We start from the raw sequence: 72089 nt of genomic DNA on the forward strand, positions 1-72089 counted from the left end.
CAATTTCTGTTTATCGATCTTCTTTTACACGTGTACAATCAAAATGTCAAAGTTGCACTTTAATGCGGTATAACTATAATAATTAAATATTTACTTATTGTACTAGCTTGATTTAAAAAAATCACGCAGCCTCAATTATCATCGTTTTCCCTCCAAAATTTTTCCTTACTTTTTCTCCCCCACTTAAATTAGTCATATACCCTTCTTCCGGACTAATTTTCGTAATTAATAAAATATTAATTTAATATTTTAATAATATTTTGTTCATAAATAATATTTTACTCCAATATATATTATTTTCACCCATTTCCACCCTATGGCGCTTAAATTTATGTTAAATGCCCCTTCGTCCCATCTATATGGTCTTATAGGCTTCTAAACGAGGGTACGGGGTGTTACAGCTTTCATTAGCATCGTCTTCTTCTACATCTTCACCTTTTCCATCAACTCCTTCATCTTCATTTGCAAGACCGATTTTTCCAAATTGAAGCAATTTTTTGATCTCTTAAAAGCAACATAAGCATGCAAGACTATTAACTAACACAAACCATCAATTATACAAATTATGAAGCAAAATCCAAGCAAAAATACTTAAGGCAGCTATGAGTGTGTGAAATTTAGCGATCTGGGGTGGAATCAATGCTAGAGAGGGTGGGTTCAGCGGTAAAGGGGCTAGGTCAACAATGAGTCACGTTTGAGCAATGAGTAATCGACGACGATAGGGCTTAAGAATGTGGGTCGAGTCGCTTAAGGCAGAGGGAGAGAAGGAAGAAAAAGGAAAAAAAGGGAAATGGGAGGGGAGGAGCCTTAGCGGGTTCGTTAATTGAAATACCGACGAAAATCTCGTCGATGACAAAAGTCAAGCATTGTTGATAGAAATTTCGTCGATAATATTAAGGAAAACTAAATGAATTTTTAAATACATATCATTGACAAATTTCTGTCGGCACATTATTCTATATTCTGACCATATATTCGATGAACAATCTTGTAGGCAAATTTCGTCTATATTTAAAATACCGACGAAAATGATTGATCATTATTTTTTCACCATTCACTTTTAATGCGTGCCAAAGAATTACTAACCGTTTTTTGATAGATCTAATTTCGTTGGTAATCTTCATCGATATTTCATTGGCAAAAAGTCAATCTCATATCTGTTGGTATTTGTTGGTGATCTATCAAAAAATAAAAACAGAATGCTTTTGACAAAATCCATTTTGTTGGTAAAAGTCTATTGTCTAGTAAATGTTTCTTTTGGCAAAATTTAGGTATGACCTTGAAAAGTGTAGTGTGTGGACCTTTGATGTATTGGAAGCAGCAGGTGTTGGCATTATTGATACGGTCAGGTTGGATTTCTCTTCCAACCATGGAAGCCCCTCGCATACCTTGATTTACCGCTTTAGGGTGCATGGTCATGAGCCTAATGCTGTTTCAGTGGTGAAAATGCAGTCTTGAAGCATATCATACTTTGCCATCGTATTCCTTATGTAATTGCTGTGTTTTTTTGGTCTCTATATACAAATACGTAGGTCATTGGACTTTTTATTGTGTTAATATTTTCTTTTCTGTGTAGCATATGAATGTGATCTACTTGTATGTTTTAGTTAGGCTCTACTTGAATTAAGAACATTGATATGTATGAAGTTTGAACTAGAAATAGATGAGCTTTAGTCTCTTTCTGGCCAGAAAAGTTTGATTGACCACGACATTTGGTTTTGGCAATGCACGACTAGAATCTTTCTTTCTTAAATGAGTATATTCGTTTCCTAGCTGTTATGGTTTACATCAATTTGTAAGGTATTGTCTGTTTTGATTCATTAAGTCAGATCTCATAGTTTTATTCTACAAAAGATATCTCATAGGGTGAGGATAGTGTGAACATTTAAATATTTAGTCTTACTTTGATATCTAATCGATGTGGGATTCACAACTCTTCTCTGAGACCGTGACTAAGGATGTAAACGGGGTAAGGTACCGAACTCCAAATCAATTTAATTAAGAAAGCATATGAATCTTATTAAAATTCGAATAAAATCATGAAACATTAATTAAAACCGAATCCTAATAATATAACACTATCTATTAATACTTGAACAACAACTTAAATAACTAAAAAGCATATAAAAAATAAATATTATATTTATTAATTTACAAAAAAGAGGTTGGTTAAACTAACAAAGGTTGTGGTGAAAGTAAAAAGGATAAAATTTGAATTTCACAAATTATAAATTTTTGAAACATTATATATAATATTAATATATATGCATAATTGGGTTTGGATTTATAGTATCCAAAAGTGATATTTGAAACTTATCTAAACCCAAGTTCAGCATTAAAAACCTTGTCCAAATTTATCTCATAACCGAATATAAAGTATCTGAATATGATATAATTGAATCGAATATCTGTAAATGCTTGTATTATAACAACTCATTTACACCCCTAACCGGGACACTAAGCACGAGTCTCTAATAGAAAGAAGGAAAGAGACAGAAATTTTCTTATTGCATTTATTTATAAGGATGAAGAGCACGATTGCTCAACAAAGTGTTTCTGATCTGTAATGTACCATGAAAAAGGGTGTTGAAAATGCCTAGCCCTGCTGGATGATTCCTTGCTTCGTTGGATAAGCGGACAAAGGTTTGTCCCACATTCCAGAGTCATGCAAGCCACGAAATACTACAATACTACATAAGAAATTGAATTGTTAGTATGGGTTATGATGATCAAATCTATGGTTAGAGCGGGGACCGTGATCATGAAGCCTAGCTAGTCTAAGCCTTTAAAGGCCAGGGAATACCTTTGACCGGCTTGAGCGGCTAAAAGACTCTATATCCTATGATCTGAGTACGAGAGAAAGTTTCATACTGTTTTTAACTAATATTTATGTTCTTCCCTTTGTTGTTGCTTGGTTGACAGCAAGAAATGGCATAAGACTAACAATTATTGCAGATTTCAAAGTCAATGGAGCTGGTCAAATATAGGGTTATGGAGCTGCTTGAGTACGTCCATAGGGGCTCGAAATTTTATATTAAAGATTAATTGTTATATAAAATTTTATGGTATTTATGTAATTGGCTCAATGATAGATAATATATATATTTTTTAATAAAAGTTGAGTTAAATTTATTATATTTTAAATTAAAAAGAAAGAAGAAAACCCATGCAAATGCATTCCTTATGAGAGACAACCTTGAATTCAATGAATATTAAATGATGAAACAGCTAAGTTTATACTAAAATAACAAATGGATGGATTGAATGGAAAAAGCCAAATACCATCCATTAGAATTCAGGGAAGGAACTCAGAAATTCTGCAACCATGCCTCCTCTACTTTGGGGATCTGTATGCTTCCATTAAAGGTGTAGCGACCGACATTGGGCATGGCTTGGCATGGCATGGCCTGTGTTGTTTGTCTTCTTTTGAAGACCGATATCCAATTGTGCAATCCTTATGCCTTTTGGACCAATAGATTTAATGCCTTGTTTTCTTATAGAAAAATTTATGTTGAATCAGTGATTTAACTCAAAGAAAGGTTTTTAAATTTTTGATCCAATGATTTGTATGACTAATAATTTGAAATCAACGTGTGTAAGTACATGATTTTTGTTTAATATTAGCATTTAAGTACTGCAATTGTTACTTACATGTATAACGGTTATTACGTTAATTTAAAGTAAAACTCGATAAAAATTTTAAAAAATAAAAATAATTTCGACATGACTTTATTTTATTAATCTTTAAATTTTTTTTGTACTCATTGTTACTGTTTCTATCTTTGGCTGAGTGTTTATGAGCATAATTAAAAGAATTCATTCCCTTTCTTTAACCTCTTCCCATAAATGTTGGAGTACCTCCATTCCATTATCCATGAACTTAACCTTTCTGTACATATTGTCATTGTTTTCTACACCTGCAATAATAGAGTCATACACTTTTAAACTACATCAGTTGGCCAACCTCATTGCACTTCTCATTGACCACATTCATTGCACCTAAAACACCTGTATAGAGACATCTAACACAACTCCAAACTTCTTTCACTGTTTTCATTTCTAGACCTTTCTTCATTACTGGTATTGCTTTTGGATGCCAAATAAAATTCTTGGCTTTACCTTTACCTACTACTTCCCAAGGCATAAAAGAATTTTCTTCAGTTTCCTTCAAGGCTCACAAACCCAAAAGCAATCGGAACAACAAAGAAAGAAAGAAAGAACAAACAACAAACTAAAACAAAAGCATCCAACTCTTTACACAAAAATGAAGACAGTTTTATTGAGGGGACATTTGAGATTCGATACTCACTTTTGACAGTTTCTTTTCCATTTGATTCTCTCGAGAAAATCTTTCTATCTTAACCCGACCAATCAAAAACCAAAAACAACCCATGTCTATATTTATAACATTAAACAAAAACAATTGGGTTCTTAACCTTGTCCTACAGTCCTGGCACATAAATCTAAGGCAACAGCTTTTTTGGTTAACTCCAATACCTTGACTTGTGACTTTTTACCAACTTCTCCTTTGCAGCCCATTGGCTTCTACCAGTTCTAGAACATTGGAAAAACATCATCCAACATTCTAACAGTTTTTCAGGTTACTTACCTTCCATTTCTGTCTTTCTTTGTATTCTTTGACCCATATGTCTCCTTTAATCTGTTCTTTTGACCAACTTCTCATGGAAAATGAGATAGAATAATTCTTTACTTCTGTATATAAAGCCATCAATTCAGTTGCCTTCCTTCTGAATAACCCATAATCATATTCTTCCTTCCTCCGTAGACTTCAAGTTGAAGCTATACCCTTTGTTTTTCCTCTCCTGGTTACTAGTTTTATGATCGACTTAAAAAAAAAAGAAAGTTTGGTCTTTTTTTTTTTGTTGGATTTTCAATGCACTCTATATGAAAGATTCTCAAATTTTACCAGTATTATTTCCTATTATATACATGTATTCAATCAAAATTTTCCTTCTCTTTAAAAGTTTAGGAGCCTTTAGATTTGCAGGTTCTAAGTTTTCCCGAGGTTTCTGATGATTGGAGTTGGACTTTCTGGCCTGAATCTAATGAATCAAGACAGGACAAACCAGCAGACTTCAGTAAATGCCTTATTCTTTTGCTTTAATTTAATATTAACTCTTATTCTCCCCAACCTTTGTGGCACTTCTGTTAGTATTTTCTATGTTCAATATTTTCAATGATATTTGTTAATCTTTCCTATTTCCTTTTTAATTTGTCAGTCTTTGATTGGTAAAATATTTAGTGTGAAGGGGAGAAATCAAAGTAAAGAGACTGAAGTTTCAATTGGTTCTTCTGGTGAGTGCTTATGGTATCAAATATTACCATTTACCAATTATCATCATTTTCTTCCCTAAGAAGATAGATTGGCACAGGGAATGTTCTTGCTGTCTCTTCTTTCATATTATAATTATAATTATAATTATTTTGTCAAAGATACTATTCTTTTTCCTTCCCCTTTTTCTTGGAAAGCAATCAGCAGAAGCTTATCTATGGCTCCATTTAGTTTTATTTTTGTTGCTTGCTTTTGTTTTTGTTTTTTTTTTGGTTTGTGGAATTAAAGGGTTTATTTGGTTTTGAATCAATTGGAATTCTGGGTTTTTACCATTTACTTTTAATAGGAGAAAACTTTTAAGAAGTAAATAGTAAGAACAAGTAGGAAATGAAAAAACTAAATGAAAAGTCTAGTTGTATAGAAGGATCTTGTTCTATCTTTGCTTTATCTGATTAGATGATAGTTCAAAGTTTAGTCCAAACTGCAATGATGATGATGATGAAAGCATGTATACGTATATGAGGTGAAAGAGTGGTGCCCATGTGGGGAATTTTGTGGTCCTTGTACAACAAAGAGATAATGGATATAATGTCTTGAACAGATATAATATAAGTAACAGACAAATGACTATGTAAGGGGGATAAATGGCAATTTGTTTGAGAATATATTCTTGTTTTAACTTTTTTCTAGGACTAAGAGTTAGAAAGGAAGCAAAGGAGAGGATATTTTTCTCTGGTTCTCTCTATCACTTCTGTCCAATAATAGTAATGTATTTGTTTTCTCTCCCTTTCCCTCTTATAAATTCTTCTTCCTAGTTCAAAGCAACTACTGGTAGAGAGTTAAGTGTTACAGTTCAAGCCACAATGTTTAGTCGTAAAAGAAAGTCTTTTTTTTTATCTGTCATGAATGCAGTTAATTCCCTTTCTTGTTGAACTTTCACTCTAATCTTTGTATCTGACTTGATTTCTTGCCTGTTGTTTTGTTTTCTGCAGAAGGACAATATAATTTGCCACTTGAACCTCTGCTTTCTAGAGGTGTAAGCACAAAAGTGCCTAGTGAGAATCTATCCTTCCGGTAGTCATTAGATTGGATTTTCTTCCTTTTTATCTCCATCCTTTTAAACACAGGCATGCTTATTGGATTAACTGAACTGTTCTGGCTCATTTGTTTGCTTTGTTAGTGTTTTCGTTGCGACATGGAATGTGGGAGGCAAATCTCCTGATACAAAACTCAATTTGGATGATATTCTTCAGGTCCGTGAAGAATCGGACATATATGTTTTAGGGTAATTCTCTTTCTGTCTCTCTCAGGTTTTGCCTTGAAATTCTCGGATTCATATTTAGTTTTGAGTTTCTGTTTGGAACTTAGAATTTCTTCTTCATGACAACAACATATGGATAGACTTAAAGAAAAGTTAAGATACCTTTCTTTCTCATAGTCTAGTGTGAAAAGCTTTTAACTGTATAGCTTATTCTCTGTCAGGGTGTTAAGATATATCTTTGGTAGGATGCTTTTGTAATTATAGTTTATTAATGGTCATATTTCATTGTTCCTTATGAACAATTTGATGCTGTATGTTATAACACACACTGTGGGAAGGTTGCTAGCGCCTGACATTGGGGTATAGGCATATAGCAGGACAAGCCTGTCAGTGTTGACAAGAAAAAAGTCATTTAAATGCTTTTGTTAAAAGATTTGACTACCATAATTTTGAGTAAAGATGCTTTTATCATGCAAATGACGTTTTTTTTTTCTTAATTTAAATTGTTCTTTTGGATCTTTAGTTTTCAGGAAGTTGTTCCATTGAATGCTGGAAATGTGCTAGTTATAGAAGATAATGAGCCTGCAGCAAAATGGCTTGCCTTAATTAATCAGTCACTGAACAAAGCACATAATGTGCCATTAAGAGGACCAAGATCCATTGCATCTTCTGGGGGCTCACTGGTTTTCCAGAAAACTTCACTTAGAAAGGTCAGTAAGGCTTTCAGGACCGAGAGTAAGAGGAGGCTGAAGAGTTGCAACTGCCCTACTGACTTGGGAAGGAAGAATAGCAAGGAATTCTGTTTCCGGTGCCCACAATCACAAACAAATGAAAATGAATTTTCTTCAGAAGAGGATGAAGATGGATCTAGCAATTTTGATACAAACCAGATTAAGTATGGCCTTGTGGCATGTAAGCAAATGGTTGGAATTTTCCTCACTGTGTGGACGAGGAAAGAGCTTGTGCAACATGTAAGCCACCTTAGAATCTCTTGCGTAGGTCGTGGAATCCTTGGTTGCCTTGGAAACAAAGTAAGTTGAGAACTGAACCAGCTAGAGATGCATTGTTTGCATATGGATATCTATATGAACATTTATGCCTTACAAATACGTTATGGTACAATATTCATTCTGTGATGCAGGGGTGTATTTCTGTAAGCATGATTTTCCACAAGACAAGCTTCTGTTTCTTGTGCAGTCATTTGGCATCAGGAGAGAAAGAAGGAGATGAACTTAGGAGAAATGTTGATGTGGTTGAGATACTTAGAAACACACAGTTTCCAAGGATCTGCAGAACATCTGGTTATAGGGTGCCTGAGAAAGTTCTAGATCATGAGTAAGTATCTATGAAGCCAAGATTTTTTTGAAGTCTTTCAAAGATCCTTGTTCTAATCTAATAGCAGTTTTCAACATATAAGAATCTCTGATAGTTGACTTCTTCCCTGGAAAATTTCCCCAGTCGGGTCATATGGCTAGGAGATTTGAATTACAGGATAGCTTTGAGTTACTCTGATACTGGAAAGCTGCTGAAAGAGGAAGCCTGGGATGCACTATATGATAAAGATCAGGTAGCTTCTTATACACCATAGATAAAAACTTGAAACTTTGTGAAGGTTTGGGCTCTGTGTCAAAGATTAAAATCATTTTGCTTCTCATAGCGTTCAAAAGAACAATATATCTTTTAGACTTGATCCATACTAAACTGGGACACCAAAGATGTTGATAAATTCTGACTGGTGACTTATATTTTTTAGTTTGGACAAATGACTGCTAATGTATGCTGCTGGAAATACATTAGCCAATCCCATCTTATGCTTTTCAGTAAATAAAGCACAAACTGTAACATTCATCATGGAATTTGACCAATAACGACAATCTTGGAATACAAAAATTATACTGAAACCATATTAGTTTTCTTTGCTACCTGGCATGGTGAATGCCTCAACCTGCTCAGTTTTTGCCTTGTGTTTCTAACTGAATTTATGATTAGTAGAGTTGCTTGTAAGCATCTCAATCATTGCAGGATTTTTCCAGTTACATCATACTAATATAGAACTAGTCACTCATTGGATACACAGCTCAAGATTGAAAGGGAAGCCGGGCGAGTGTTTAAGGGATGGAAAGAAGGCAAAATCTACTTTGCACCAACATACAAATACTCTGATGGCTCAAACAGGTATGCTGGAGAGACAGTAGAAACAAAAAGCAAAAGGAGAACTCCAGCTTGGTATGTACAGATAATTTATCAGTATTAACCAAACTAGAATGTTCAAAACTATAAGTTCTAAACAAGTTGGTAGTTTTCCAGGTGTGACAGAATCCTGTGGCATGGAAGCAAAATATATCAGCTCTCATATGGACGAAAGGAGTCCCGGTTCTCTGATCACAGGCCAGTATGTGCAACATTTTGGGTGAGTGTTGAGGCAACAGAGGATGGATCAAGGAAAAGATGACCTTTGCTTCATAACAACAAATAATTGCAGTAAAATAACAAGCTTCTTGAGCATACATTGGCAATGATTTTTTTGTTACATCCAATGCTGACTCTTTGGGGAACTTCATACCTTGAGTAGGAATAGCAAATGTAACCCCTTATTTGGATAAAGGAAAAAGAGAAATCAAAATCAAAATAAACTAATATCTTGAGCTTGTTTATGTAACCCTTTCTGTTCTTTTTATGGTTTAATGAGGAAGAAAAGCTTGAAGGATGAGATTCTCCTCATACATATGTTCCATGGAGCATCCATTTTACACATAGATAATGTTGTTTTTGGTCTGAGATATGGCTTGAAGCAGTCTTTTTGTCTTTACTTCTGTGGAATTGAAACAACTTCTCCATCAAGTCTCATTACAGAATCAAGCTTGATATGGATTGCCATGTAACATCAATCCAGTTGAAAGTACATTCTACCTATACTTCCTCTACAAGGCAGAAATGTCTATTGGTGATGTAACTGAAACCTATATATTTTTTTTGGGATAATTATGAAAATTCCCTCCACTTTATTGAAACTTGAAGTTCGAACTTTTTAACTTTTATTGTATTCAATTAAGACTACATATGGTCCTAGCTAAGTGCAATTGGCATTTAAAAGTATATATGGAATATAGAATATTTTGTTAATTTGTGCTACATTTTTACCTGGATAATGCTTGCTTTTATGCAATCTCAAGTTGTTGGAATTTCTTGCCTTAAAAGGTAAATATATATACATATATATATATATATATATATATATATATATATATATATATTCTTACTTATCTGTAGCATTAGATTATTCTAAATGTCATTTTTAATTATTGAACCATTAGAAACAATAATTCAATTATTTTATTAGAAAAAGCAGAATAACTAATTAATATTTCCATTTTCCCAAATTGTATTTCACTTTTTCTTATTAGAATATATTAACATTATGCTCCTTTTTTAAAAAAAAAAACACTTTAAACTCTTACTTTCCCTATGTTACAAATTGAGTTTTATATGGCTATTTAAATATAACCATTAAAATTTATATTATTACATATTGTTCCAAAATTAGATTTTTTGTCTTATGATATATTATGTTTTATTTATTACTATTTTGAATTATAATATAATTTTTTCATGGTTTAATTTTAATACCCAAACCTTTAAATTATTACTGTAAATAATACAAGTATAAAGTTTTTAATATAATTATATGCAAATGAATAATATATTTTGTTATATATAGAATAAAGTCTGAAATAATAATAGCTTAGAGATTATATCTAACAGTTTATATAATATAATGTAAATATTTAATAATATATTACATAACAATACTTAACAATCATAATCATGCATGGTACAATGTTACAATGTTAATATTATATGGTATTACATTTTACTTATAGATAATAGTGTTTCTTATATTTATATAATAATAATAATAAAGTTTTCTATGCTTTTATTATTTTACGTTAATTTTAAATGTTTATAATATTAATTAATACTTAAAACATTAATATGTTTATATCTCTCTTTTTTTGTCAAGTTTAAATTATCTAATAGTTATTTAAGAATTTCATAAAAGGAAAGCATATTAGAATCCCTATTTATTTTATTATTATTAAATAAGAATTTTATAAATAGATATATTAAGGTATTATGGCTTGACTATATTGAAAGTAGCAATTTGTGTAGTTTAAGTAGTCAAATGGAGTTAAGTACAACCATTTCTTTGCTACTTCCAAGACACCTTCTGCAAAGCTAAGTTGGATTCTTCACTTTGACTTTGACTAGAGCTCATGGACAACAAAATTATTTTATTTTATGTACCAACATGAAAACAATTTGTACAAGTCCAACCAAAATAGAAATTGGCAAATTGACCACTGGATAATAGGGCACCTATTCTACTTTATCATATTAAGTAGGATTAGAGTATTTATGATTGAGTTCAAATTAATGTATTTGCATAGAATTTATGTAGTGATTTTAGAGTATCTATTACTTGAATCTAGTTATAAATAATAATTTCTAATATTAAATTTTAGTTATATATAATTTTTTATTTATAATTTATGTAATATTTACTATTATGCATTAATGATTCTAAATATAATTTATTTTTGGCATAATGTTCAAATAAGCCCTAAACTATTCAAGAAAATTCAAATAAGCATGACTTTAATTTTTTTATTGTATTTAATTAAGCTTTTATATTTCTATTTTAGATCAAATAAGCTTTTATGATTAATGATTAACTAATTATCATTAGTCAAAATGTTACTTGTCATTTTATATTCATATGATACTGACATGACGTTAATGTGGAAGGTAACAAATACCACATAATCATATTATCATATCAATTTAATATGTCACATCATCATCAATTATAATATGTTAATATATCACATTAATATCAATTATATTATATTAGCATATCAAATCAGCACCACATGATATAAAATTACAAATAACATTTTGATTAAGTTAATTATTATTAATAAGGGTTTATTTGATTCAAAATAAAAGTATAAGAGTTTATTTGACTCAAAATAAAAAAAAAAACTTAATTAAACATAATAAAAGTATAAGAACTTAATTGAATTTTCTTAGATATCTCTTTCTCTCTCTTTGCTTTAACATCTTTTCTATTTCACTCTCTCTGCCCTCCACGCTTAACTCTAGAAGTCTCAGGTTTCTTTTTAAGTATGTTATAAAAGTCACAAATTTTCACATGACAATTTATGAAATCAAAAATATAGTTAAATATAGAATCAGTTTTGGATTTTCAAATTATATAAGTTATAGATAAAAATAAAGAAATTTATTTTTTTTGAAAAGAAAAGTAAAAAAACTTATAAACAACTAAAGAAATCTCTAAAAAGAAAAAGAAAATTTACATAAAAGCTACAAGATCAAATACAGTTCTGAATGGAAGAAGAGAAGTACATCCAAATTAGACATGTTGCACACTCAAACAATTAATTGTAATACCGAAGCCTATAAAAGCCAAACGTCAGCTTCCTATGGAGGCACTGCATAAAGTGTTGAAATTTTCAAAGTTAGAAAAGTAAAAAACTAACACTTTTTTATATTTTTATAACTTTCCATATGTCAGCCTAAAAGAATAAAAATGTGGCTCAATGTAGAGCCAGATTTGGGTCTTCAAATTATATATGTTATAGATGCTATACAAGAAAGTGCTCTAAGTTTAAATTATATACAAATTGTGTTACCTGACCTCGAGATAAAAGTATTGAAATTAACTCTACAAAAATAATAAATTTTAACGACAGAATATATTCTGTTAATAAATACTAATGAAATGTTGACCAAAAATCGATAAATTAATTCATAATATATTAACGATAAAGTATTGACATAACGTCTCATCATATAAATCTTGTGTTTTAATTTATACATTAGAATTCCTAAATTCTAGTGTTGAAGTACATTGTTATCATTGTTTATATTCATTATCTTTCACCTCCTTTATATATATATATATATAATTGAGAGAGAGAAATTCGAATCTTAGTCTTCAAGTAGGGATTAAGTACCAACCAATGAGTTAAATGTTCGGGTTTATCTTTCACTCTTTTTTGGTTATTAGAGAGAAAGAAATATACTCATGCATTTGAATGGTACTATAAGAATTACTACTATGAATATTTTATGGGGGCATAAAGTTAGGTCAAACTCTAATAGATTTCAATGCTGCTTTTACTATGTATAAAGCATATAGCATATATAGGAGGAGCAATAGTTTAGTAGGTTTCAATTGTTTGTATAGTTACTAAGTATGGCTTATACCCAATTAACGTGTAGATTACGTTCTCTTGTATAAATCTAAACAAATTTTTTTTTCTTTTCTATTTTATTTTATAATTTTGAGCGAAAATAACGAAGAAAAAACCTAAATTTCCGGCAGCATCTAATTTGCCACTTGACCGAACACACGAACATGAAAAGAGAGAGAAGTCATGTGGGTTTGCATGTTGCACGTGAGCTTAGCTTCCATTGAATTAGTGTCGCCTATGAGCTCATGGGCAAACCGCATTCTTTATGTATCAAACTAAAATTATTTTATTTTATTTTGTTGTTTGATTAAATACAAAAAGTCAAAATAAATGTATTAAGTAAACAATAATACTCTCATCTACCCAATAAAAAAATAGTATATATATCATGGAATTATGAGTTATTTTCATTTACATTTTTTTGTTATTATGTAAGGACGTCAATGGGTCCTTTATAATCAAATATCTTACGTTAAACAACCCAATTAAATAAGATTAAGATATTTTATAAGTGAGTTTGGATAGTAAAACTACTACCTATTACGGGTTTGTATACTAGTCTTTGTGTAGTTACTATTCGAACCCTGATTACAAATAATAATTTTAAATTTATATAGATTAATTGTTGTTCATAAATTTTTTATAATTAATATAATACTTATTAAAAGTTATTAATGGTTTTAAAATGATTTAAAACTTTAATTTATTAATTTAATTTTTACTAATAACATGCATAAAAAATTAATATAAAATTATTTTAATAAGATATTTAACGGATATGAGTATTTAACGGGGAATGTCTAAGATGTTAAGATAAAGGTTCAGGTAGTAATTTAAAATTTTAATAGGGTATTTATAAGTTTGGGTATCTTATAAAATAATAAGGTTTATGTTAAGATATCTTAAAAATAATGGGTACCTATCGGTTGACATCCCTTATCTTAACTTCTAGTTTGGTTCTCATATTACTTATTTTATTATCTATTATTTATTCAAACATATTATTATTCATATAAATCACAATTTATAATTATATCTCATGCATGTGAATTGCAATGATAGATGCACTAAAAAGTGATAAAAGAAATCCCAATCCCTTAACACCAAAATGTTATTTTTAACACTTATTGAGACAATTTCTCTAACCCTATCGAAGGGTTTTGTTTGATTGTATTCCTACTTTTCAAAGAGAATCAATAAATTGATCCGGTTAACTCATCAAGGACGAAACTGTGATCTAATGTGTGTGTATATATATACAAGTGATAAATTACACTTTGTCATACTAATTGACCTAACCCATAATTTGGTGTAGGCTCTACGAGAAACTTCACATGGCAACAAATCAACAGATCCTTCTAGGGGACAACAGATGCTTATTGAAGCATAAGGCAAAGGAGTTCTCGTTAGAGATATAGTCATACTTGGTCCATACGATGGCGACAACTTCACAACCATTGGGGAAGCCATTGCTTCTGCACCCAACAATATGAATCCCAAAGAAAGGTATTTCATAATCTATGCTAGACAAGGATATTACAAAAAGTACATCATCGTCTCCAAAGAGAAGAAGCACATTATGCTAATTGGAGATGGAATCAATAAGACCATAATCATCGGCAACCATGAGCACCCGAGCATTTGACTCATTGGTTGGTGCATTATCCCCTTGCCTAAAAAGTAAGGTTCGAATTCCCTCTCCCCCAATTATAATAAAAAAAACCATAATAGGATCGATGGCTGGACAACTTACAATTCTTCAACCTTTGGTATGAATATCAAATTTTTCCCTTACTTTTTCAGGGTATGGGTTTTTTTGGTGTAATCTTAACTCTGATTTGACTTTTTATAATTTGTGAACTTTGTAGTTGTTGATGGAGAGAGATTCAAAGCCGTAGAAGTTGCATTTCAGAACACAGCTGGTCTAGAGAAACACCAAGCCGTGGCAATGAAGAACAGTGCTGACTACTGCACATTCTATCGGTGTAGCTTTGAAAGGTATTAGGATACACTTTATGTACATTCCTTGAGACAGTTTTACAGGGAATGTGATATCTATGGAACAGTGGATTTCATGTTTAGGAATGCAGCTACTATATTCCAAAGCTGCAACATTTATGTTCGAAAACCATTGCCTGAACAAAAGAACACCATCACAACCCAAGGTAGGACTAATCCGAATCAAAACACAAGCATTTCGATTCAGAATTGTGCGATTGAAGCTACACCGAACCTGGCAATCAATTTGAGCTCCAACTTGAACTTTTTGGGTCGACCTTAGAAGCAGTATTCCAGGACAGTGTTCATGCAATCGTACATTGATGAATTGATTAGTCCTCCTGGATGGTTGGAATGGAATGAAACGTTTAGACTTGACACTCTGTATTATGAGGAGTTTGGAAACTATGGACAAGGTGCTAATACAAGTATGATAGTGAAGTGGCCTAGTTATAGTTCATTGAATGCTACGCAAGCTATGGCTTTTACAGTCTACAATTTCACCATGGGAGATACTTGGTTGCATGAAACTGATATACCCTTTTCAGAAGGATTATACCATTGATGATATATAGATATATATATATATATATTTCCCTCAAAATTTCCCTCAAAAGTCTCTTATATTTCCCATATCAATTTCCAATAATATTTTCATAAGGAATTTTTCCTTCCTCCGGTGATAGTTCCTGCGGAGTGTTGGTATCAGAGCTATATCGGAACAAAAGGTATTTTCTTTTAAAAGACTTACATTTTGTTTTCAATTTTATTTTCTGAGTTCTGGTTTTAATTGTTTTGCTGGCACAATATTGTTTGCTGTTGAGTCCTTGGAAAACTAGTCTGTTTAGCCAAAGGATAGGCGAGTTCTAGACATATTTTCCCCCTATTGGCAGAAAATATATAGTTTCACCGTAACAATAAAAACCTCCCTATGTAAGAAAATAAATTGAAAACAACATGCTTCCTTTCTTAAGAACTACCTCCTGTTCCAATTCAAACTCTAACCAAGCCCAAAGTGTCAACGAAGAAAATATTATACAAGAAATAGATAATTGGGAAATTTCAAGAGTACCTCAAAACCAAATTTACAAATCTTCAACATTTTATGCTTTGCATTCAAATTTACAAATTTGAGCTCCAACTTGAACTTTTTGGGTTGACCTTGGAAGCAGTATTCCAGGACAGTGTTCATGCAGTCGTACATTGATGAACTGATTAGTCCCCCTTGGTGGTTGGAATGGAATGAAACGTTTGGACTTGACACTCTATATTATGGGGAGTTTGAAAACTATGGACCAGGTGCTAATACAAGCATGAGAGTGAAGTGGCCTGGTTATAGTTTATGGAATGCTACGCAAGCTATGGGTTTTACAGTCTATAATTTCACCATGGGAGATACTTGGTTGCATGAAACTGATGTACCCTTCTCAGGAGGATTATGCCATTGATGATACACACACACACACACACACACACACACACACACACACACACACATAATCTTTAATACTCATGGCTTACTTTATTCTTTCTTCTTCTTTTTCCTCTGTTTTTAACGATTCTTGTAACATTTGACAGTAACAGATTAATTAATAGAATTTTGTCGGCATTAAATTAGAGAAAGCATCCAACTAAACCACTTAATTTAAACCATATATACCATGTGTTCCCGATCTTTGATTAAGTCATTTGGTCTGACATTTGATCGACAAGGTTATTAAGGGATGATAGTATAAAGAAAATGATAAAAGAGTTCAAATGGTCCAATTAAAACATATAAAATGTTTGCTTTTAAAGTTTACGTTATTTACATATGTTATCATTATTTTTATTAAAGGTGGTAAAATTTGATTGAACTTAAAAACTTACACGAATCAAACCTAAACTTGAACACTATCCGTTTTGAACTATTAAAAAAAAAGTTAAACATTCAAATCTAGAAACAATCAATTAGGAAAAAATCTAAATCAAATACAATTATTAAACCTGATCAGACGATGTGATTCAAAAGCACACCAAACTTGAAACAATTCAAGCCCGAAGTGATTGATCGATCTAATTCAAAACTCGTAAAAAATTTAAATTAATAATCCAAATTCCTTGACCTATAATAAATGATTTTTTTCAAAATAAGTAAAATCCACGAATGATAAACTTTTTTAATGAAAATTTTAAATATTTAAAAATTATTTATAATTATTATACAACTAAATTTGACTCTCATACTCATTCAATAAAACTATAAATATACATGATCAAGTTATCATGCACATACACTTCATGTGAACTCTTTTTTTCTTATAGTAGTTACTTTTCTCTTTACCATTTGGTTTGCTAACAAAATTCCCTTTCTCATGTCTACGAGAGACTAGGGAGCAAATGGTCTGTTCAACAAGTTTGGTGAGTCATGGCTGAAATCAAACTAACCAAAATTATTTGGAAACCGATCGAGCTCTTAAGGCAATTGTACTAATTGAAAATCTATGTAGTTCGATCAAATTTTGTCCTACATCATTTTATAGAACTTTTTCAAAATTTTTGTAATTTTCAAAATTGAAATATAATATATATATATATATATGCTGCATTAAAAGACTTTGTTAGCTTTGAAATTGACCAAAGTTTTGAAATGACAAAATTCAATGTTCTAAATATGCATTGGAACTAAATGTAAATAATTTTGAAGTGAAAGAATTTTTCCCTAAGTGTTTTAAAGTTGTTTGTAAAAGGAAAGATTTAATGAATGCTTTAAAACCAAAGTTCCAACAAATAAAAATTGACTTTTGAAAGTGAAGCATCAATTCTTGCAAAATAAAAAGCAATATATCTTCTTTGTAACAGGAAGGAATCGACTTGCCAGTAGAGGAACCATCGATTATGAAGAAACAAAAAGTTATTGGATTGTGAGAATTGACCTCTAAAGGAGACACAAATCGATTCTTGACAAGGTAGAAGCAAAATGAAAAGCTATTAGACAAAGAGAATCAGCTTCTCAAGTTATCAATGATTGATTCCTTGAGCAACAATGAAGAAAATTAGGAAATAGTTGAAGAAGAAAAGGAAGAGAAAAAGAGAAAATTTGAGTAGGAAAATCAAAATTTGAAATTTTAACTTGCCTCCCATAGAAGAAGAAGAATAGATCATTGGAGAGAGCACAAATTGATTCCTATGAAATAAAGTACTCTAGACTTGAAGGAAGAAGAAAAGAATTGACTACTCAAGAGCTCAATGATCGTTTCCTAGCAAACAAAAGCATCAGGCTCAAAATCGAGCAAGAGGAATCGACACTTGAAAAGTAGAAATATCGATTCTCTAAAAGCAGAATATTGCGGGCTGCAAAAAAATTGACTTCTCAAAAGATCACTAATCGACTCCTGAAGGATGGTTGACACGATTCAAATGCACTCAACTTTTGAAATTTGTATATTTTTTTTCTCTAACGAACAAAATTCAAGAGTGACTATAAATACCTTCTAAGAGCTTCATTTAAAAAGAGAGAAGAACACCAAGAAAGAAAAGAGAGAAAATCTTCATTTCAAGAGGAAAAAAAGCTTTCATTCTCAAGTTTACATCATTTTCACTCTACAACACTTTCAAAACCAAAGCATTCATTCTTGAGCTTACATTTTTTAATTCAGCTCCATTTCTTGTACTTATACTTTGTTGATTAGCTTATCTAAAGGCAACAAATCTTGTAATCCATTGGTGAAAGGTTATACCTCCTTGAAAAGGTAAAAAGGTTATACTTAAGCTTGTGAAAAAGTAGTTTGGTTATACCTCAATTAAGAAGGTAAAGAGGTTATGCTTAAACCTTGAAAATAAAATGCATTTGTGATAGGTTGTGCTTGATTCTTAAAAGGCAATTGGTTGTGAAAGGTATGCCTAAACCTAGTTGAAAAAGCAATTGATAGTGGATTCAAACTCCTCGTGATTTCAAATAAGATGATGTAGGCATTGCGAGACCGAACCTCTATAAAGATCGTAGTTGTGCTTTTTTTTATTTTTCCTTTCACTTTGCTTGGTGCATACCTTATTTATCCATGTTTATATTGTTTGATCTTCAATGTTTGTGCTTAAAGTTTTAATCTTTAGCTAGTTTTTCAAGGAAGGTGAAATTTTTATTTAAAAACCAATTCATTCTCTATTGGTTGTTTATGCCCTAAGCTTATTCAACAAACAATTGGTATTAAAGTAGGTTTTGAAGTTTTATAGGTTTAACGACCTTTAAAAGATCCCAAAGAAGAAGCTTAAAGTAGCAAAATTGGCTCCAACAAACTTTGTGGGTGAAGGCTAATCGATAATGAAACCTCCACTCTTCATTAGTGAAAACTATCCATTTTGAAGGATAAGGTTTGAAAATTTCATTAAGTTTATGAATTTGGATCTTTGGAATACCATTTGGAGGGACCTCACATTCCCACTAAACTTGTATATCCTGTTAGACACATCAAGACTAAGGCTAAATGGGATGACAAAGATAGGAAATTGGTTCAACTGAACCGTAAAACAGTAACTGCCTTGCTATGTGCAATTAGTGAGAGTGAATTTAATAGGGTAGTAATGTGCACATCTACCAAAGAGATCTAGGACACATTAGATAATTGCTATGAGGGCATTAGGTAGGTAAAAGAGTCAAAGATTGGGCTATTGACTCTAGCTTGTGAACTATTTAAGATAAAAAAGGAAGAATCGATCAAGAAAATATATGAGAGGTTCACCAAGATTATAAGGGAACTAAAAGCATTACGAAAAGAATTTCCAAATGCTCAATTAGTAAAGAAAATCCTCTATTGTCTTCTTAAATCATAGAGATCGAAGGTAACAATTATTGAAGAAACAAAATATTCAATCAACCTGAAGCCAGATGAATTGGTTGGATCTCTACTTACCTACGAGATGCAACTAAAACATGAGAAATAAAGGAAGCAATCAAGGGAAACACTAAAGAAACAAGCGTAGCTTTTAAGATTGTCAAAGGAAATCTTACAAGGAACCTATAAAAAAATGAAAAAGGGGAGGAAAATGATGAGGAAATAACCTTGTCGATTAAAAAATTCAACAGATTTTTGAAGAACAAATAAGGTGGAAGAAGTAGGAAAAATCTTGGAAAGAGTGTACCACGAAAATACCTAAGGAGAAAACTAACAAGTGAAAAGTCAAGTAAAAATCATAATTTTTTACTACGATTGTGAAAAACCAGGATATACCAAATTGGACAAGAAAATGGATGATTGGGATTCAAGTGGCCTTGATAAGATACAACTAATTAAATGCCAAAGCCATGCATCTTCTTCTTTCTGTACTTGAAGATAAAGATTATTGTGAGGTCTTTTAATGTGACAATGCTAAAAACATATTAGACAAGCTAGAAGAAATGTATGGAGAAGAAAATGAGTTGGAAGAAGAAGATAATTTTGCAAATAAAAGTTCAACAAGTGATGAAGAATCAAACAAATTTTGACTCTCAAGGCAAGGTTATGTGTTAAGTCCTCTATCTCATGAATCATGTTCATTTTCAAATGATACTTTGGAAGAAGCTTTTGATGAACTAACCTGTGAATATGAGAAAATAAAGTTGAAACATGAAGAGAGGATTTCAAATATTAATGTTGGAAATGATTTCTTGAAAAATAAAAAACTAAATTTAGAAGATGAAAGTAGAAGATTAAAAATTGATCTTGATTTTTTTTGGAAAAACTTGATGCCTTGGGAAAAAAAATGAAAAGTTGAAAAATGTTTTTGGAAATGTTAAGAAGAAAGCTAACTGAGTAGATATCGAGAGTAAGAAGTGTGAATCCCATAAAGAAAATTTTGTCTTAGACTAAAAAGAAAGATCCAAAGAGATTTGGATACTAAAAATAAATGAAATTAACTCTTGTGGATGAATTAAAGCAAGGAGAAATGAGATCTTGAAGATTGATTGGATTCTAAGCGTATGGTGGAAAATGAAAAAGAGAAAGATAGGAATCTCTCTTACTTTATCAATCTTCATCAAGACTTGAAAAGGGAAATCTTCTCTTCCTTATCTTATTCTTCTTGATCCTTGAAACAAATGTGGTATGTATACTCTTTGATGCATCTATTTGGATAATATGATGAAATATCTACAAAATTGTTGCATTTGCATAATATTTCATGTATAGGCATCACCCAAGCCAAAAAGATCTCTTAAGAATTGATCTTTAAATTTGTAGGATTTTCTTAAAGTTTTTTTTCAAAGACTAAGAATCAATTTGTTTTTTCTTAAAAGTCGATTCTTGAAGAATGGCAAGAATCCTAAAAGAAGCTAGGGTATAGGAATCAGCCTTAAGAGCTTTTCAGGTTCAATTCTAAAGAGTTTGAGAACTTAGAGACATTTGGTTTTTGTATCGAAAAACATGATTCCTCTTTCAAAAAAAACCACTTAAAAAAATCACAATTCTTCGAAGAGTGCTTCTCTTAAGCCTCATCTCATTAAAAACATCACAAAGATCGAAAAGTTTGAGTCTTTTTGAAATTGCATCAATAAATTGAGTTTACAATTCTAACCCTCAATCTCAAAAACCTATTCCTTTTGAGAAAAGTCAATAAAGGCATCAAATTTTAAAGTCTTCTTCACAATCAAATTCTCATTTAGTTTTGTTAGATTTAACATTTTGATTTAATTCTAAGTTTTGAAATGACAAACAAATGATCAAATTTGTTTTTCAAATGTTTAAACAAGTCTAAAAATTCTTTGAAATGGTTTAAATGAAAGAGATAAGCATTTTAGATTGAAAACAAGCAAAATAACTCTTTATCTAAGGATTTTGCCTTTTATCTATTGATGAATGTTCTTCATTTATCGATAAATAGGTTCATCTATCGATAAATGAAGAATATTTATCAATAGTTGCTCATCTTGGCATCTGGGTTTCAAAGACTGAGAACATCTATTGATTGATGCCTTGCATCAATCAATAGATAACAACTTGAGAGCTTATGGAGATTCCCCTGACTTTTATCTATCAATTGATAATGATATCTATCGATAGATGAGTGTGAATTTCAAATTTTTCAAAGGCCACCTATCGATAGATTTTAAAATCTATCGATAGATGGTGACCGTTGGAGCTTGGAGTAGAGTGCTAAACGGTTAATTTTGCATTAAATGCACCTTCAATGATCTCAAAAGCTTCAGCAACTATAAATACAAGCTTCCACCACATTTATGAAGGTTGGAAGATTTCTAAACACAATTCTAAGAAAAGATTGTTGCTCTCAACATTCATCAGTCATATTTACTTCTCACATTTAGACAAGTCTTCAATTGTAACATTGCTGTGCTTTAATTTCGTATCTTCCTTCTCACCAAACATTGTACACATCTAGATACTCAGCCTTTAAGAGGCATTTCATCTCTTCTCTCTTCATTTATTGTAACATTTTAAGTGATTATATCTTAACCAAGTTAAAAGGTAGTTTGAGTGGTTATACCTTAACCAAAATAAAAGGTAGAGTGGTTTCGCTTGAATCATAAAAGGCATTGTATTGTAAAGTTGTACTTGATCCATAAAAAGGATTGTATTGAATTTCATTTTAATAGTGGATTTTAAATTCCTTAGTGAATTTAAGGGAGAAAACATAGGTAAGGAGGCCAAACCTCTATAAAAATTCTTGTTTTGTTTTCTTTCTTATTCTTCTCAAATTTATTCGTGCTTTTAACTTCTTTTCACTCCACAAATTTTATTATTTTGCTCAATTTTGAAAATAGACTTGGTTTAAGAAAATTTTTAATTTCTCTTAAATTTGGAAAGAAATTTCAAAATATTCCACCCTTTTTTGAAAATCTTCACATTAAGCTTATTGCACTAAGAAGTTTTCAAAGCCTACCTTGTGACACTCATAAGCTTCAGCCATGGCTCCAAAGATATCAAGAGAGGAAAACGGGAAAGCATCAGTAATTGCTTCAAAAGTTTACAAAACCTAAAAATCAAACCCCTTCAATGTAAACTTCCAAACCAAAATAGATAAGTAAAAATTTGAAAATTGGTATGCCAAGAGAAAAATGGTTCATGGAAGAGTCATCGATTTGGAATGGTTCAAGAAAGAATTTAGATTTTCGTATCTTGAAAATCTACAAAAATTAGGGTGATATAACTTTTTAAGTTTGAAAAGAGCCGTTTATAAAATTTGGTAAGAGTTTTCTAGTTTAATGTGACTACGATGTATAGAGGGGATAATGATGAAGACATGGTGGATTTCGATGAGTTCTTCTTTACTTCTGTTGCTAGAAATGAGGTAATCATTACTCTTACATTACTCCTACATTACTGTTGTCTTGCCTCAAAATTGAGACATGATACAGCCATATTACCTCAAGACTAAGCCTCAAAGTAATACGAAGCCTTGCTATCTTTTATTATTCAAAAAGTCCTCAAATGAAGTCATATTGATAATTTCATACTTACATTCTCATCTATGTACCATTACAATCCCAATAAAGTCTCCAACATAATAAATTAAATAACTAAAACTTAATTACTAATTACACATAATAGAAGTTTCAACAAAGTTAACAATGTCTTGACAGTAAGGTAGACTTCCCAAATTGTTCTCTTAGCTCCCATAACTCTAAAGCTCTCAATTTCTAGTCATTTGTAAAACTGTAAGTGAAGGAATGAGCAAACCACGACTCAGCAAGTATAACCATACACATCTTACCTGGCATCATTTTCAATATATCATATAGTTCATTTAAAAGCATTTTACTAAATCATGCTTTCAAATAGTTAAACAAATCATTATATTTAAAATGAGGAATTTTGTAAGTTCATAAATCATTGATCAGTAAATATCATTCTTAAATTATCATTCAAGCAAATCATAGTTTCAATCTTTAAAACTCGTAAACTTGCATCATCTTAGCTACAGTCATTATTATATCCCATGACAAGGGTTGTATCGACCAATCATTCTCATAAACATTACTAACTATTATATCCCGTTAGCAAGACCGTGTGCTAACTATTATATCCCATTAGCAGGGTCGTAAAACTAGTTCTGATGTCGATTATCCCATTTCTTAGGGATTATTTCATAGATCTTAAAACATTCTTTAAAGATGTTCAAAGATTTTATTTCGTTCATAAATTGACATTCATCGTATAAATCAACCAAAATATTCATAAAACAATGTTCGTCATATGTGTAACTCGAATAATTCGTGAATCCATTTTCCATCACATGAGTAAACCAAATCATTCATAAATTGTTGTTCATCATATTATTAAGCCCAAAACAAAAAACACTCACATGCTTGACCTTATTTCATATATTGAAAATAATGAAATAAAACATTTAATTTTTTCAAGAAATATACATATACGATAGTTTCAAAATAAGCAAGGAATGAAAGATATACTTACCTTGCTTTGTTCTAACAAACTCACTTTCTCCCAAAATAATCAAAAACCTAATAACAATATGTCGTAACGTGCGGGTTCGGGAACCCGACCCCTAGACGTGGTGTGATTTGGGAGTCGCCACTAATCCTTTTTCCTAGGTGTGATTGACCATCCTATTTTGTCCTACTCAACAAAATCCTAAATTAATTTTAGGTCTATCGAAAGAATGGTAAACCAGTCTACATATCCTTTAGATTTGGGTTCGGGAGTACGGTTATGCATAAGGGAGGATTAGTACCCCCGTGACGCCCGTTCCACAAACGGTACCATAAAATCATATATTATCCTAACCCATTAATTTTATTCATATGTTTCTTTAATTGTTATTTATTTATTTCATCTTTTATTAGAATATTTTATTTCATTTTTTACGGGTTTAACATACACATGATGCAATTGTGAAATGCGTGGCATAAAATCGGGATAATACTAAACGAAAATCCTTTATTGAGTGTACTTTCTGAATCCGCCCATCGTACTGATGGGATCCGGAAGTATTCTCTCACCTAGGGAAATACCTTAACAACTCGCCTTCGCAAGTTTACTTGGTAGATCCCATCATCGAGATAGTCGTTTGTGAGTAAAAAACAATGTTTTCATAAATGCAAATCCTAATATGGGTAAAAGCCTTTTATTAAAGATATTTCTCCGGACCTTCCCATCGTACTGGTGGAGTTCGGAGGTATCTTTTCACCTAGGGAGTTTATCGATGAAACTCGTATTCGCAAGCTTCCTCGAAAAGTCCCATCATTGGGGTTTAGACCCGTATACAAAATTTATCTATATGCCATGACATTTAACAATGCAACCATGATACGTGATGCACTCGTAGGTTCTATGTTCGTTTCTTATTTTCCACGAAATTTACTACTTCTTCTTTGTGTGTGTTTATTATAAACAAATAATTAACGTTTATTGATTATTTTTGTATAACGATTTCTATGTCGATATATATTTTACATATAGGTACTTATTTATTATACGAAACTCCAAAATCAAATTTTTAGACCAAGTATTTTTTATTATCCGTAATTTGTTATTTTTTGGACAAATTAAATATAGCATTTATTTTTGTATTTTTTATTTATTATTATTTTTAACTAATCTTATGTAGTTAAATTTATATTTATTTAAAATAAAAATCTCAAAATCTTAAAATCGAGGCTCTCCCATCGTACTGGTGGAGCCTTAATTCAGATTCCGAACCTAAGAAAAATTAGCCCAGGATTACGACTCCTCGCATCCCGACCAAACATCCCATCATCGATATTAAACTTAAACGATTACTTTATCTATATTAAATAATTAATTATTTTATCCTATTTTCATTATCTCGACATTTTACATAAAACTATCTCTTTCAATTAGCTTGTCATTTACCAATTTTATTTCTCTACATTTTATTTATATATATGTTTTATATGTTTAGTTTTAGCAAATAAGTGTATTTTTTTATTTCTCTCTCTCTATATATATATATATATTTTGACCTACTTTTATAACTAAAAAACTACTTTTACCTAGTTTTATTATTACTTATCGTATATTTAAATATATATATTCCTATATTTTTTTTTACCTTTTTCCATTCTTTTTGTATATAAAGTTGTAATTTTATTTTACTAAAAATAACTAAAATAAATAAATAAATAAAATAAAATTCATAAAAATTCAAAATAGACATCAAAGATTCAAACCCAAATAGCTTAAGAGCCAAGAACATACCAAGGTTCGGGCTTAGACTAGCCAAAAACTGGACCTCGTGGAGGCCCACAACAGCTCCAAAAGCCCACTGCTTCCCCAATCAAGGTGCACTGTTCAGACTGTAACTTTTCCTCCAAAAACGACACCATTTCAATGACCACTCCTCCTGCCCCAAAATGACGCCGTTTTAGTCTACCTATCCTAGTATATAACCTTTTCTTTGTTTTTTTTGTCATTTTCCCTTTTCACTTTCTCTCTCTTCTCTCTCTAAAAATCCAACTTTTTTCTCCCCAAATCTTTCAACTCCTCTCACCAACCTTCCTCTCCTTGCTATCCCTTCAACAACGTCGGGCCTCTCCCTCTCTTCGTCGATCGACTGCTCAACCCCCTCAAGGCCGTCGATCAGGTCTCCCTCTCCCAATGGTGGCTCAAAATCTGAATCTTATCCCCCTAAACCAACAACAGGAAAAAACCCCCAAAAATCAAAATCTACCCTTAAAAAAAACAAACTAAAAATCCCTCAAAAACACAGCTACTCTCCTTCTCTCATTGTGTATTTTTTTTGTATTTTTTTTATTGTGGATTTGTATTGCGGTTAGGGTAGAATGGTTGCTAGAAAGCTAGGATTTTTGTAATTTGCAAGTTACTACCAAAGGATTTTTAGGTTTCTCTGATTTTTGGTTCTTGGTTGTGACTGGGTTTTTTTATTTTTTGATGCTACTAGGGATTTTAAGGTTTTTTTATTGCTCTGTTTTCTTCTTGGTTTTTTTTTTTTTTTTTTTTGCTTTCCCCCCTTCTTTTTTTACAAGTCGTGAATCTTTAAAAGCTGGGTTGTCCAAAAATTAGGATAACCCAGTAATGGGGTTCTAGCACCAAGAAGTTGGTAGCCAGAACCCCCATCACTCATGGTGGTTGGGGGAAGGGATAGTTGGGTGTACGCCCGGCCATTCCTTTTTTTTTTCTTATTATTTTATTTTATTATTATTTATTTTATTTTATTTAAATGAGTGTTTACACAATCATATAAACATATTAGAAACAATCTAATTCTCTTAAATCTATTTATCACCTGAAACTATACAAAATAACCCAAACTCCCTTAAATCAAAAATTCGGATGGCTTGCACATCATTCACTAAAATGACCATATCTTAAGCTATGAAACTTGCGATCAAGATTCCTTTAATGCATTGGAAACTATGCTTAATAAGCTTTCTATCCATAAAAATTTCAACACTTAGTTCACTATAGGAAAAGTGTAGAAAATTTTTGTAATTGCCCTTAACGTTGTTGCCAAGTAGTTTGCACTATATATATATATATAAAATCATATCTTTACATAGGAAACTCAGAATCCACTTCCTTTTTGTTTATTAGTAAATAGGCTCATTTAGTTTTCCAAGCATATATAACTCAACTAGTGAAACTCCATAAATCATTTCATAATCAAACTCAAAGTGACGGATCGTACATGATACTTGATTTTACAGGTAGATGTTCCTTTTCAATTTCAATGAAATTCTTTAAAATCAATCAAATATTTTTCTTCGATTTAAAATAAGGCTTTACTCACCTTGTAATGATGAATCCAACAATGACCTATACTTTTTATTCCCTAAACTTGCTTTTGAAAGTCCCCAAATCTTACCACAAAAAGAGATTGTTGTGAAATTCACTTTAAAGCATTTGTTTTCTCGACCAAATGAAAAGTGGTTGCCAAACTTAAGTGACCTATTTATGTTAACCCTAGTTTATAATCTAATAAACCCTAGCATAAGACTATGGTTTGGGCTCAATTATTTTTAATTAACTTGAAAGGCCTATTTGTCACTCTTTGATACATTGTAGATACATTAGCCCAAATGTCATTTGGGTCGAGATATTACAATTGCAGAAAATGTTTAAAGCCCGCAAGAAAAAATGCACTATTCCATATGTATGAATAAAATGAAATCTTTGAAGAGGAATTGACTGCTGAATTCTTAGTTGGCCCTATCATATGTCTAAAATGTCTGAATAATCTTACTAGGCTAAGAGTGGATGATAAAGTTTAGCACTTGATCGTCACCGAAAATCTCAAACCTTTTGGGTGTAGACACACTCCAGTAACCATTAAGGATATGTGGTTTATGCATCACATTAAGAGATGCATTCCAATTAATCTAGCCCAATTCATTTATAGAGACATGGATGTACTACCCAAAAGAAGAAGAAAAAATCTTGCCTATAGGATGGCCATATCTGAAATGTTGGACAAATGGAAGATAAATACATCAATAGATATGCTTGTAATGCAATACAAGGTCAAACATCTTAACAAAGCATCCCTTGGTAGAATGCAAATTGAGTATGATGCTATCAGCAACAAATGGATAAAAAAGATTGAGCAACAGAGAGTTTTAAGAAAAAAGGAAGAAATAACAGAGCAAACGCCAAATATTACAACTCAAACGACCATTCCAAGACTCTTAGCACTACCAAGCATAACTTAGATGAGAAACATTGCATATCAACATCTATGTGATAGACTAGACAAACAACAGAAGTTTGCTTTGACAAAGCTCGTTGAAATCTATCAAGAACTTAAGGAAGCAATGGCCATATGTGCATATGACCTTGAGAATATGTTGAATCACTATAAAAACTCTATCAACAACATGAATGATGAAATAACTAAGCTTTGAAAAGGAATGGAAGAACTATCAGAACGATAATTAAAACTTTCCAAACATCAAGCAAAGTTAAATGCACAACTCAAAAAGGGACCACCTTTGTCACCAAAGATTTAGTCACTACCACCATCACCAAAATCACAACCATCATTTCCAAACCTTGAACACAACACTTGCATTCATACATTTTGTACATCAATGTTTGCATTGTTGTGTTATTTTGTCTATTCTTTGTACTTTAATTCGTATTTAATGAGATATTACTTATCTTTGTCTAATTGTTGGCATCATTATTTGTTGTGCTACTAATGATTTTACGTCTTTTGAGCTTTAAAATTGTGTACTCTATTTTTTTTATCTATTTTTAATATAACAAAAAGGGGAGAATATTTGGAGCAAATTTGCCATGCTTTCTGGTTTTCCAAGCTAGATTATGCTTTTTATGTTTTCATGGTTTTGAAAAATGTTTTGAAAAGTAAGCATAAATTCAGAGAGAGTTTCTTCCCAAGCAACTTTAACTTTTAATTTTTTCATATAAAAAAAGGAGAGATTGTTAGGTTTGAAATTGACCCAAGTTTTGAAACGAAAAAATTCAGTGTTCTAAATATGCATTGGAAGTTGGGTTTACTTGGAGATGTTTTTGTTTCTAATGCTTTGATAGCTTTTTATGGGAAATGTGGTATTGTTTAGGAGGCGTTTAAAGTGTTTGAACTTATGTCCAGAAAGAACTTGTTTTCTTGGAATTTGATGATTGATGTGTTTTTTGAGAATGGTTTTTCTTTAGAGAGTTTTGGTTTGTTTAGGAAGATGATGGAATGTGAAGAACATTTGGTTCCCAACGTGGCTAGTTTGGTGACTATATTGCCAGTGTGTGCAAGGAAAGGAGATGAACTGGAATGGTTTTTCATGGTTTAGTTATGAAACTGGGATTGGATTAGGAACTAATGGTGAACAATGCCTTGATTGATATGTATTCGAAATGTGAGTGGATATCTCAAGCCAAAAGCTTGTTTAATAAGGATGATAATAAAAATGTGGTTTCTTGAGACATAACGATGGGTTGATTTCAATAGACAATAATACTAGTGGAACACTTTATCTTTTACCAAAAATGCAAATGGAAAAGAGGGAAAAGGTGAATGAAGTTACTATATTGAATGTGCTGCATGTTTGTTTGGAAAAATTTGAATTGCTTTGCTTGAAGGAACTTCATGGATATTCAATTAGGCATGGCTTTTCAAGATGATGAATTGGTAGTTAATGCTTTTGTTGCAGCCTATGCAAAGTGTGGCTTGTTATGTTCTGCTAAACTTGTGTTTAATGTTATTGAGACAAAAATTGTAAGCTCTTTGAATGCACTGATTAGTGGTTATGCACAAAATGATGCTCCTATGAAAGCTTTAGAGTTTTTCCTTCAAATGACAAATTCTGGCTTAGGACCAAACTATTTTAACATAAGAATTCTACTTTTGGCTTGTAGTCATTTGAAATCCTTACACTTCGGTAAAAAGATTCATGGATATTTACTACGAAATGGATTAGAAGTTGATCCATTTATTGTTATCTCACTATTATCACTTTATATTCATTGTGGCAAATCAGCTACTATAAGACTATTGTTTAAAGATATGACAGACAAAAGTTTAGTATCTTGGAATGCTCTAATTGTTGGCTATTCACAAAATGGATTTCTATATCAAGCTCTAGTTCTCTTTTGTCAAATGCTTTCAAATGGAATTGAACCTAATGAAATTTCCATTAATAACGTGTTTGGGGCTTGTTCACAGCTATCAACTTTGCAACTTAGAAAAGAAGCACATTGCTATGCTTTTAAAGCCTTGCTAGCATAAGACCTATATGTTGATTGTTCAATAATATATATATGTATGCAAAAAGTGGCTACATAGAACAATCTCAAAGCACATTTGACAAGTTGAGGAATAAATATGTGGCATCATGGATTGATATAATTGTAGGATATGGGCTTCATGGTTATGAAAAAGAGGCATTGGAGCTATTTGAAAAGATGCAAGCATTAGGTCATAAGCTTAATGCTTTCACTTTTGTTGGTATATTAATAGCATGCTACCATTCTAAGCTATTAGAAGAGGGTTTAAAGTATTTCAACCAAATATAAAATTTTCATGACTTAGACTCCAAAATTGGAACATTAAGCATGTGTTATGGATATGGTAGGTCGTGTTGGATGACTAGATGAATCTTTGAGACTCATAAATGAAATGCCTGAGGAACCAAATGCTAGAATATAGAGTTCATTACTCAGTTCCCTGTAAAAATTATGGTGCATTGGATACCGGAAGGAAAGTTGTTGAGAAGTTGTTTGAATTTGACCATAACAAAGCAAATACTTATGTTTTACTCTCTAATTTATTTGCTTGATCAAGAAAGTGGGATGATGTAAGAAGAATGTGACAAATGATGAAGGAGATTAACCTTTAAAATGATAATGGTCGTAGTTGGACCGAACTGGGAGGGAAAGTTCATAGCTTTGTAGCTGAAAATAGTTCATTTACTAGCTTTGAAGATATCCACAATATGTGGAGAAGAACAAAGGAAAAAATCTGTAAAATTGGATATAAACTTAATACAGACTCTGTGCTTCATGAATTGGGGGAAGATGAAAACATTGAGGTATTGCAGGGCCATAACGAAAAGCTTGCAATTTCTTTTGGGTTGTTAAGGACAAGTAAAGGTGAAACAGTAGGAGTCAGCAAGAATCTATGCATTTATGTGTATTGTCCCAATGTTGCCAAGCTTATATCAAAGGCTATTGAAAAAGAGATTGTTGTTTGAGACAACAAATGTTTTCATCATTTTAGAAATGGGGTTTGTTCTTTTGGAGATTATTGGTAGTGAGCAGTGACAAGGAAAGAAGTTTTGGCAGTTCGTTTCACAATTAGTAGAATGGAAGAGAAGTAAGAGAAATTCTTGGAGTATGAAGAAGTAACTACAGTTGTACAAGCACCCGAGCATTTGGCTCATTGGTTGGTGCATAATCCCCCTGCCTAAAGAGTAGGGTTCAAATCCCCTCTCCTCCAATTATATAAAAAAAAAACTGCAGGTGTACAAGTAATTGCTTTTGCTTGGTCTTTCATTGTTATATCCTTGCAAAGATTCAAATAATAAAGAATATGATTTGTTCTTTATATTCTTACTAAAAAGGATGAAGATGGTAGTATATTAGCTCCAAGAAGAAAAAGTGGAGAAACTAGAGTTCAAAAGAGTAATGTTTTTGATTCCTTTGGTATGAATGATGGCTTCTTTTTTGCTGTACTAAGTAATTTGCTACAGTTTCTGTGAAGGCTAGGCTTGACTGCTAATGACTTCTCAATTTATGGAACCTAAGGATCCTATTAATGAGGGAATTTGGTAAGCTCTTTCAACCTAGTATGTACTTCTTCCTTAGTAGTAGAGGTTTGGCCATTGGCGTCCACATTTTGATCTATAAGTTGTCTCCCCAATTTCTCTCTATTAGTGCCCATTCTTTCGATCAAGTTCTTCTTAATTATCAGAAGAGTGTACAAATAGCAAAGGTATTGTGGCTATTATATGAGGGCAATGGAAACAAAAGTTTGTTTGAAAATAAACATCAAACTACTTCCTAGAGTTGTTGGTCATGCTTTTGTGTTATTGAGGAATTTGTCAGTGGAGATTAGGTGATGTTGACACCAATATTTTACCTCTTGCACAATGATAGAAAATTGCAAATAATGTTGTTGAGATTAATAATGTTGATGGTGTTGTGTGTTGTTGTTGTTCATTTTGACTCACAAAAGAGATCTCCCAAGTTGAAGATAGTGTGAACAGTTAAATACTGAGTCATACTACACAGCACAGTGTGTACACCAATTTGCAAGGTATTGTCCACTTTGATTTATTGGATTTCACGGTTTTGTCTCACAAAAAATACTTTACAAGAAAAAGATGATGTGAATACTTTATTATTTACTCATATTTTAGTATATAATTGATGTGGGATTTATAACTCCCCTTTAAGATAATGACACTAGTTGTCATTACGAATTTGGATCTTTTCGATTTCAAGCCTTTCACTTTTTAATCAATTTGGATTTGATCGTGTTTAAATTTAAATCTTTCAAGCTTATTTTGAATTCGAAATCATTTTGTTACCTCTAACAATCTTGACCATTTAAATTTATTTAACACTAAGGTGTATCGCATATTAAATATTATAATAATATACATTACGTACATAAAGTTGACTTATGAAACAATGTGAATATATTGAAATACGTAATTTTGATATCGAAGCCATATAAATTTTTTTAATAAAAACATGTAATTTTAAGTGAAGAGATATTTTAATAATTAATATTATTAAAAAATTACCTAATATTCATAAAGTATATATAAAATGAATTTGGTACCATATAAGTTTCTTTTCTTTTAAAAAAATGTAGCTTTAATACGAAATATAGAAAAAGAAAAAGTTGTGGGCGTTCACAAAGAAGAAAGTGAATATAATTTTGAAATGTCTCAAAAAAGAAAAATGATTATTTTAATTTGGAATAAAGGTGGGTGATATTAATTTCCAAGTTTATTAATGTTAATAATTTAAAAAATCTAATTTTATAAAAATAACTTGTAAAAAAGTATTATTTTCTTTTTATTTTTGAAAATAAAAACATATTATTTTCATGAAAGAAGGCAAGGTAAAACAATATGATTTTCACATAGGCAAATGAGTAAAAGAGATGAAAATAAATAAAATAAAATAAAATAACCAAAAAAATGATTTTAGAAATTAGTGATGAAATTTTATTCCAATTTCTAGGGTTGGGAAAAAGAAAAAAGAAAGAAAAAAAAGAAAAGAGAAGAAGTTTGGTTCCACCAAGGACAGATTTCATCATCGATAAGGAAAGCTGCGTCACAGAGAAAAGAACTTGGAAGAACAGAGCAGACCCACCCATTCTCTCGTTTCTTCTAGAATGCCATTTTTCAGACCATTTCTATCACTGTAAGTTTCTTGCCTGGAATAAGAATTTGGTACATAACCCAATTTTTTAATATTTCCCTTGTCTCCAAATTTCTTCATATCTTTGGGTTCTTTGTTTTCTTTCATTTTGTCTCTGCCCTTTTGCTTTTGCAGCTCATTTCTTAGTTATTTTGTCATTTTGGGACATTTGGCATTCACTTCACCAATGCTACCCTCAATTCTTTTGTAGAATTTAAGTACTGTTTCTTTCTTTTCTATCTTTTTATGTAGACTCATGCTAATTTGGGTTTTTCAATTGAAATTCAATAGTTTTAGCCATTACTAGATAAGTCATTGCTTTGAGTGATGTTATAATTGATCACTATTCAATTAAACAGATAGATTGAAGGAATGCAGGGCGGTTTAACCTGGGTTTAGTTGAAGCAAAAACATGCTGAATTGCCTGTTATATGCACGGAAAAAATGGATGTGGGAGGGGGAAAAGGGGATAATGTAACGGGAGTAAATGTTGTATCTAATAAGGGTGGTGATAATAATTGGGATGTAACTGAACAATCGCCAGAGATAGAGGTTGTTGTTAATCAGGATGATGATGGAGCTGGAGGGGGTAAGCCATGCGTGGGGATGGAATTTGAGTCAGAGGATGCAGGCAAGTCGTTCTATGATGGGTATGCAAGGCAGTTGGGGTTTAGTACGCATGTTGGTCAGTTTAAACGTGCGAAGCCTGATGGGCCCATTGTAACGTGGGATTTTGCATGCTCAAGGGAGGTTTTTAAGAGGAAAAATATTGAAAGCTGTAACGCGATGTTTAGGATAGAGCAAAAGGATGGAGGGAAGTGGGTTGCGACAAAGTTTGTGGAGGATCATAATCATTCTATGGTTACTCCTAGTAAGGTTCATTACCTTAGACCTCGTAGGCATTTTGCTGGAGCCACCAAAAATGTTCCTGAAACATTGGATGCCACAACTGATGTTTTTGTTTCAGTGGATGGAAATCACGTTTCTTATGAAGCAAATAGGGTTAGGAGTGCCTCCTCTGTTGAACCTAATCGCCTCGTAAGGAATATGATGCCTGTAGGCTATGTTAGACCTTCTAACCAAAGGAGAATGCTGGGGAGAGATGCTCAAAATCTCCTGAACTATTTCAAGAAGATGCAGGCTGAAAATCCTGGCTTTTATTATGCAATACAGCTTGATGATGATAACCGAATGACTAATGTTTTCTGGGCTGATGCAAGATCAAGGACAGCTTATAACTACTTTGGAGATGCAGTTATTTTTGACACAATGTATCGACCAAATCAGTATCAGATTCCATTCGCTCCTTTCACAGGCATAAATCATCATGGCCAGACAGTGTTGTTTGGTTGTGCATTACTTCTAGACGAGTCTGAGTCTTCTTTTGCTTGGCTATTCAAGACATGGTTATCTGCAATGAATGATCGACCTCCTCTTTCCATCACCACTGACCAAGATAGAGCAATACAAGCAGCAGTTTCACAGGTCTTTCCAGAAACTCGCCACTGCATTTGCAGGTGGCACATCTTGAGGGAAGGACAAGAAAGGTTGGCACATATCTACCTTGTTCATCCTTCCTTCTATGGTGAGCTCTATGGCTGCATAAACTTTTCTGAGGCAATTGAAGATTTTGAATCATCATGGAGTGCTCTCCTTGATAAGTATGATCTCCATAAAAATGAGTGGCTTCAGGCAGTATATAATGCTCGTAAACAGTGGGCTCCAGTTTATTTTCGTGGTACTTTCTTTGCTACTCTTTCTTCAAACCAAGGGGTTAGCTCCTTTTTTGATGGTTATGTACATCAGCAGACAACCATACCACTTTTCTTTAAGCAGTATGAAAGGGCTCTAGAACATTCTCTGGAGAAGGAAATAGAAGCAGATTGTGATACAATCTGCACCACACCTGTGCTGAAGACACCATCGCCTATGGAACAGCAGGCAGCAAACCTTTACACAAAGAAAGTTTTTTCAAAGTTTCAGGAGGAACTAGTTGAAACTTTTGTGTATACTGCAAACAAGATTGAAGGTGATGGCATAGCTAGTAAATACAGGGTTGCAAAATATGAACATGATCATAAGGCATACTTTGTTACACTGAATGTTTCTGAGATGAAAGCAAGTTGTAGCTGTCAGATGTTTGAATATTCAGGCATTCTATGTAGACATATATTGACAGTCTTCACAGTTACAAATGTTCTTACCCTCCCATCACATTACATATTAAAGCGATGGACCAGGAATGCCAAATCTTGGGTTGGATTGGATGATCAACCTCCTGATCCTCAAGGTATTGAGACTCTAACCACCCGCTTCAATAGCCTATGTCAGGAAGCCTTTAAATTGGCTGAAGAAGGGGCAGTTGCCCCAGAGACATATAATACAGCGATCAGTGCTCTTAGAGAGGCTGGGAAAAGGATTGCTTTTGTAAAGAAGAATGTAGTTAAAGTCACACTGCCTAGCTCTCATAATAGTGGAAATAGTCATGAAGAGGGTAGCAAAAAGATCACTTCTCCTGTTTCTGATATTGTCCCATCTTTGTGGCCATGGCAAGATGCAGTGTCACCTCGCTTTAATCTTAATGATGTTGGGGCTCCACTGGCTGATTTGAATCAACCTAGCATGGTCCCTGTGTCTATTCATCGTGACAGTGGTCACCCTGATAGTACGGTATGCAGGAAGTGGTTTGTGTCTATTTTATTCATATAAACATTATATGTATGTTACCAAGTTAGACATGCTTATGTGTTTTGGCTTATTGTTGTATAAAGCATTAACAGACCTTTTGGTTAGTGAAACTATGTGAGAGTTCTATATGTGTTGGATGCAGGTGGTTCTCACTTGTTTTAAGTCCATGACTTGGGTTATAGAAAATAAAAATGCAATGGAAGCTGGTAAAGTAGCTGTCATAAACTTGAAGGTATGTTTGCGTATACTCTCATTTTCCTAATGATTTTTATAAAATTAACTATCTTCTTTGCATTTTTTTCTTTTTGCTTTTCTCTATTGGGTTTCTCTTTATACATTCAAGATACAGTTATCTATTACATATTAGATACTATGAAAACTGGTATTAAGTAACAATAAATAGCTTACTTGTATTTAGTCTAGTGCACAAAAATCGTTCTATATTGTTCATGGTGCTGCCAATGACTATTTAGTTTGTTGAATAAGCATGCATCATTGTAGCATGACTTCAGTTGATTGCTTTTGATTGTTAATTTTCTGTCACTTCTGTTGCAGCTGCATGACTATGGCAAGAATCCTTCAGGAGAGACGGAAGTGCAGTTTAGGCTCACAAGGATTACGCTGGAGCCTATGTTGAGATCGATGGCTTACATCAGTCAACAGCTCTCAACACCAGTCAATAGGGTTGCTGTCATAAATTTGAAGGTTTGAATTGTTGAACTTATGCCCCTTTATATCCTAGCATATTATCTTTTCAACATTATTATCATTTAGAAAAAAAAAAAAACGTAAAGGAGTTGATTGTTTCTGATGATCTATTACCTATTTGAATTACTGCATTGTTTTAGCATTATGAAATTTAGTTGGTATATTGGATGTGTTGAATCTGTTCGGCTAAGCTGGCCTGTTTTTTAAGAACATATTGTATTTAGTAAGTTTAGCTGTACCGTTTGGTATTTCATCAGGTTATAGAGACCATAGTGTGCTTAAATGCAAAACATTGAGAATTTGTTATTGTAGATCTAGTTGGCTAAATGAGCAGAACTTCAGAAACACCCTTTGATATTTTAATCTTTAATTCTAACTTTCATTTTATACAATCCGTAAAAATTGCTGCTCTTATTTTAACAAAAGATTATTGCAATTTGAGGAATATTTGAAGGGAATATTGATGATTGGATTTTGGTCCTTGCCAAGAACCAAATTCCCCACCTCTTGGGGCATTATTTATGTTAAACAGAAAATTTCAACCTTTTTTTTGCTCAAAAAAACAGTGAAAATAAACCTGATAAGCATGTAATGGTCCTTCTTACAATGAGTTAAAGTTGAGTTAGAACTTGAACTAGTTTAGCATTTTTGTCCGAACTAAGTGCTTGTTTGGCCTAGCTTTTTTTCAGCTTATTTATCTCTTAAAAGCAAAAGCCAGGCCAAACATAAATTTTGAGAAGCTCGTAAAAAAAAATAGCTTTTTTTTTAAAGAATAAAATTTAAAAAAAAAGAGATTTAGGAAAAGCTCTTATGAGGAGCTTTTTCTTCTCTTTTTTTAAAAATACAAGAGAATTTTTATTTTTGTTCCAAAAATATCCTCATTTGTTAAAAATAATTACAATATTACCCTCTCAACAAAAAGAAATACTTTCTATGATAATTTTAACAAAAATTATAACTTATAAAAAGAAATTTACCAAACAACTTTAGCTTAATTTTAAAAGCTATTATTTTTTATAAGAGCTTCATAATAGCTTCTAAGCTAGAAAAAAGCCGGGCCAAACAGGCTCTAAGGATGTTTTCTTCTGTGCATCCAAATTTTTTGGGTTTATATGTTATTCAGTAGTTCCTTTTACCTGTTGAATATCGAGGCAAGTGGTCAGCATCTTGTGTGCATAATATGGGCATTTTCTCTTTTAGGGCTGAACTTAAAATTTCATCTATCTATGTACAAGACGAAATGCTACTGAATACCCTTCCTCCTTTTTCTCTATCAAGGGAAATAATAGAGCCAGTGGCATGGTTTTAATTCATTGGCTTGAAAAATGCTGTCAACTTTGGAAGACAAAGGCTAAGTTCTTGGGTTTTTCATGAAAAAAGAAGTTATTTTGGTCTTAGGGAAGATGTCCCTATTAGCTAGTTAGGCTGCGATTAGTTAAGTCTTGGTGTTAAAGGGTATTTTGGTCATTTTTGTTTTGCCAGAATGGGTCATAGTCCTGGTCCATTGGGTCTTAAATGGTCTAGTAAGTTGTTAGTGTTTCATATCACTACTCCAGATCTCCTCATTGGCTCTACCTGGATCTTGTTCTTGTTGAGTGCTGAATTTTCTTTTGACTCTCTTTCTCTCGCACAAAGCTCCTCCCTATAAGAAGCTTTTGATTGGATTGTCGTTGATCAAGTTCAACAGTTTTAACAGGGAGACCCATTCATTGGAAACTTGGATCTCTCAAGAAGATAATCAATCAACAATCAACTTCACCAGAGGGTATTCTTTATCTTCTTGGTTCTCTTCTACAAAATTGCTACTATCTAAACCCAATACCCTTTTCTCAGATTTTGAAAACAAACATGGTTATAAAATGTCTGAAATGCCCTCTTTTTTTGAAGCACAATGTGCATCTTTTTGTTTGAGTCCTTTGTTGAAATCTAGATCAATGTGGACTTGGCTTTGAAGTTAAATATGTTGACATGGGCAAATGGGAAAAAAATAAAGATGAAGAGGTTGCTAGATCTCTAGATCAATGGGGCTGTTAAAAAAGAAAAGGTGTGGGAAAATAAGTTGAATGGTTTTTGTACTAACAAATACTTGTGCTTTGTGAGAAACTTGTCCATAATGGCCTATGACCAGTACTCCAGTGTTGACTTTGACCTTTGATTTACAATATTTACCCGTGTTATTATCTATACGAAAGTAAACATATAAATTTTTTTATTTTTTATATTTTTTACATACGTTCCTACTGTCCACTTCTTGACTTTTTGGATATGCCTTGTCTAGCACCTTAAGTCTGAGTTGACACTTGACACTTTTGTCTGTCCACAGAAAGTAGGTTCTAATGATTAATATCATGCCATTAACATTACGTTAAAGTAGAGTGGCACTGATATGATAAATTCAGGAGTATCATCTTTTCTTTCTTGTTCACTACTGCTTAACATTGGATTGTAAGATCTGTGCTCCTTGTTGCTGCATGGTTTTATCTTTTGTTTTAATGTGATACTACATTTTTCTTTTTTTTTTTCTTTTGGACTTATTGCTTGTTCAATTGCTTTTTTCAGCTCCAAGATACAAAGACGACATCTGGGGAAACAGAAGTAAAATTTCAAGTTTCAAGAGATACTTTGGGTTCTATGTTGAGATCGATGGCCTATATTCGTGAGCAACTTTGATAATTGTAAGCATTTATTTCCACCGCTCAATTTTATTGTTAATGGAATTATAATTCAACAAATTACCAGAATGTATGTAGACAACTTACTACTCGGAAGCAGGGAATCAGATGAATTTCGTAATGGTGATGTTAAAAGGCTTGGAAGTTCAACAGAGGTTGTGATGGCCATGGAATAATAAACATTACTATTTTCAGATATATATATATATATAATTTCAATACTAGCAATTTAGGACTTGAATTAAAAATATTTGGCTATTTTCATATTCAAGGGCAGAATTGTAAAGCTTTCAATTTCTGGGCTATATATTTTTTTGTAATTATGTGTTTTGCTGAATGGGACTTAGTCGTTGTCCATTGGATCTTATATTGGGTTTAGAGAAATTATTAGGGCTTAGTCGTGGTCCATTGGTTCTTATTTTCGGTTTAGATAAATTATCAGGGTTTTACGTGGGCTTTGGTTTATATTAGCTAAGTCTCTTCTCTTAATTCTAATGGTTTTAGCTTTTAAGAGTCCAAGCCAGTTAGGAAATGTTATTGTCTGTCTATTTATATCATTTTGTACTGCTAGAATTGGTCTATAATTTATTAATTAAGGTTTGCGTTATTGAGAGTTCTTGGAGAATTTTTTGATAAAGTTCCAGACTTTGAGAAAGTTTGGATTGGTTACTATGATTGTAGAATAAAACAGGGAAAGAGATGGTTAGAGATCTCTGTTCTGATACAGAACTAACGTATGACAGATTTGGATAAGTCTGCCTATTTGGGGTTTACGGTAGCTATGGGAATTAAGGATTTTAAGGATAATAGCTATGGAATGAATTAGGTTAAAGTTTGTATCACTTGGGCTTTCTTTATAATCTCAAAAGAAGGTTGGAATTGAGGGGAAAGATTACTGGAAATTTAGGCAGCAGAATTGGAGAAGCAAGTTCGAGAGGCTGTTATGCTGCGAACAATGACCTGAAAATACTAGTCGAGAGAGAGAGAAATACGTAGATGGTATATGTATTTATTAAAGGTCCAAGAGTACTCTCAAACTTAACAGGACAGATTCCTAAGGGGAAACTGACTAGTATCTGTGGCGTCACGAATATAATGTAAACTCCTAGGGTCCTGGGGCAATCTAAACACGGCAACATAGATACATGGCTATTCTGCCCTGTACATCAAAATTGCTGGAATCAATAAGATAAAATGCAAAATTGCTGATACTGAAATTATGAACATGGGTAACAAAGTTTCTTCGTCCATGTCTGTATCAAATGACTTGCTTTTGTATCCTTGGGACTCAATTGATTCCATCAAAAGAAGGTAAAAATTCATATGTTGCCTTAACTCGTACTCATGTCATACCTATTTATAATGAAGGAAAAGCACACGAGAGCAAATTTTCATGCTTGGAACCTTGGGGATAGTCTTCTAATGGTGCAATTTATTGAACATGTCTTGTGGTGTTATTCCTTGTAAGAAAACATTGCTGGGTATTGAAAAGATGATATATTAGTAACCAAAATGTAGTATCTACACATCTATTCATTGATTTTGAATTCTTATTTGTTCTCAAAATTATTAATTTCAGGTTATTCTTTTGCATTACTGTAGTGTGCTTCAATCAGATGACATGCTCTTCAAAAAGATGTACAAGTTCCTACATGTGAGCTCATAGCCATTCTGAGCTCTCTCCACATGTGGAATGCTTGTTGCTGCAGTTCAGATGCTGGTGGTGTGTGGCATTGAGTCTAGTTACGGTGGTATACTTCTTTAGTCGTAGCCAGGTACGGTAATTTTTGTGACAGCAGCCACATTTGGTTTAGTCGTAGGTAATGTCATTCTTGTCTCTTAACTTCCAGTTACAAATGTGTATTAGCTATTTGTTGGAAACTCATTTGTAAATCTAAGTCATGAAAGAAACACTGGCTTATTGGCCTGCTTTCTCTCAACTTCATGTCTTCAATTTTCCCTTTCTTTTCTGATTGTTTAATCTCTTGGAGTTGAATCACCATATACACTTTCACTTCCTGCAGTCCTGAAGCTAGAATATATTTGGATTTGGCATGAAGTAGGATGTGATGTTGCATTATATACTTATGTGTTGTTGAGGTGAAGGATGGGAATGTCACGTAGTTAATGACATGTTAGTATGTCACGTTAGCATCATATAATATAGAATTTGATTGAACCTAATAAAAGAATTAGGGATTTATTTGATATTTTCTAAATAGGTTATGGATATTTTTAGGTATTATGCTTTTTTTTTCTTTCATTGGTGTGCTTGGTTGGAAATAAGAAAAAATTGATGAAAATTATATATATATATATATATTTCAATTATGCTTTGTAGAGTTGAAAAATTGTAAGAATATATTTTTCTTTACCATTATATCTTTTGTAATCGAAGATAAAAGGATAAAAATCTAAAAAAAATAGATAATCAAAAATTTGTATTATTTTTACTCACATTTGTCTTATTAATTCTCATTTTTTATCCCAAAAAAAAATTACATGCCATATAGCGTTACTCAAGAACTTTTTTTCTTTTTGAAAATTTACTCGAACTTTTACACAAATAAGTTATTTATATCATGTTGTATTTATAATTCTATTTGCTTACACTGAAAAGCCTGCAAATGGATTGCAAGCGATCAATCTTGATAATATAATAAAATTCAGTAATTGATTACGTTTTGCCTTGACGAGATCAATTCACTGAACATCTACGGGTGTATGAAATATTGAAAAGGTAACAGACACAGACATAATAGTATTATGTATGCAATTGTCAAATGTTTGCACTTAACCAATTTAATCTAACTATTACGAACTTATTTTTCTCTATATTTAAAGGATTCTTTATTCCGGTGTGAATCGTATCTCGTATTTATTATTATTAAAAATAAAAATATCGGACAATCTATTTATATGTTAAATTTGTACTAGAGATATATTGATAATGACCTATTAATTAACAATTTGTTCAATAAAATTTGCTGTCATTTTCTTTGTTTTATGTGACTGGGAGAAAATTAAACGTAAAGCCCCGGCGTAAGTCAACAGCAAAAGTGGCCACAAACCATCACTTTCTTTGCTCTTTTTGTAAAGTATAAAACTCTTCATGTCTGTTGCCATTTCTCAATCAAGCTATCCTTCCCTTCCTTCAATTCTAATTTTGGGTCGGTTTCAACCCAATCAGATCCGATTGTGAGAAGCATCGATCAATCATCGTTTCATGATCAGATTCGATTGTGAGAAGCGATGATCTGACGCTACACAACTAAATCAAGCACTCTAACAACTAGATACGATCATAGAGAGCACTAAATCAACACTCACTACACATCATCGGCGAAGAAGAAAAAAATTCAAAATGAATTTAAAATAAAAAAATTTTAAAGTTTCAATTATATTTTACAAAAAAAATTAATATTTTGAATTTAAAAATTAAATTAATATTTTAAATATTTTAATATTTTTAAAAATATAGAATAAAAATAAATAACATAATCTATTAATATTTTAAATAAACTATAAATTATTAATATTTTAAAAAATAAAACAAAATTAAAATAACTGATCATATTAAAGTTTCAGATAATAATTTATTAATATCTTTAATAAATTATAAAAAATATATATTTTAAAGTGAAAATCAACTATTATAATAAAAAGTAATTTTATTTTTTTATCATCTATTCTTTTGTTATTTTAAAATAATGTTTACCAACTAAATATCAAAATAAGTCATAATAGTAATTCTATTTCATGAATCAAATTACATTATAACTTTTCTTATTTTATTTTATTCTTACAAAATAGTTATTATATTCCGTAAACCAAATATGCCATGCATCTTTATATATTTTGAGAGAAAAAAAAAAGGATAAGAATTCTCAAAGACCATAACGTATTTGGTAAAAATCTTTTTAATGAATAAAACTCGTGGATTTTTGTAGGAATTACGAGTACAATCATTTTAATATCAAAGGCAAGTTATCAATCAAACTCAAATCGAAGATCACTTATTATTGTGAGAGACAATTTTGTAAATAAAGAAAGTGTATTACTAATCAGTACTCTTAATACACTCTTTGAAGTTAGTTATGTTATTATTTATAATGATATTTTGATATTAAATATAGTATTTGATAATTAATATAATATTTTTTCAATGCATCGAGAAGAGAATTTTACTTAATATTGTAATTTTAAGCAAAATATACAAAATACTGTTAAATGTTAACCACTTAAAATGATATTGACAAATGAATTTCGTAATTAATATATTATTGAATTTTGCTAAGATAATTTCTTAAGATAATTTTAAGATATTATTTATTCTTATATTAAATTTAGTAGTTAAGTAAATGTGATGAGTTTTAGAACATTGCATGAAAATATTATTTATAATAGTAACTTCAAAAAAATAATTTAAGCCTCAACATCGTTTTATTTTTTTTTTAAATTTGATCATAATAAATAATTAAAAAAAACTTAAAAAGGTTTTTATATAGAATAATCTTAAGGATCTTGTTTAAGAATTAAGATATTATTTTTATTTATTATGAGACAAATAATATTTTATGTTAAATATAATAATTAATAATAAATGTGATAATTTTCAATATATTAAGTGAAAAATATATAATATAATATAATATAATATAACTTGTTAATGTTATGGAATATGAACATATCATACCACATTAAACCAATTTAAATTAGAGTAAATTTGATAAATGATAAATGTCTTACTCGCATTTTAGGTGTTTCAAGATTCATCTGCGTGTAGAAATTATTTAGGTGATAATGAGGGATTTGTCAAGAAGAAAATGTAATTTAGAGATATATCTTAGTAGGAGATTGTGATAGCCATTGATTTGTTAGGGGCTTCAACTACAACTAAGGGTTATCCCACCCTCATTTGTATCATAGTTAGTTTTCATTCCAAGCATTACTTTAGTAATACATAAAGAGTATTATCTCAATATCTCTCTTTTCTTCTTGTTTATATTATTTCTTTTACAACATGTTATCAGTATGATCACCAAAAGAGGAGGTAATTTTCTTGGTTCTTCATCAACCAATTAGATTTGGATTTTCTATACCGTCCACTTGGCCTGAAGCCGACGATTTACCTAAAATGTTACATCCATTTCCTAAAAAGATTATGGCCGGCGCATGGACCTAGAAGAGCATAACCCGCAAGGCCCAAGCAAGCCTCTTCCCATAACATTATTAAAGACTCATCATTACATGTGTAAACATCTTATAACATCCCTTTATCATCATGCATGCATTCATAATACTTATTATACAATTAAGGAACTTCTTAATTTAATTGTATAAGCTCAAGCATTTGATATATATATCAATAAGTGCCACTGTCATAGTGTACAATATCATTATCATCAATAACACACTCAAGTGTTTATATAGGCTTACGAGCTATCATCATAATATCATACATAACGTTATCCATATAAAATACCAAACATAAGCTACATTAACATGACAGGTTGGTTATCCATAAACATAATCAAATCCATAAATATAAACTTATGATCGACTCATCAATGGAACGCGATTGACCCACTAGGCATCAAATGGCTACTAGACACTTACCAAAGAATGAAGACCAAACATTGGTATCCGTGACACTAGTTACTATCAAAATGCTATCATTAATCTGTAACAAAATAAATGAGGAAAATAACGTGAGTCATAAAGACTCCATGAATGGATATGGGTAGGGGACAAGCTAAAGGATAAAAGTGTTTTGTAAATACGCACCTATAATCTCATGTTGATTACAATCAATTTAAACTTTAATCTCATGAACATGGTGCTTAAAAACGTTTGAAATAGCATACACGATGTAAACAAGTGTGACTAACCACTGGAAAACCTTTTTACTTTTGAAAAGCTTTCAAACAAGTCAATATATTCAATTTTGGAACTCATCTATCAGTAGATGATTAGGAAGCAAAATGCTTCCTGTGACATTCTGTACGCTATCTATTGATAGATATTCTACATGTATCGATAAATAGCTTCTGAACCTCTGTTTTTTGGGCAAAATTGTGTAATTTTGCCATTCCTTAAGTCCCCTTACCTCTTGGGACTATCTCTACAGCTCATTTCATTTCTCTAATCACATACTCATGCCAACATCTAATATAGATCACAAACATTATTTAAGATGAACTTGACATGCAACATATCATAAAGATAACAATCATAGTCATTCCATTGACATTAAGCTCACGAATTGTGATGGTACAACCCCCATCAACCTTGGACTGACAATGTACAATCACATTGCCCCTTGAGTGTTTATGATTGCATCATAGGAGTGAAGTTGTCACTACACCCTATGTGAGTAGAATCAATTGCACTTGTTAAACTTTTATGCTTGTAACATTTAGTATGCAGAATGTCCATCACGTACATGCTTACTTATTTTATAATGTATATGAAAATTTCACATCATATACATATCTCATGACATTTCTTCATGCCTACACTTTCATCATATTGTATGTAAAACATGCATTACATACATAATCTTGAAGCATTCATCATGCTTCCTGAAACATCTTATGTATTATATGAAAAAACACATCATACACATAGACATAATATCTTAGATGAAAATTATCATATAAGGCATCACACATTTCATGCCTCAACATATCTAGCATACACCGTACACATTAATGCATTAATCATAAATCATATCTCGTACCCACACTAGTTTGAAGATTGAGGTAATCGAGTGAACTCAAACATAAGGTGCTTATCCTCGTTAGTTGAAAACTAATATATAATATAATATTTATGCACATAGCAAGTTGAAAACGGATTTTAAAATAATTTCTTCATCCAAAAAAAAATTTTCAGTTCATAAATATTTGCAGAAAATCATATTCACCAATAATCCTCAAATCATGCTTCAACTTTACTTGTCAAAATAGTTTTGAAAGTAGTGTATCACTCACCTTATAGGAAGATCGATTGCAACTCCGATTCTATGTAATTTGGTGTGTTTTCAAGCGTTCATATCACAAAATATTCATAACAATCAATTTCTAAACTAACAATCTCGTAATAATTAATCTAGCAACTTTCAAAATCTATTCGCTTTTGACTATAGTCACTTTCTCTCTTTAGACTAAGCTAGAAATGCATAAATCCTCTAACCTTACTTTAGATGAGCTTAGATGTTAAAGAAAATCACAAAAACCTTAGCTTTAATCCTCAACAGAAATTTTTGGGCAAAAATAATAAATTTTCAGCATTAAAAGCGTGAGCTTTAAAGGTTTTATAGCATAAAAATGTCATTTTTGGCTTTAAACTTCAAAACTAAAATCAAAATCATCAAAAGCAATGATTTTTCATTAAAAATGGGTTGAAAGGGTTTTAGAGAGGTTTTACCTTTCAAAAAACGACCGAGAGTTGAGAAACTGGAGGGGTATTAGGTCATATTTATAGTTTGAGAAGTGAAAATACGCATTTACCCTTTTATTTTTGTAAAAACTACATCATTTATCAATAGATCAGGGCTATCTATCGATAGATAAACTTTAGAACCCTTTCTGGAAGCTTTCTGTTTGCCATCTATTGATAAATCTAGCCATCTATCGATAGATTTACTCATTTATCCATAAATATTCTTCAGGGCAACATTGATAAACCCTTTCTCGATTATATCTATTGATAGATGAAGAACATCTATCGATAGATTAGGTCCAAAAAGCAAAAATAAACCTTAAAAACATATCTAATTGAACTCTTTTTAACACCAAACTTTGTAAATCATCTTAATGAATCACAACATGAATTTTTCTAAGACCAAAACTTACTTTTTAACATTCTAAACACAAATATCATCTCAAAACATTACACCATGAAATTTTCCATTCACAAAACTAAATTCTAGTTTTCGAAACACAATTTAACTTGCTCACCTAAGGATTTCTAACTTAGCAAATCCCACATTAGAGTGAGGTTTCACATAGAGCATCCCTCTAGCCCCTAAAGCGACGGTGAACCTTTAAGAACCCTTGTAGTTGTCATAATTAATTTATGAGTCCATTTTTTGTGTGTAGAATTATGACAAATATCGAAAAGCCCAAGTTCTACATCTTGGAAGTGAGTGGACGTAATTATTTGTCCTGGTGCCTTGATGTCGAGATGCATCTCCAAGGGCAAGGTCTTGCTAATGTAATTATTATAGACAGGAAAACAAAGACAAAGATGAGGCAAATGCACTGATCTTTATTCGTCGTCATTTGCATGACAACTTGAAGACTCAATAGTTATCCATTTGAGACCTTGAGATCCTACAAATGAGGCTTAAAGAAAGGCCTGATCATACCAAGACAGTTATCCTCTCTCAAGTATAGTATGACTAGCAGCATCTCAGGCTATAAGACTTCAAATCAATGTCCAACTACAACTCATCCTTATTTGGTATTGTTTCTTGGTTAAAGTTATGTGGTGTTAAACTCACTAAATTAAAAGCTATTAGAGAAGACTTGTTCCATTTTTCATGCTTCAAATATTGTCTTGCAGCAGCAATACCGATAGTGTCATTTGATGACGTACTCGGAGTTGATTTTTATCTTTTTAACTGCAGAGCAAACTAATGAACTATTGCTCAAGAACCATGATGTTAGACTTGATGGCTTGAAAGCATTGCCTGAAGCAAATGCTAGCTTTAGTAAGAGTACAAGCTGATTTAAGGGCCGTGAATGCAAGCAAGGGCATAACCCACGTAAAGGTGGCAAAAGATTTAGCCACCTTAGGCAATCCAACCTTGGCTCGAATCATGGCAAGGGCAAGAAGCTTGTGAAGAAGCATGATTAAAGTATCTGCCATCACTATGTCATGGTTGGACATTGGTCGCATACCTGTCGTACGACAAAGCACTTTGCTAATTTATATCAAACATCCTTGAAAGATAAGGGCAAGCGTGTTGAGACTCACTTTATTGAGAATTTTACTTCTATGACCAATGTCGACGCTAGTAATGCCCCTATTAATATGACTCCCCCCACTCTTGTAGAAGCAAGAACATCATTGGAAGTCTTTGATTTCTTCGAGGACCCTGATAGCCAAGATAAGGCATCAGAATGATGGAGGACAGCCCAAACTTAAGATCTAAGGATTTTAATGTTTTCCTCTTTTGTTTTCTTTTTCTAAATGTATTACCCTTGGTTGATTATTCCCAAGGAAGAACCATATGGTCATTTAATAAACTTATTATGAAATTGATTCCATATTTATTATTTTAAATTTTAAATCTCATGAATAATTTGTAAATTTTTATGATACTTGACACTTGAAGTTGTCAATACAAGTGGAAATGGGAATCACCAAGAAAATTGAAGATGTTTATTTGCTTGATAGTGTAACGACACATACCACACTTTGTGGCAAACACTTTTTCTCGAGTGTGACATTGTGTAAGGCAAATGTCCATACAATATCAAGTCCCGTTGAGATTATTGATGGCTCTGGGAATACCACAGTTGTTTTGCTAAATGACACCACCTTTCATATCGAGAATACATTGCTAAGCAGTAGATCGAAGAGGAAGCTATTTAGCTTCAAAGATGCACGCCATAATGGGTACCATTTTGAGATCATTTATGAGAAAAATAAGGAATGTATCTGTATCACTTTTTATAAGATGGGCTAGAAGACCATCCATGAGAAGCTGAAAGCTTCAACTATAGGATTGTGTTGTGTCATTATTAGAGTTATTGAATCTTGTGCTACCATGTCCTGGAGACTGGTAAATCCCAATGAGTTTAGACTTTGGCATGATTGCTTAGGTCACTTGAGAGCTACAATGATGCGTAGGATAATGCAAAATACTAGAGGACACCTTTTAAAAGATAAAACGGTTTTGTTGTCTAGGGATTATACCTTTGAATGTTGTTCACAAGGAAAGCTCATTACTAAACCTTTTATGACAAAGGTTGACCTTTAATCCCCTTCATTCTTGTAAAGAATTGAAGGTATTTATGGACCAATACAACCGGCAAGTGGGCCATTTCGAGATTTTATGGTATTGGTAAACATATCTTGCAGATGGTCCCATGTTTGCTTGTTATCTACGCTCAACGTCACCTTTGCACATTTACTTGAGCAGATTATAAAGCTCTGGGCACACTTCCTTGATTATCTAATTAAGAGCATCAAGATGGATAGTGCTGGTGAATTTATATAAAAAAGATTTTATACGTATTGTGTTTCATTAGGAAACGAGGTTGAACACCAGGTTCCACATATTCACTCAGAATGGATTGACAAAATCTCTGATTAAACACATCCAAATTATCACTCGCACTTTTTTATTAAGGACAAAACTCAACTATTCAACGTGGGGTCATATTGTTTACATGCAACAACACTAATTAAATTGTACCCCACTGCTAGCCTCCTACAATCTCCCATGTAGTTGGTTCTAAGCTATGAACCAAACATTTTACATCTACGTACCTTTGGTTGAGCTGTACAAGTGCCTATAGCACGGTCAAAAAGGACTAAAATAAGTCCTCAACGTCATTTGGGCATTTACATTGGGTTTGATTCACCATCCATTATTAGGCTCTTGGAACCAATGACGGGTGATCTTTTTACTACCAGATTTGCGAATTGCCATTTCGATGAGACAATGTTTCCATCAGTTGGGATACCTAAGGCTTCTATAGTTTAGAAGCAGAAACTACTTGAGAATTTCTCTTAAAATGAGAAAAATTTATCCTATTTAAACTTAAGAATTCCTAAATGTGAAAACGGGGTGCATTGTATAATCCATTTACAAGCTATTGCCAATAGACTTCTTGATGCATTTAATAATACTACCAAGGTCATGAAATCTCATATTTCAGTTGTGAATGCTCCAACTAGGATTGTTGTTCTTGAAGGACATGTTAAAATGGATTAAAATGGCCCACGCCTAAAATGTGGAAGACCGATAGGATCAAAAGACACTGCCCCTCGAAATCAAAGGGGAAAGAATTAAGAATCTACTCCAAAAAAGCCTAGTATTGAGCTTGCTTTAAAAGAGCCTATTGCCCCCGAAGAGGCACGAACCCATGAAAAGATCACTGACCCTGGGAATACTGAGATTTCTATTACATATTGTAATGAGCTTTGGGATCAAAATAAGATAATCATCGATGATGTTTTTGCATTTTTAGTTGCTCATGAGATTATGAAAAATGATTATGAATCATGATTATTATCAAATGTCGTCAAAGGCAAGATTGGCCCAAGTGAGAAGAAGCAATCCAAGTTGAATTAGCTTCCCTAGCTAAACAAGAGGTTGTCAAACTTGTAGCTTGAACCCCTGACAATGTGAAGCTTGTTAGATACTGTAGACACCTATTCCTTAAATAAAAATTAATCAAAAATAAATAAAATAATCAAATAATACAATAAAAATAAAAATAAAAAAAACAGAAGGGAACAGAGATGGAAAAGACTGAACGTTTGTTCAGCTTCCCTCTTCAGTCACTTCCAGCTACCTGCCTCGGGCTTGCTTGTGCTAGGAGCCCTGCGAAATCACATGATTGCACTCTTGAGATTGTCCAAAAATTTGGACAATTCAAATCTTTTAAAATGAAGGCAGATTCAACAAAAGGGGGGAGGAACAAAAAATGGGACTTTTGGGGGAGATTTTGAAATCCAAAAAAAAAACCAATCCTACAAAAACAAAAAAACTAGATCCATCAACAAAAATCTCATTTTTTCTTCAAATAATCGAGACCTGCAAATCCAAAATACCCTAGTTTCTTACCAGCAGACTACCCTAGCCACAATAACAAAAGATCAAAAATCAAAACAAACACAACACAAAAAAAAAAGTAGAGAAAACTAGTCAGATCTGGTGAGAGGCGGGTTTGGGTGCAAAGGAGAGAGTTGATTGCGTGGGTAGGGTGAGAATCGAAAAGGACGCCAGCGGCAAAAGAAGGCTGCCGGTGAAGAAACGACAGTCTGTAGGGGGTCTCGAAGGATCTTCAAGTTTACAAGGACTAAGCCAATCGTCAACGCAAAGGCAAACTATGAAAATTTTAGGGGTAAATTTTTCTAACCAGGTTCCTACATTTGACTTGAATGACTTATCAAGATCGAGAGAAAAATCAAGAATGCAACAAAAATATGATTTTTTTAGAAAAGTGCTTCAAAGCCATAGAGGGAATGGATGTCTATGATGTTGTTAAGGCAAGGGAATTAAGTTTGGTGCCTAATGTGGTTATCCCACCCAAGTTTAAAGTCCCGGAGTTTGAAAAGTATGATGGAACCAAATGCCCTAAGGCACATTTGATCATTTATTGCAACAAGATGGCTCCATATGTTCATGATGAGAAATTGCTCATTCATTTTTTTCAAAATAGTTTGAAGGGAGCTACGGTTAAATGGTACTTCAAGCTAGAGAAATATCGTATTTGCACATGGAGAGATTTGGCCTAAGCATTTTTGGGACAATACATGCACAAGCTAGGAGTAATTCCTGATCAAATAATCCTCCAAAACATGGAAAGAAACCCTTCTGAAAGTTTTAAGGAGTATGCTTGGAGGTGGAAGGAAGTAGCATCACAAGTCCAACCACCCCTTACTAGTAGAGAATTAAATTCTCTATTTGTTGATACTCTTCCTCCTCCATATTACAACAAATTGGTAGGTAATGCCTCTTTAGATTTTGCGGATTTGGTATTCTCCGTGGGAAGGATTGAAGATGGAATAAAAAAGGAAGGATAGTAGACTCTCGAGTAAATGATCCTGTCAAACGAGAATATGATGTTTTTGATAAAGGAGTTCAAGCAATGGCTTTTGGAAAAAGAAACAAAAGGAAATTTTGTGACATAGAAGGAGATCTTGGGGGCACTCATTCACACCCATCAGCATATGTCCATAATCTACCTCAACCTTTCACTTAATCATCACTTGCACAAGCTTTTTTACCTTACATGTCCACTTCAGGTGACCAAGAAATTAATTCGGATTACCTTCAAAGCAACAGGAGAAAGAAAGCCAAAGTGTACCATTCATTACCAATGCCCTATGCAGAGCTTTTTCCTTTATTGGTACAAAACCATAAGATCTCCATTATTCCTGCCAGGCTTAGGAAACCTCCTTACCCTAGATAGTATAACCCAAATGTTAAATGTGATTACCATTCTAGGGTTAAGGGTCATTCCACAAAGAATTGCATTGCATTCAAGAACAAAGTTCAAGCTTTAATTGATGCAAACCCAACTAAATTCAAAGAAATTGTCAACAACTATAGAAATCAAGGGTGACGGATGCAAGGTTAGGTTTTGGAATAATTGAGTGGTATGCCAATTCGGGAGCAATCCTTGCTCATTTTCTAGTCGTGTACATGCTTTGAGGGTAGAAACTCTTGGGAATATGGACTTTTGTCTTTCATGCATGATCATGTAATTTGAGATAAGTGATTGTTTAGTTTTCATCATCACATGCTGTCATGAGTTGAATTGAGTTTGAAAATTGCTCAAATTTCTTTTGGTTATCGTTTATTTATTTTTTCTTTCTAAAAAAAAAAAGGGAGAAAGGAATTCTTTGAATGTTAGCAATTTTAAAAACAAAGCCCTATACTGTTTGTTTCCAAAATCATACATGAAAAAAAGAAAAAGAAAAGGTTCTTGTAAAATAAGTGGTGAAAAGAATCTCGAAAGAATTTGTGGTTGCTATTTGCAAATGAACTCATTTTCATAAACATTCTCAAACCATACCTTCAAACACTCTCAATGCCTTAACCAAGTGAATAAAGGTCATTCAAGGGCCAGAATCCAAAAAGAAGTAAAAGCTCTGAAACTTCATCTGTTTTATCATTTGACATCTAAGGATGATGGTCTTCATCTAAGTAATGATCAATGTTGTGACAAGGTAGAATTCATTTTTTTAAAAAAATAAAGAAAATCTTGCACTCTTGGAGAGAATCTGAATTTGGTAGTTTGATAAGTGTCAAGACTAGCCCGAGCTTCAAATACGTCAAACCACTTAACTTCTTTCAATTGGATCCAAAGTGTGAGCTTCTCCACCCATTGCCTAAAGTTGTCTTTCATCCATACTATGGGGCAAGATGATAAAAAAAAAAATTCCAATACCTCCAAGACACCCAACTTGCAAAATTCTCTTTATTTCTCCCTCATTTGGAAACAATAACAGGAGCAATTTGTGAAATTGAGGTTTGAAGTGAGATCTCTCAAGGTTTTGAAAGGGTCAAAATTGCTCAAAGTTTACTTAAGCATTCGTTTGAGTGGTTGATCGAGGAAGGGCATCCTCAATGAATCATTCATTTTAAAAAAATTGAGTCAAGCTTTGAGTTGTGAAGGTATGAAAAAAAGAAAAAAATAAAAGAAAAAAGAATAGAATAGTGAGAAAAGTTGATAGTAACATCATGTACTTGAGACGTTCAAATAATACCAAAGAAAAAAAAAACTTCGAAATTCACCCATTCTAGGGATTGCTCTTCAAGGCAAGTAACCACATTTGAGATGGGAAGTGGCCATGTTTCATTCTCCTATTTACAAATGAAAAATTATCCGCTTGATACCCCTTTGAGCCTATCAAATTCTTTCTCAATACACCTTCGCCAAGGATCACCTTTCATATTGAAGGAGCAAATATATATGAGAATCTTGTCCAGAAACATAAAGGATAAGATCTCATTTGAAGAAAGAAGACACCTTGAATGAAGAGGTGAATGCAAAAGAATTCTAGTTTTAAACCTATCAAAAAGAAAATTGAAAAAGATGATTAAAAAGTGACGAAAAAAGGAAAAAGGAAATTGATGAAAAGACATCCTTTGAAAAATAAAAAAAACAAATATCTCAGAAGATTTTCACATGAATGATCCTTGGTTGATCACCCTTAAATACATGTTTTACCCATTCTATCAAAGCCCTAACCTTAACCTACATTACGTGCTTTAAAAAGTTCATTTTGATCAAGTGTGGATGCTTAAATTGAAGAGCTTTTTTTCTAGAAAAAGGCATTATAAAATCCATGAGGCCTCGGTCTCTTTTATCTTTGCCATGATGATCCGTGTCAATTCGTCAATCCATTTTGGATAGAGTTTGAATCTTTTTCAAGTGCATGATGGAACAATCAATGAAAAAAGAAAAAAAAAGATGAAAAGGAGAATAAGAAAAAAGAAGAAAGAGAAAAATGAGCTCTAGGGTGAAAACCTAAAAAGGCAGCTTAGAGCAAAAAAAAAATGAGAACTTACAAAACCACTTGTGATTTTGACTGATAAGAAGCACGATAGAGATCATTTCAAAGCAACTAGAGTGCATTGGAGACCCTCCAAATGTCCAAGAATGTAAACTTCAAGATTTGTCATAAAACCAATGCTAAACTTTGAACCATTCTCTTCCAAAATAACCCTGCAAATCTGGAGTCTCTAAAACTAGTCTTGACATCTATCAAAATGCCACACATCATGAGACTAAGAGAGTGTCAAAATTGATTTGCGATCTGAAATGAGACTTTTTGTAAAGAATTTGATTTTCAGAGAGTATAAATTTGAGAAAATCGTGCAACATTTATGAGCTTGGACGAAGAAATATTGATCCTTCCTTTCCCCATAAAATAGCAAGACCTTTTTGCAAGACTTTAATTTGTTGAACCTTGCAATCCATTTGAAAGATCAAATTGTGACTTGACCCACCCGAGTCATTTTAAATGGTAATCACTGATTTTTAAGAGATTCAAAAATCACATGTTTTTCCAAACTTGGATAATTTATCACTTCCGCAAGAAAAGTGTGGATTTGATACATTCTTGCTGCAAGATCTAGTTATCTTTGATCATAAAAATAATTGTGTGGGGCAATTTTGTTGTGATTTTGTCAAAATCAAGATGCCTTTGAAAATAAAAGAAAAAAAAGAAAAATGAGAGTTTTTACGATTTTTGTGAGGAAAATCCTTCAATCATTGTGAGATAAGACAAACTCTTTTGAAAAAGACAAAATTCATTTCTCAAAAAAAAAAAGAGATGGGAAAAAGCAATGCAAGGAAGAGCTTTCATGATCAATAAGTATGGAAGCATTGAAATCCAATTTGAACTAGTGAGCTTTTGTTCACATACATTATGGAAAAGTGGTTTCAAGAATTTAAATCGATATGATGAGATTAACAAAAAGGTTCTTTGAAGGTGAAGAAATTAGCTACTGCACAAGAACATCGTCAAAAGATGTGAAGCCAAGAAAAATGATCTTTCAAGTGAGGAATATATGGTGCAAAACAAAAGGAGGCAATGCATCATTTGTCCATCATTCAATCATGCATACATGCCCAATCATGCACATGACCATGCATCATCAAAATTGAAATTTTCAAATGAATATCAAGACTAATGCAGTTTTCAAGCAATTAAGTGAAGAAAGATTTGAGTCTTAAGTCCAATTTCACTGGCATCCAAGATGTTTAAGCCCAGTTATATTGGCACAAAGAGATTTAAGCCAAATTTAATTGGCATCCAAAATGTTTAAGCCCAGTTATATTGGCACAAAGAGTTTTAGCCCAATTAAGCTGGCATCCAAGATGTTTAAGCCTAGTGATATTGGCACAAAGAGTTTAAGCCCAATTAAGCTGGCATCCAAGATGTTTAAGCCCAGTGATATTGGCACAAAAAGAGTTTAAGCCCAATTAACCTGGCATCCAAGATGTTTAAGCCTAGTGATATTGGCACAAAAAGAGTTTAAGCCTAATTAAGCTGGCATCCAAGATGTTTAAGCCCAATAATATTAGCACAAAGAGTTTAAGCCCAATTAAGCTGGCATCCAAGATGTTTAAGCCCAATGATATTGGCACAAAAAGAGTTTAAGCCCAATTAAACTAGCATCCAAGATGTTTAATCCCAGTGATATTGGCACAAAAGAGTTTAAGCCCAATTAAACTAGCATCCAAGATGTTTAAGCTTAGTGATATTAGCACAAAAAGAGTTTAAGCCCAATTAAGCTGGCATCCAAGATGTTTAAACACAGTGATATTGACACTAAAAGAGTTTAAGCCCAATTAAGCTGGCATCCAAGATGTTTAAGCCCAGTGATATTGGCACAAAGATGTATAAGTCCAATTTAAACTGGCATCCAAGATGTTTAAGCCTAGTGATATTGGCACAAAAAGAGTTTAAGCGCAATTAAGCTGGCATCCAAGATGTTTAAGCCCAGTGATATTGGCACAAAGATGTATAAGCCCAATTTAGCTAGCATCTAAGATGTTTAAGCTCAGTTATCGTGGCACGAGAGAATTTAAGTTACGTAGCCTCATTCTAAGATGAGGAATAACTTTTTCTTCTAAAACCTCTGGGTGCATTCCTAAAACCTCTAGGTACATTCCTTAAATCTCCGGGTAATTAGTTTCAAGATTTCTTCAAAGTTATGCAACCTCGTTTTGAGACGAGGAAGCAAAGTGTCTACGTCTTTGCACTATTCTTGATTCTCAAAAATGTGCAAAGAGGGGCAATTGTAGACAACTATTCCCTAAATAAAAATTAATCAAAAATAAATAAAATAATCAAATAATACTATAAAAATAATAATAAAAAAAAACAGAAAGGAATAGAGATGGAAAAGACTGAATGTTTGTTCAGCTTCCCTCTCCAGTCACCTCAAACTACCTGCCCCGGGCTTGCTTGTGCTAGGAGCCCTGCAAAATCACATGATTGCACTCCTGAGATTGTCCAAATTTGGACAATTCAGATCTTTTAAAATGAAGGCAGATTCAACAAAAGGGGGGAGGAACAAAAAACGGGACTTTTGGGGGAGATATTGAAATCCAAAAAAAAAAAAACTAATCTTGCAAAAACAACAAAACTAGATCCATCAACAAAAAATCTCATTTTTTCTTCAAACAATCGAGACCTGCAAATCCAAAATACCTTAGTTTCCTACCAGCAGACTACCCTAGCCACAACAACAAAAGATCAAAAATCAAAACAAACACAACACAAAAACAAAAAAAAAAGGAGAAAACTAGTCAGATCTGGTGAGAGGCGGGTTTGAGTGCAAAGGAGAGAGTTGATTGCGTGGGTAGGGTGAGAATTGGAAGGGACGCCGACGGCAAGGGAAGGTTGCCGGTGAAGAAAGGGCAATCCGTAGGGGGTCTCGAATCTGGTTTCCTAAGTCGGTTGGCAAAAAAGAAGAAATAGGAAAATGAGAGAGTGAGAAGAGAGAGAGAAGGGAAAATTTTAGAGAGAAGGTAGAGAGGGTGCGGCTAGAGAGAGAAAAAGAAGGTAGAAAATGAGAGGAGAAAGGAAAATGGAGGTTTAAATACTTAGGCTTAGAACTTTTAAAACGACATCGTTTTGGAGGATTTTTATCCGCCAAACAAGTACCCAAAACGGTGTGTTTTGAGCTCTGCCTTGTGGGCCTCAAGAAGCAGATCCGACGCAGTAGATTTGGGCTTCTGTGGGTCATTGAGCTGGGTTAATCTGAGCCCGAAGAGGTATAAGCGTTCTCTTTGGTTTGTGCTTGTTTCAATTAACTTTGGGTCTAGCCCATTTTGTTAAATAAAATACATTTTTTTTTGTTATAATTTAAACCATATTAAGAAATGTTATATATATATATATATAATATGAATGCTTATTTTAATCAAAATAAACAAAAAATAAAAAAATAGTAAAGATGCATAGTTTAGAAGAACATATACATATATATAAAATAAGTAAATAAATAGTAAGAAAACTAATAATAGATTTAGTTTACTTTTTTTGTAAAAAAAATAAATAATAATAATAATAATAATAATAAGTGAATAAAAAGAAATATTTATATTATAAATATATTTAGATTCTTGCAAAAATATAATAATAATAATAATTCATGATACAAATATAAAAATTACAAAAAATAATAATATAATGGAATGGTTATTTGAGTGCTACCACCTAAAAAGGGCAAAGAGTTGCCTCTTTCGAGTGGATTTCTTAGGTACGAAATTTGAGGCGGATCTTCACCGAAGCGTCGGGATAAATCCGAACTCTATACTCCAATACCTAATACCTCAAATAACTATTGTTAAAAAATAGTATACATTAGAAAAAATAAATAATAATAAAATATAAAATATAAAAAATAAATCACTTTAAATTATTAAATGTATAATTGCATGAATAACGAATTAATTAAGTTAATAACGCGTTCATGTAGACATCATCATCTTATACTGTCATAGCATGCTACGATTATTTTGTTAATGGGTGGGAATTCCGATGATGGGATATCCCCAAAAGACTTGTAGAGACGAGTTTTTTTCGAGGATATCTTTAGGTAAGGGAAATTTCGAGACTTCACCAAAGCGTTGGGATGGTCTTCGAATAATTTTTCAATAAAAGACTACCAACCCTATTATTTAAAATTAAATAAATCATAACATCATTCTACGATTGCATCATGTGCATACGTAAAACCGGATGAAACACTCAATCAGTTAATTTAACAAAAAATTAATTAATAAGCAGGGATTAAATTGAAAGTAGGCTATAATAAGATAACTTAAGATTAAATGGTACCGTTCGCGAAACGAGTGCCACGGAGGTGCTAACCCTTCTCTGTGCGTAACCGCACTCTCGAACCCATCTCTTAAAAACGTCGACCAGTTCTCGTTTTTTCGATGGACTTAAAATTAATTTAGGACTTCGTCGATTAGAACTAGGTTAATAGGTGACCAATCACACCTAGATAAAAAAATATTGGTGGCGACTCCTAAATTGCTTTATTTTCGCCCACATCTAGCGGTCGGGTTCCCGAACCTGCACGTTGCGACAAATACAAGTGGGTCTTTGTTTATAAAGCTAGACTTATAGCCTAAGGTTTCTCTCAATGACCTGGGATTGATTATGATGAGACGAATTCAATTGTGATGGATATGATCACCTTTCCTTTCCTTATTAGCCTAGCTATTTTTGCAAAACTGGAAATGCATCTTATTGATGTTGTAACGACATATCTATATGGTTCATTATACTATGATATTTATATAAAAATTTTCAAGAGATTCAAAATGTCTGAAGTATACAGTTCCCATAACTTATTCTCAATAAAGTTGCAAAGATCTTTATATGGGTTAAAGCAATCTGATCGCATGTAGTATCAATGCTTAAGTGAGTCCTAATTAAGGAAGGGTACAAGAAATGATCCTATATGCTCATGCATGTTTATTAAGAAATCAAAAATCGAATTTGCTATGGTAGCAGTTTATGTCGACGATATGAATTTGATTAGAACTGCAAAAGAATTATCTAAAATTTCCAAATATTTGAAAAAAAAGTTTGAAGTTAAAGGTTTAAGTAAAACCAAACTTTGTCTTGGTCTAAAGCTCAAGCAAAAAGCAAATGGAATACTTGTCCATCAGCCAACATACATTGAGAAATTGCTTAAATATTTTAACATGGACAAGGCTCACCCATTGAGCACCCTTATGGTTGTGAGGTTTCTTGATCCTCAAAAAGACCCATTTCATCTTAAAAAGCCTGATGTGAGATATTTGGTTCTAAAGTACTATATCTCAATGCAATTGAGGGTTTGATGTACTTGGCACAATGTACGAGACCAGATATCACTTTTATGATAAATTGTTGGCATGTTTTAGTTCTAAGCCAACTTGGAGACACAAAATGGGATAAACCATATCTTCCATTATCTCCGAGGAAACATAGATTTGGGATTATATTATTTCAAGGATTCCACTAACTCTGGTTTAGCTAGATACGCTGATGTGGGATATAAATCTGATCTGCATAAGGCTTGCTCTCATACTGGCTATTTATTTTGCTATAATGGCACTGTCATTTCTTGGTGCTTTACTAAGCTAACACTAGTAGTTACATCCTCCAACCTATCCGAAATTATCGCTCTATTTGAAGTTGGAAAAGAGTATGTTTGGTTGAGATCTGTTATAACGCATATTCATAATTCTTGTTGTTTAACACTGATTTCAAATTCTCTCATCATAATTTATGAAGATAATGCTGCTTGTGTTGCACAATTTACTGGAGGATATATTAAAGGTGATAGGACCAAGCATATCTCGTCAAAATTTTTCTATACTCACGAACTCTAGGAAAGTCGACAAGTTGATGTTAAACATATTTGCTCCACCCAATAATGTTGTATCTTTTTACCAAGTCATTGCCAACGTCAACATTTGAGAAATTAGTAGATGGCATTATAGTGCGATGAAAGATTGATTTGCCCATAGAGTGGCAAAGTATCAATGACCCAAAAGTGGTAAGCCCCAGAAGCGATAGACCCTAGAAATGGTAATATGGCTAAATTGAGGGGGAGAAATTATGGACTTAGTGCAGTGTACTTTGTTTCCCTTTTGTTCGATTTTTGTCCCATTGGGTTTTTTTAGCTTAACGTTCTTAATGAGGCAGTAATAGCACATCCAATTAGGCCACCACAATGGTGTTCCATCCAAGAAAAAGTGTTATGGAATATGGACATATCACACCACATTAGACCAATTCAAATTAGAGTAAATTTGATAAATGATAAATGTATTATCCACATTCTAGATATTTCAAGATTCATCTACATATGAAAACTATCTAGATGATAATGTGGGATTTATCAAAAAGATAATGTAATTTAGAAATATATCTTAATAGGAGATTGTGATAGTCATTGATCTGTTAAGGGCTTCAACTATAAATAGGGGTCACCTCACCTTTATTTGTATCTCAGTTATTTTTCGTTCCAAACAGTGCTTCAATAATACATAAAAAACATTCTCTCAATATCTCTATTTTTGTCTTGTTTCTATTATTTTTTTACAACAATTAATAAATAATTGTAATAAAATTTCTTCACATAATAGAGGAGAGGAAACCATGTGTCATGACTATGTGCATGTATGTTACATCGCATCTCACATGTTGTGGATGCAATGTATGCCAAAATGAAGGAACAAATAGCATGTATAACACACACACACACACACCAATCAAGTAACATTCCAACTGGCCCCATTTTCACTTTTTAAGATTAATTAATTAAATTTATTAATTATGAAAGAGAAAGTTCTCAAAAAAAATTGAAAGTTGACATATGACAAGTAAGAACAAAGAGAGAGTGAAGTTCCAATTTTACCTTATTATGCTTTCGTACTTTGGTGTCCATCAAACAATTTGGCTAGATTAATTGATTAAATTTATTAATTATGAAAGAGAAAGTTTCCTAAAAAAAGATTGAAAATTGACATATGACAAGTAAGAACAAAAAGAGAGTGAAGTTCCAATTTTACCTTATTATGCTTTCGTACTTTGGTGTCCATCAAACAATTTGGCAAGATTAATTGATTAAATTTATTAATTATGAAAGAGAAAGTTTCCTAAAAAAAGATTGAAAATTGACATATGACAAGTAAGAACAAAGACAGAGTGAAGTTCCAATTTTACCTTTTTATGCTTTTGTACTTTGGTGTCCATTAAACAATTTGGCAATTGATTTAGGTGCCAAGATTGCTTCCATGTTTTCTATTTTTCCAAAGAAAATTATTAAAATATCAAAATTATTGAAATATTTTATGAAAATTCGTGTATTTTTTCAAACTTTCGAAAAATGTTAAATGTAAATAAAATTCAAATTGACTTAATTAAAATATATGAAATTTGTTTATATCATCATACTAAGATGTGAAGGCATTGAATAAGAAAGAAGCAAGAGACTTATTGTAATGTAGAATCTTTCGAAAGATGGGTTTGTAAAAATGATCGTATTTTGCTTTCTATTTTTTAGTACGATTAGGAGATTGTTAAAAAAGAACTAAATCGATCACAATAATAACTAATAAACTTTTGGAAGCTATCTTAGATGTTGTTTTTCACATTTGCATTGAAGATTATAATTATTCTGATTGCATCTTCTATAATCGATCATAATAAATACATTGAACTGATCGATTTAGATACTTGTAAAACTTTATTGTTTTTAGTTTAAAACGTATTTTTTTTTTTGAAAATTAAAAAAAAAATTATAAATCATATTTAAACTTGAATAAATGTTTTTATTTATTTTTGGGTTTTTTTTTATATTACTATAATGATGCATCGAGAAGTTTGTGAGCATGAAAGTCCTGCTTATACGGTCTGAGATTGTTGGCACTGCTAGTAAAAATTGATAATAGGAAAGGGTAAATTTGAGAATTCAATAAATTTATTATTTTTACACATTTATAAAGAGGTTAATTAAGAGAAGTAATTGTAATTAAATAGTTGATTAAGCTTCATAAAAAGAATAAAAACAGGTAGTCTCTGTCTCTCTCTATCCACCTTTCACTCCTTCATTTCCTCTCCTTTTGCCATTTCTTTTTCTCTCTCAGGCTTTAGCTTTCTTTCTCGCTCATTTCCTCCCCTTTTTCTTTTTTTTTTCCTTCCTTTTTTTCTTTTCTATTTTCTCTCTCCCCAAACACACAAAAACCAAAATACCAAAAAAAAAAAAAAGGAAAAGAAAAGAAAAGAAAAAAGGCTTTTCCTTTATGTAATCGCTTGATTTGTTAGATCTCGATGTTTTGCTCTTTCTATTATCGGGTTCTTTGTCTGCTAGCACAGAAATTATGGTTAGGAAAAAACAAATATATATGATCTAGGGTTTTCTCTATATTATTATGATTGGCTGTAGATCGAGGAATTTATTATTTATGATTGTAATTATATGATTTTTTTGTTTGTTGAATTTCAGGTTTTTCATTTTCGCTTTTGTCTCAGCTGCCACTTCAATCAGGAGCCATAATTGAGCTCGTTCGCGGAATTTTTTTTTCATTTTACTTTTGGCGATTTTCTCACCAAATTTTGCATCTTCCGAAGGCAGGTAATTTAATTCTACTATTTCTTTTTTTTTAATGTCTTTTTTTTTTGTGTGTTTCTTTGGAGAAATGGGTAGATTTGGATTGTTTTGATGTGAATTTAGTTGTTTTTTGTTTTTTTTTAATATTGGTGTTGGTAGTGCAATTATTGCAGCTTGTAATTTATTAATGATGGATTATTATTGGAGTAACTTATGAGGGACTATAGTGCAATAAATGCAGTTTGGAATTTAGTTTTTTATCTGAATTTATTTATTTCAACAATTCTGGAAACGGCTTTATTTTAATTTTTGAAAATTACATGTCATCTGCCTTCCACATTAGGTGAGAGGGTTTAATTTAACTTTCAAAGATGGATGATTTCACCGTTTTTGGAGTAGAATCGGATTTGGATACCCGGTTTATCTGTATGTTAGCTGGAATTTTGATTCTGTGGATAATTTTGTTTTCTATTAACTGTTTTTACTCTTTCTGTATGCGATGACTTTTTCTGTCATTTCCAAATTCGTTATCTGTAGAGAGTAGCACGTATATTGTCCCAACAACTTTTGTTTCCTTTTATAGATTTAACATGTCTATGCATGCTTTCGCAATTCTTATTTAACATTTGAATAAACGAGTGTTGTCGATGATCCACTTGTAGTTTGTCGTGATGCATAAAGAGTGTGTATTTGAAAAAAATAATGTATCTACAACAGTTGGAGTGCAAGTATGAAAAAGTGAGGAAAAGGAGCTGCCTTTTTTTTTTGTTTCTTTATATTTTAAGTTTGTGTGTCTTCTTTCTTTTCTCTGGTTTCAGGTTTTGGATGGTTCTAACCTGTTGGTAAGGGGTTTGTGTGTGATTACAAAGAGATGAGTCACACAAAAAATGAGAGGGAAGATGGAATGCTCTCTGAGGATCAGGCAGAATCGCCGTTGGCTGATGATGGTAACTGTGGAGGTGCAGGTGGGGGAGTTGTTATGAAGAAAGGACCATGGACATCTGCTGAAGATGCAATTTTGATTGAGTATGTGAAGAAGCATGGGGAAGGCAACTGGAATGCTGTCCAGAAGCACTCTGGACTGTTTCGTTGTGGCAAAAGTTGCCGCTTAAGATGGGCAAATCACTTGAGGCCAAACTTGAAGAAAGGGGCATTTACTCAAGAAGAAGAACAGCTGATCATTGAACTCCATGCAAAGATGGGAAATAAATGGGCTCGGATGGCTGCACATGTAAGTCTGTACTTCATTTACCATTCATCTAGTGCATCGTCCTCATGATTGAATGCTGTGGGATTGCACCCTGCCCCCTCTTTATGCAAAGTTCTTTAGTATTAAAATTGAACACTTCTATTTTATGATAAGTTTAGAGCAAGTTACATGAAATATTATGAAGAATCCTGATAGTTAAACTTGGCTGTTTCATTATATCTGAACTCCCCTTGCAGCACCTTTTTCATAACCAATGAATTAAGCAAAGTTCTATGATTTACATATGTGCCCAGTGTGGAATGCTTAAGTGCTCTGATTGGGTATCCCCAGTTTCAGGAAGATCCAAATTGAGACAGTAATTTTGGGTGTTTTGAGGAGTAACAATTTTTAAGTCATAAGCAGCCTTTATTACATAGTTGCGATGTTTATTTTGGCCTGGTTGAAGTGGTCATCTCCAGTGATTGTAAAAGTCCACCTCCTCAACATACCGTCCCCTTCTTCCCCTTCCCCCTTTCTCATCTCAACTAATTCCCGAAGCCAAGAGGAAAAGTAGTATGAAAAATAAAATGCAAAATTTAGCTCATGCCTTAGAAAGGATACTGAACCGCATTACAGCATATTTATCTCAGTATTGTAAATTTTTGTGGTAGATGCAGACCAGTAGCAATTCATATGTCTTTCAGAATTCTATGACAGCTATTCCAATCTTGGAAATGCTGGACATTTGTGCAAAACTTGATAAAACTTTCAGTCACAGGATTTTATACATTTGTCCTTGAGGTGTCTAAAGTAAGTTTTTCTGAGATTAATTATGCTCTGTTGTTCTTTGCAGTTGCCTGGACGTACAGATAATGAGATAAAAAATTATTGGAATACCCGGATTAAGAGACGTCAACGTGCAGGGTTGCCTCTGTATCCTCCTGAAGTGTGCTTACAAGCACTGCAGGAGAGCCACAGCACCAGTGCAGTTAATGGAGGAGATAAAGGACCTCAAGATATCATGCAGAACAACAGCTATCAGATACCTGATGTCATATTTGACAGTTTAAAGGCCAATCAGAGTGTCCTGCCTTATGTCCCTGAACTTCCTGATATATCCACTAGCAGCATGCTGATGAAAGGTCTAGGTTCTTCTCAATATTGTAGTTTCATGCCACCAACAATCCATCGCCAAAAGCGTCTTCGAGAATCTACAGCTTTTTTCCCTGGTTACACTGGTGCTCTTAAAAATGAGTGCCCTTTGTTTGACCAGTTTCAAGATGATATGTCAGACAAGGCTGCTCAATCCTTTGGGGTGTCCTTTCAAATTGAACCAGATCCTACAGCTAAAAACTCAGAGTCCTTTGGTGTATTCCCTGGTAGCCATGCCCTTACAAATGGCAATTTCTCTGCTTCAGAGTCCTCTTTAGAGGCTGTGAAGTTGGAGCTCCCTTCACTCCAATATCCAGAAACTGAATTAGGTAACTGGGGCACAATATCTTGCCCACCACCTTTACTTGAGTCTGTTGATGCTTTTATCCAGTCACCACCACCAACCAGCGGAGTGGAGTCAGATAGTCTTTCACCCCATAATAGTGGCCTGCTGGATGCTTTACTTCATGAGGCAAAAACTCTAAGCAGTGCAAAGAATCATGCATCTGACAAGAGTTCAAATTCATCAACTCCTGGTGATATAGCTGAAAGTTCCAATTTCAACATTTGTGAGACAGAATGGGAAAACTGTGGGCAACCTCTTTCTCCAATGGGTCATTCAGCAACTTCTCTTTTCAGTGAGTGTATCAGTGCAAGTGGCAGTTCATTGGATGAACAGCCACCTGCTGAAACCTTAACCGGTGAGCATCTCTGAGCTGGACTTGTTAAGGCTGAGACATGATTTATACTTTTCAAGCATTATCTAGAAATGAAAACTATCTTTCACATTATTGAAATTTGATTGTTCTCGTCAAGTGTCTATGCTAACTTATATCCCCTTAGATTCAAGTGATGTTTAAACTATTTACAATTGACTTTAAATATACATAAGCCTTCTGATCGCTTACCTCAGTTATTGAGTCATTTGTAGAATTCTTGCTACAATAACATACTGAACACATTTTATTTTTATTTTGCACCATCTTTCCTGTCATCGAATTAATTTTATTTTCTCCGGATATTTTATGATATAGTCCTTGATCTAATATTCCATGTATACTTGAACAAGAATCAGACATGCTCAAATTTTTTCAATTGTTTTTCTGGAGTTTCATAAGTTGGATTTGGATTGTTTTTCAGAGTCCCATGTGAAATCAGAAACAGCTGACCATGTTTTCACCCCAGAGATACAAAAGGAGGCTCCTATTCGGCTGGACAGTACGCGCCCTGATACTTTACTTGCTTCAAATTGGCTTGAGCAGGGTTGTGTTTATGATAAGGACCAAACAATCATGAGTGATGCAATAGCAACCCTTCTTGGTGATGATTTGAGTAGCGAGTATAAGAATATGGCAGCTGGAACATCTATTTCAAGTCAAGCATGGGGCCTTGGTTCTTGTGCATGGAATAACATGCCTGCTGTCTGTCAAATGTCCGAACTCCCTTGAGATCTGCTGTCTCAATTGTATGAACTTGTCTTAAGCTTTTTGTTTGTTGCATTGATTCCATGATTTGTTTTATGTGGGTAGTCAAGCAAACCTGATGTACCACAGTTCATTTGGGATGAGACTATAATATGGTATGAGTCAAGGATGTTTGGTTTGTTGTTTTTTGATGTTTTTCTTGTTGAACTGTTGAAAGCGTGTATGCCAAAATGGAACTATGAGGTATGCAATTGCATTCAAGCTGTTGTTATAATTTTAGAATAACTATGCACTTTTAGCATGGAACTCTGGTCCATGATTTTGCTATTAGATGCATGTGTCTTAAATGATGCTGATTTCTGGTAGCGCAGCCAAATGATAGACTGTTGGGGGAAACACACTTTTAGCCAGATCCCGAAAACAATAGTTTCTCTGTCCACATTCATACAACTGAATTTTGGTTTATTTTTTTGCCTGCCCAATCTATAGTCAGGTTAAGATCAGTGTCATAAACATAGGATTTCACAGTTTTTCTAACCCTTTGTTTGAGGAAAGCTTTTGGTATATATGTTGGTATGTGTGTGTACTTGAAGGTTTATTTGTTTGCATTCCACTTTTAGTATTAAGGCACAGGGTTTTAAGATACAATACTTTGATGATGTAGGTTTAGATGGAGGATATCTGAGCTTAGGGAGGCACCTAAGTGAATAGTTTAGGGGTTGTAAGGTAAGCATGTTTGTCCCTTTCTATTCTTTTTCTGTTAGCAGTAGCAGTTTGATTTACTTTAATGTTTCTGAATTGAGTTAAGCTAGCAATGGATGATGGGTAAACTGCAACTAAGTATGAAATTAAGGTTGATGATGTGAGATATGTTGAAGGAGCATGATCCATGATTTTAATTACATACAAAGTTTTGCTCAGGAATTCAGGCTATTCTCTCTCTCTCTCTCTGTTTGATAAGACAATCCCATTATCTTTGATTCAGATAGGAATGGTAGATATTGAAGTATAAATAGAGAAACCAAGAAAGTATAAAGAATTGTACCAGGTTACCTTGTACATGATACTAGGGCAGAGCATCCCATGTGAATATTCCAACCTTTTCCCACGTAAACATCTAGTATGGAAAACAAGTCTATCGAGGAATAAAGGCTAATTGAATGTGAAGTTTAAAGGGGTGGAGAAGCTATCTAATCTTCTTCGCAATTCCTTCTTACGACTCTTAGGTGAAGCAATCTGTGATTTGATCTCTTTTAACGCTGTGAGCGTTTTGGCCTTGGCGATACAAGTGTCGAGACATTTAACTTTGCAACCAGCTCGGAGGATATCTTCCATGCAGTCCCCCATCTCCTTCAATTGCTCTAAAGAAATATCTGCCCACGAGGAAGATGCAATCTCCAAGGCATTGCCCATGGTAGCCATAACTGTCGCATTCATGTTTTTGGTACGGAAAGACCAAAATTGACCTTCCACGTCATACATATACTTTAAGAGTTCTAAGTATCGTGACAAGATTGGAGTACCTTGAAAGTCTGTGAAACGGTTCGGCTCAAAGCTTGAACTCACGTTACCTAGAACTGTCCCAAAAGCAATGTTAGGATTAACTCAGTAGAGAAGGAAGAAAATCAGTCCTTTCTATCATTACCTTCCACTTCTCTTTCTCATCCCCAGCTCACATTATCATTTATTGGCAGTCTCTCCTCAATTGACTCATTGCTTGGCTCATAATCATTTATGTAATCACATGATTCTTCTCCACCCTTAGATTTTGAGATGCTTTGTTCCTTCACTTGAGAACTAACTTCTGCCCTTGGAGTCGACTCTCTCTAAAAGAAAAATGCTAAAAGAAGACTTTAATAACAGATGGGGAATGTAATGAAAAGGAGGTTAAGAAGAATAAAGAACAAGCTTACGTGACGAGAGGTTTTAATCCTCGACACGTCATTGCTACTAACAATTGAGCCCTACTAAACTCGTGAAATTTCTATCAATCGAAAGATAAACAACTAGATAAATACACATTATTACTATTACATTTTTTAAAATTTTTAAAATCAACTTTTGACGAGTTGATATTTAAATTATTAAACATATACATATACTCAAGTTATAAAAAGAAATCCGATTGAGGTGATGCGGTGCAGCAGTAAACAAAACAAATTCTTAACTGAAGGAATAAATATGCCATTGTACCCCAATTTGAACAAACAAACTCTGTGTCTTCAAGTTAAATACAAATTAAACTAAATATAAGAAAAGAAAAAGGAACTTACTTAGTTCAAAGGAATTTTGCAGAGAAATTTTAATACTCTTGGGAACAAAGTAATTCTCTTCTAGTTATAACTTCACACAAATTACTTTTTTAATAGAATTCTAACACTTTTAATTTTGTTTGCAAATAAATGTTATTGTTTATCTCGATTTGTATTTACCTCTCATTAATATTCTCTAATAATTTTCTCTTGAATTATTATTATTAGACATAAATAAATGTAAGGTGTATTATATTTACAACGAAAGATATACTCGTTTTTATGTAGAACAACACCATGGTCCAACAATTCTAGAATAATATAGCCAAGTACTTACTCTGCTAGGTAAGGCATTTCAATCCAAACTAGCCAGTCCAACAAGTAATCCATCAATCTAAACATCCTATTTTCTTTCTTTCTTTCTACTATCTTAGTCTTAGAGTTCAACACCCAATTTAGCAACAACTTCTCAATTTACTGGGCAAGCAAGTCATCCATAAATCTAAGAGTTCTTTTTTTAAATGGACTCCATGCATAAGACGTTTCTAAGAATAGGCCTCTTCATAATTTTAACTGGTTTTAACCAAGAGAAATAAATTTTAAACAAAACTGTCTTTAATAAAACCGACTCATTCGTTTGGCTCCGCTCTTCAACCCGAAACCTATTAACAGGTCAAGTATGTTTATACGATCCATAACCCCTCAGTTCTCATAAACAGATTGTACATCTCCTCAGAAGCAATTCTGTCGAAAGCATTCCTTGTCAGTTCAACTTTCGAGCATTTTCGCAGTGGTAGGAGCATTTTGGAGTGGTTGTTATTTGTATAAAGGTAGTTCACATATAGAGCAGTGAAAGGAAGTTCACATTACATGGAGAAAGGTATAATATTTATTTTATTTTATTTTGAACCATGTGGACAAATGGTTATTATTCATGTTTAGGGTTTAGGTTTTTGAGCATAAACCTATACATATTGTTTGTTCATATTAATATTCTTGTTGTTTGAAATTGTTGAACACAAATATGAAGGTGGTATTGTTGGTGTTGTTGGGGTTGAAAGGTTACCGGCCATGCGTGACTATTTGATATATGATAAGTCTATGATATAGAGTTATTTGGATTTAATTTTAACAATAATTTGGCTTAGTTTTTGTAGTAATACGTGAAAATTAGTAGATTTTATTTAATTATTTTAATTAATTATTTTAGGTGAGTCAATCTAATCTTAGTTAATTTTATGCTTAATTTGGTATTAATGTGGTTAAGATAGGTTGTTGTTGATTTATTTGTGCTTTTGTTGGTGTTTGAAAGAAGAATTTTAGTGAAAGAAGAGTAATTTCGAGGTGCAGACTTGCAATGTACATGTTCGGTATTTTGGCCATAACTTTCTCTATAGAGCTCTAAATGAAGCGATTCTTAAACCATTGGAAAGCTAAGAGAAAAATCTACAACTTTGATGTTTACCACTTTACCAGTTCAGTCTAAAAGATGGTCAAAAATCTTTTTGAAGTTGACGTATTGCAGTAGTCCTAGAGCAATTGCAGTTTTTGTTAATTAATTGAGCAAGGCTACGACTTACATAGTCTGATGAGGACATACCAACTGAAATTGGCTTTTTTCTTCACTCAACTTGGCTTAACTTCAAAGCCTATAAAAATAACCTTTCGGAAGACTTGAGAAAAAAAGAAAAGAAGAAAACACCAGATTAACAGCTGAGAGTCAAGTTACAGAGTCCTTGAAGGAATTTGAAAAATTCAAGGAGATTTGGAGATCAAGAATACATTCTTTGGTTTTTTCTATATTTTTGTTATTCTTTATTCCCTTGGTTTTAATGTTTAAATTTTATTCAATGAGGATGTATGTCTTGATGGGAAGCTAAATTTTTAATCTAAGATTATGATTGAACTCAATATATAGTCTACATTATTTATCTCTCTTTTACTTATATTTGATAGATTTAAGTTGTTTATTTTATTCTGTTCTTAATGCTTCTAGTTGACTGGCCACCGATTAGATTGAATTGAAAACCTAGGTTAAACCTTGACAAAGGAGATTCAGGTAGGTCTTGAATAAAATAGCGTATGATTGAATACACTTAATTAATTAGGTGATTTGATTTGCATATAGGGTACACATACACTTATAAGCCATACGTAACCAAAATTAGAGTATAAACTTAATGAACCTTTCTTTAATTTAATTTGTATACACATATAGTAAATCAATTAGGAAAGATATTTTTATGATAAACTCGATAGAAACTTGTAAATAATTTAAGACTCTAGGTTAGCAACTTAATCTATTAAACTAAGTTAAGAGAGAGAGACAATAATCAGATAAAGTATTGAGGGATATCATAATTTTAGGTCTGGTAGTAATTTACATTTAATAAAGTAAATTTGCTAATAGATTTTAGATTAAGTTTTAGTTTTTGTTATTAGTTTATTAATTTAAATTTTCCTTTCTAATTTTAATTGTTTAGATAAAATTAAGTTGTGTTAATTTTAGTAGTTAACTATAAGGATTAATTCAATTCTTTGTGGGAT

The 72089-nt window shown here is 32.6% G+C and overlaps 4 protein-coding genes and 1 pseudogene across 10 annotated transcripts; all 5 read left to right on the forward strand.

Moving 5' to 3' along the window:
* Positions 1–4250: 4250 nt before the first annotated feature.
* Positions 4251–9565, forward strand: LOC18586983 (DNAse I-like superfamily protein). 4 transcript variants are annotated; one of them, XM_088802687.1, is made up of 10 exons: positions 4432–4600; positions 5001–5099; positions 5241–5316; positions 6286–6367; positions 6474–6578; positions 7078–7585; positions 7696–7889; positions 8013–8121; positions 8632–8780; positions 8862–9565. In XM_088802687.1, exons 2-10 carry the CDS (start codon positions 5034–5036, stop codon positions 9004–9006), a joined length of 1434 nt encoding a protein of 477 aa, XP_088658813.1. In that variant the 5' UTR covers positions 4432–4600; positions 5001–5033; the 3' UTR covers positions 9007–9565. The 4 variants fall into 4 exon arrangements, with proteins under 4 accessions (XP_088658815.1, XP_088658814.1, XP_088658816.1 ...); XM_088802689.1 differs by lacking the exon at positions 8862–9565 and having other exon boundaries at positions 4251–5099; positions 8577–8764; XM_088802688.1 differs by lacking the exon at positions 8862–9565 and having other exon boundaries at positions 4251–5099; positions 8613–8764.
* Positions 9566–14255: 4690 nt separating this feature from the next.
* LOC18586984 (putative pectinesterase/pectinesterase inhibitor 25) lies at positions 14256–16278 on the forward strand. The gene is given in 4 exon segments (XM_018128857.2): positions 14256–14452; positions 14552–14601; positions 14701–15105; positions 15989–16278. Coding segments are annotated over 4 exon segments (876 nt in total). The 5' UTR covers positions 14256–14321.
* A 12959-nt stretch (positions 16279–29237) lies between these two features.
* On the forward strand, positions 29238–31505 carry LOC18586985 (pentatricopeptide repeat-containing protein At1g18485-like; annotated as a pseudogene).
* A 1934-nt stretch (positions 31506–33439) lies between these two features.
* On the forward strand, positions 33440–41635 carry LOC18586986 (protein FAR1-RELATED SEQUENCE 3-like). Of its 2 annotated transcripts, none has more exons than XM_018129542.2 (6): positions 33440–33630; positions 33987–36297; positions 36458–36547; positions 36871–37020; positions 39583–39698; positions 41275–41635. In XM_018129542.2, exons 2-5 carry the CDS (start codon positions 34072–34074, stop codon positions 39691–39693), a joined length of 2577 nt encoding a protein of 858 aa, XP_017985031.2. In that variant the 5' UTR covers positions 33440–33630; positions 33987–34071; the 3' UTR covers positions 39694–39698; positions 41275–41635. The 2 variants fall into 2 exon arrangements, with proteins under 2 accessions (XP_017985031.2, XP_007010685.3); XM_007010623.3 differs by having other exon boundaries at positions 41298–41635.
* A 21376-nt stretch (positions 41636–63011) lies between these two features.
* Positions 63012–67551, forward strand: LOC18586987 (transcription factor MYB33-like). 3 transcript variants are annotated; one of them, XM_007010624.3, is made up of 5 exons: positions 63012–63298; positions 63421–63549; positions 64344–64756; positions 65568–66567; positions 67007–67551. In XM_007010624.3, exons 3-5 carry the CDS (start codon positions 64397–64399, stop codon positions 67312–67314), a joined length of 1668 nt encoding a protein of 555 aa, XP_007010686.3. In that variant the 5' UTR covers positions 63012–63298; positions 63421–63549; positions 64344–64396; the 3' UTR covers positions 67315–67551. The 3 variants fall into 3 exon arrangements, with proteins under 3 accessions (XP_007010686.3, XP_007010687.3, XP_088658783.1); XM_007010625.3 differs by having other exon boundaries at positions 63421–63545; XM_088802657.1 differs by having other exon boundaries at positions 63012–63549.
* The last annotated feature ends 4538 nt before the right edge of the window (positions 67552–72089 follow it).

Source organism: Theobroma cacao, chromosome 10, assembly GCF_053813885.1.
Source record: "Theobroma cacao isolate CCN51 chromosome 10, ASM5381388v1, whole genome shotgun sequence".
NCBI classification, from domain to species: Eukaryota; Viridiplantae; Streptophyta; class Magnoliopsida; order Malvales; family Malvaceae; genus Theobroma; species Theobroma cacao.

Coding starts and splice junctions, on each gene's coding strand:
- LOC18586983 (XM_088802687.1), top strand. CDS start 5,034: ATGATTGGAGTTGGACTTTCTGGCCTGAATCTAATGAATCAAGACAGG. Junction 5,100..5,240: donor GGACAAACCAGCAGACTTCA/GTAAATGCCTTA, acceptor TTAATTTGTCAG/TCTTTGATTGGTAAAATATT. Junction 5,317..6,285: donor AGTTTCAATTGGTTCTTCTG/GTGAGTGCTTAT, acceptor TGTTTTCTGCAG/AAGGACAATATAATTTGCCA.
- LOC18586986 (XM_018129542.2), top strand. CDS start 34,072: ATGGATGTGGGAGGGGGAAAAGGGGATAATGTAACGGGAGTAAATGTT. Junction 36,298..36,457: donor GTGGTCACCCTGATAGTACG/GTATGCAGGAAG, acceptor TGTTGGATGCAG/GTGGTTCTCACTTGTTTTAA. Junction 37,021..39,582: donor TTGCTGTCATAAATTTGAAG/GTTTGAATTGTT, acceptor TGCTTTTTTCAG/CTCCAAGATACAAAGACGAC.
- LOC18586987 (XM_088802657.1), top strand. CDS start 64,397: ATGAGTCACACAAAAAATGAGAGGGAAGATGGAATGCTCTCTGAGGAT. Junction 64,757..65,567: donor GGGCTCGGATGGCTGCACAT/GTAAGTCTGTAC, acceptor TGTTCTTTGCAG/TTGCCTGGACGTACAGATAA. Junction 66,568..67,006: donor ACCTGCTGAAACCTTAACCG/GTGAGCATCTCT, acceptor ATTGTTTTTCAG/AGTCCCATGTGAAATCAGAA.